The 70,391-nt window shown below is 48.7% G+C and overlaps 5 protein-coding genes across 5 annotated transcripts; 1 reads left to right on the top strand and 4 right to left on the bottom strand.

Moving 5' to 3' along the window:
* Positions 1-9,618: 9,618 nt before the first annotated feature.
* On the bottom strand, positions 9,619-10,576 carry LOC120842213. The gene is made up of 2 exons (XM_040213235.1): positions 9,883-10,576; positions 9,619-9,785 (listed from the first exon to the last, which is right to left on the bottom strand). Exons 1-2 carry the CDS (start codon positions 10,574-10,576, stop codon positions 9,619-9,621), a joined length of 861 nt encoding a protein of 286 aa, XP_040069169.1.
* Positions 10,577-16,411: 5,835 nt separating this feature from the next.
* LOC115319533 lies at positions 16,412-20,623 on the top strand. The gene is made up of 2 exons (XM_042292620.1): positions 16,412-17,209; positions 20,202-20,623. Exons 1-2 carry the CDS (start codon positions 17,041-17,043, stop codon positions 20,621-20,623), a joined length of 591 nt encoding a protein of 196 aa, XP_042148554.1. The 5' UTR covers positions 16,412-17,040.
* Positions 20,624-21,680: 1,057 nt separating this feature from the next.
* LOC115329635 (putative nuclease HARBI1) lies at positions 21,681-24,916 on the bottom strand. Its single transcript, XM_040213244.2, has 3 exons — positions 24,182-24,916; positions 22,725-22,939; positions 21,681-22,034 (listed from the first exon to the last, which is right to left on the bottom strand). Exons 1-3 carry the CDS (start codon positions 24,770-24,772, stop codon positions 21,701-21,703), a joined length of 1,140 nt encoding a protein of 379 aa, XP_040069178.1. The 5' UTR covers positions 24,773-24,916; the 3' UTR covers positions 21,681-21,700.
* A 25,910-nt stretch (positions 24,917-50,826) lies between these two features.
* Positions 50,827-52,548, bottom strand: LOC120842212. The gene has a single exon (XM_040213234.1). The coding sequence runs from the start codon at positions 52,546-52,548 to the stop codon at positions 50,827-50,829; it is 1,722 nt and encodes a 573-aa protein (XP_040069168.1).
* Positions 52,549-54,580: 2,032 nt separating this feature from the next.
* Positions 54,581-56,104, bottom strand: LOC120842211. The gene has a single exon (XM_040213232.1). It carries the CDS (start codon positions 56,102-56,104, stop codon positions 54,581-54,583), a length of 1,524 nt encoding a protein of 507 aa, XP_040069166.1.
* Between the last annotated feature and the right edge of the window lie 14,287 nt (positions 56,105-70,391).

Here is a 70,391-nt window from a genome sequence, read left to right as displayed (position 1 = left end):
CTCGGTCTACTGATATCTTAAAGCAATTCTAAAAGGAGAAAAATAATACTTTTAACAACGTCTAAAAGAAAAAGAACCTTAGCTCCCTTGTCATTAAAAAAATCGTGGATAACATTAATAAAAAATTTGGAACTGTTTTCTGGGTCCCCGAAAGGAAAACAGCAAATATGCAGAAGCGTTAAAAAAAAAAAAAAAAAAAAACGCACGTGAAAATAATTTTTTTAACGGTAATGGATCTGCCCTCACTCGGTTCTGTCGAAAATTCGGAAATGAACCACATAAAACGGAAGCGGAAAGTAAAATAAACAAAAAGCGATTAATCGACGAGAGACGAAAAACGAGAGAGAAAGAAAAAGAGGGACGGAATGAAGGTGCACCGAGAGCGGCGCATCGGTCGAGATCTCCGTGAGGGATGAGGAATCACTTGAATGGGACGGGGCGGAGGGCAGACGTTTCTGGATACGCCGATAATTTCTGCAGTTGGCGCTCTGAATTTGCTGCAGTCATTCGGAATAAACCAGTGTAGGAAAATACTGATGGCCTTATTAGTATGTCGCCACTGTCATGACCGTGCGTCAGAGCATGATGATCGCGATTGCGCTTGTCGCGCCGAAGTGCACGAAAAATTATCGAAAGGAGGGAGCACGTGTGGAAAAAACAGACTGGAAATCGCACGAGCTTCGGATTGTAATCAATTGTTTAATGGCTATACAAAAAAAGGGGGGGAGGGGGGGGGGGGTTACTGCTTGTAAATCACAAATTTAGTTGTGTTAGGAGATGTACGATTTTTTTTTCCAACGCGTTGTTTGATTATTTAAAAACAAAAGTTGTGTGGCACTATTTCTTCCTATTCAATATACAGTATCCAGGAATATTATAGTGGATCTTCGCGCTTATGTTACATCCTTTAAAAATACAATGAAATAATTTCTTTTATTTGGATAAATGAGTTTGGATTGGGATTAACAAATGGGATAGTAGTTGGAATTGGTTGAAGTCTGGCGAGAAACCAGCGGCCGTGCCCTTTTGTTGTTGAGTCTCGGCCTTCAGGTAGTAGGTTGGCGAGAGCGACACTCCGTTCTTGTTTCGCAAATCAGAGAGTCTCCTCGTAGTCTTAGTATGTTTTCTGGGTCCTAAGGCTCGGAGAAGGGCGAGCCGCAAAGTTCGGGGCGTGTGCGAGGCGTGCGAACTCCGGTTTAACCTCGAAGACAAGGCTCGCAAACATGACGCATCTTTCGTGCGACTGTAGTGCGTTAACATTGAAGCGTGAGCGTCCCTTTAACCGCCTCAAAAAAACTGAAGCCGACCTCTTCAAAAAAGGGGACTGACCGAGGTGGCTCCCCTTAACACCGGAAAGGAAAACTGGACTATTTGCCTGAACAAAGAACGAGAGTGCAAACAAGCAAAACATTATATATTTTGCAAAATAAAGCAGTTCGATATATACGACCATTCATTCCCAAACTCTCAAAACTATAATATATTAAATATAAAACAAATCCTTCTACAAAAGTTGTCGTTTTTGTTTTTAATAAAGATAGACAGATCACGACACCATTTTTTTTAATTTGTATAATAAAATCTCAGCAAATTATTTTCAAAAGCGCGCAACCTTGGGTTCGAACTAATTGCGGTACAAAGCACCGTACGTATCTTGTCTCATATACTTAACACACACCCAAGTGTAGCAGAAGCGACCCAAGCACACATTTAATTTTTTAATTTCTTTTATTATAAAAAAAAAAACTAATTGAATAGTATATACCAAGCCTCTCATGATCTGCAGTTCGTACGAAGTTGACAGTTATGTGATATTTGGCAGTTTTGGCAAGTCGTTTTTTTAGCCCACGGTTCCGAAATCACGAACGGTGCAGCTGGTCCGTTTCGTGAAATTATAAGTGATATTTGTCATATTATAGCGAATCGTGAAACTGGCGCAACCGTGTAAACGATAATGGTGATTGTGTTTGACCGGTGGCGCAATCTTCTAATAGACGTCGGGAATATTCTGTAGCGTGTAAATCCGTTGCGGCTCGTGTTTCCAGCGTACGACTGATGTAAACAAGACGGCCGACGTAACATTTGCCGGTTGGAATTTCAAGAACTGCGAATCTAGATAGACACACCGCATACCGTAAAGGTATGCGGTGTGTCTCTGTCATTTTGAACGATCTTTCACGTTGTGTGCCGTCGAACCAAATCATCTCGTGTGCTCGCCGTCGCCACAGCAGCTAGTCTGCCCGCAGATCGCAAAAATTTACTAGCATGCGCAGTTCACAGCATTCACGATCGCTTACCATTGTGAGCAGTCCTTTAAATAATTTGGTTCAACCTATCAAATGGAGCAGACTAACAGGATGTCCCCCCCAAATCGCCTCCCACTGTGCTAAACCTAACGCTCGGCTGGGTCAGCGGGGTCAATCGCCAAATCGACCGCCATTCTTTTCTTTTTATCCCTTGTCGTGAACCCTTGTCGTGACGGCGTTGCGGTGACGACTCTAGCGGCCGAAATGGGTGAAACGAATGAGAAGAGCCTCCCAACGCCCCGAACGACTCGCGCGCGCATGCGCAGTGGCGTCGCCGATGCGTTCGAGGGCGAACCGTTCATGCAGAAACGACCTGCTAAAACTCCCTATTGTGTCTTATAAATTTCGAAATTGCTGTATTGTTGCGTCATTATTTTGTTTTATATTCCCGTTTCTTCCTGGAGTGCTGTACGAACGGTGTGGAGCCTCGTCATAAGACAACTTGTCTTCTTTTGCCCCAGCCCCCAGATGTTGTTTTTTTGTCTCAAATAAAGGATACATACATACATATATGATCCATGCTGGTCTCCAGGGACTCATATAAGCCACATGTGCTCGAAGTGTACATTACCCACTTACTTCATTAGCACCTAGGTACATAATGTCACCGATATTAACATCTTGCCAAGCCCGTTGACTCGATGCTTACTGGTAAGACTGTCATTGTGTAGTTTATTTTTTAAACAATAAACGTAATTTAATTTATTCTACCCGAATATCGGTTGGTGTAAGGGTCTGATAGTTTCCTAGTGGTTTGCGCCCGGGAATCCACTAGAAGCAATCGCGTGACAATGTCAGTAAACAATCTCAAATTCTGTACTCGCAAACGTTATAAGCGATCGTTGGAACGTCTCAAGTAAAAATGGGACCCCTTCACAGTCGCCGACACCATTCGTCTTTTCATGTATTCCTCGGTTTCGTCGGCCACCATTTTTTTTTTTTTAGAAATTTCTGAAAATCGTTTTTTGAATCGGATATTGGTCAGGCTATTAAACTTTGACATATGGTTTTGACCGCTGGAACTACATTTGGGTGGAGGCTAGTTTGGCGGTGCGTACTTTACTTTTGCAGCAAAATAAAAAAAAAATATGTTTTGAAACATTCGCTAAGAAAGAAAAATTAAAATTTTTTGTGTGTTGCTTGTTAGTTGCGTAAAAAAAACAAAAGGGGGGGGGGGGGGGGAGTGGTTCTTGCCAAACTCTGTGCGTACGAATCGGCAGGTAGCTGAAAAATGACTTCTCCAGTAACCATTAGTATTCCGGTTTCATTACTTCGCGTACAGCAGTCTTGGAATCTGTGGCATTTTCTTTTTATTTCGCTTAGGCTCTTCTAAATAAATAATCAGATTTCTTTCCAACGTTGACACATATTGAGAAAGGTTTTAACTTCAGAGAGGGGTGGTGGATTGGAGGGGGGGGGGGGGGTAAAAGCGTATCCAATTTGTATATGGTAATCTTACTCTTTGAACAGTGCAATTAATCTTTGGATTGTAAATACAATAAAACGACTATTAAAAAAATGTTGTTCGGGTACCTGGCCGCTCCAGAAGCCAGGTCATTTTCCGTAATTCGAAATCTTTGCTAGATTGTTTTTTTTTTAATTTCTCGATGCCCCAGACTAAAGAAAAAGCGGCTATAGAAAAAAAAAAAGAAAAAAAAATCAACCATGGGTGCTTTTTAGATGTTTATTTTTAAATTATAATTACACACATACTCACACACAGACGCACGCGCAAACACACACGATCAATGGCAGAATAAGAACCCAAGGCGCGCTTAGCCCAGACGCGTAATGCGGTGACTCGGCTTTCGAGAAAATAGTGCGTCGTCCGCGGCGCGACGTGGCAACGTCAACAACTTCTGGTTTCAGGCGCGAGCGGAAGGCGTGAAACTCGCTGACGATCGAGTGGGACGCCATCGTTGCGGGGTGATGCGCGGCTGTCGAGAAGAGGACCCCGTAGTCACTCCGCTCATATATCACACGAAAGTCACTAAGTTCCTCTGCAGACATGATGACAAAATTATCTGCGGATAAGTCGCAAGCATGCTCCAAGCAGGTTTGTCCTTCAGACATATAACATCTCGAAAGAGAGGTTTTGTGTGACCGATGTGACACGACTGCATACAACAAAGGGACTCAGATAGCGTCTGCCGACTGTCTTTTGTATGATGTAATAGCAGTAGGACCTTGGCTTAAGATTTTTTACCTTTTGTCGTCGAGGGCAGGATACGAATGTAACTTCGACAGATGACGCCGCTGTGGGTGACAGTGGTAGGACGAAAAGATCATTGCTTATTGTTATGTTTTAGGGGGGGTACACGCGACGATCCCCCCTGGTCCAGCTACATGTCAAGGACGAGGGTGGCCGGCAAGGGCGGAACTCACCGGGCTGCCCAACGGGGCCCCATGACGCGAGCCGGGCCGGTGGTCGGATCAAAGAGACATGTCGTCGGGTCAACGTTCGGGCCAATCTCTGAGCAAGCTCCTCGAGCCGCCCCATTTATTTACACACTCCCGTAGATGGCGCTAGTTTGCAACACTACATTTCTCCTCCCCATAAAATGACAGAGGAAAACATGCTACCGCTCGTGAAGCCAACTGAAACGCTGTACATGGAAGATACGCTGACACTACATTTCTCCCTTCCATGAATTGAAAATGTTAGGAGAACACTGTTTAGAAAGTTGAACTTTTCACTTCCTGATCCTTTCCTCCTTTCCTTCAAAAAAATTCTCAACGTAGTCGTTCTTAAGTTATGCTCAGAACAATGGTTAGTTGTGAGTTACGTTAGTTTACCCAGAGCATGACGTAGACACTCTTTGCTTAACTGACGGGACAGTATTCTGAACGAACATTAGGCTATACACTGTAACACTAACAGTGACGTAATATTTCGAGAAACTGCAAGAACTCTTCGCAACACATGTCCGTTTTACACTGCATGCCCGTTGGAAAAAAAAGTTAACAAAAGAACTTATTTGCGTTATCACACTGAGAATCAAATTCTGAAAACGCCTGTAACGGCACGTTATGCTCTTTCCAGGATACAATCTTTGACTTGCGTTACAGTCTTCCGAAGGAAAAAAACAGTCCTCTACAGTTTCTGAAAACGTTCACACTTGCGTTAGGCACTTTTATCTAATTATGCTTATAAGTCTTAATTAAACATCAAAAATCTCGCTAGACGTACTATGTGACGTATCATGAACAAAGGAAAGTACATAGTCTTTAAGTTTCTCGGGCAAGCGTCTTTGCCTTGTGGAACGTCTTGTTGTGGAGCTTGTTACTTGATTGTCCGTTTGTGATCGGTCATCAGGTACATAAGTCTCTTGTTCCGTAACCGATAGAGAAGGCACTGTGGTCGCTACAGGGAACTCTGTGATCCCGACGGACTCTGTCACTGCTGAGGGATCTACAAGCACCATTGACTCACTCACTTCACCGTCAGGTGGCTCTAGAAGAGGCGTCGATTCTGGCGTCGCTGGACGCGTTGCAACCGGCGTGCTTGCATCCGGTGGCTGAAAGCACTGGGCTGATGAAGTCACGACGGGCTCCGGCTGGGCAGCGGGAGGGACCGTTGACTCCTTTGTAGTCGTAGTCGCTGGGCTCTCACGGACAGCGTCCTTGCAAGGCGATGCTGTGAAAACTTTAGACTTCATACGCATAAAAGGCACAGTTATCTTGTCAGTAACTGAATCGCTATCATCGTCATCAAAATATTCTTGTGGCAAACGACTTGTATTTGTGGTTGCACTTGCTTGTAACGAACTCCTCTGCAACTGTGAAGGTACCGCCGTAAGTTTCTTCGCATTCCATTTTCGGCCATCTTGCATACGGTACGTTGCTGGACCAACTTGCTCTTCAATAACTTGCGGTTCTGTATACGTGCTATGGAGCTTAGTCTGATGCAACGGACGAAAAATTCGGACTGACTGTCCAACTGAAAATCTCGGTGCTTTAGCCGCTCTTCTAGTGTCTGCATATCGCTTCATCTTGAACTGATACTTCTCAACTCGCTCATGGAGTTGTGCTTGATTCCTATGCTTTTCTGTCACTTGTGGTGTCGGTACACCTTGGATATCCATTCTTGATCTATGTATTCTACCATGCAACAAAACTGAAGGGGCTCGCCCTGTAGCTGGATGTGTCGTGCGTCTGTATGCTTCTAAGTATTCTTGAACGGCTTCAGGAAGAGGTCGGTGTTGAACTGTAGCAAGTTGCAGACAAGACTTTAGAACTCTATTAAACCTTTCCACTTGGCCGTTTGACTGTGGATGGTACAATGACGACTTGAGATGTTTAATGCCATGCTGTTTTAGAAACTCTTCAAACTCTCTGGAGACAAACTGTACACCATTGTCTGTGACGATCTCACGAGGAAGTCCTTCTCGAGCGAAAATGTTTTTTAGAAACTCGATCACTGTTGCTGATGTGGCTGTCGAAGTATGCTGGACTTCTGGCCACTTAGAGTGGTAGTCAACGAGGACTATGAAGAATCTCTGACTCTGCGGTGCTTTATCTATTGGCCCTACAATGTCCAACCCAATCTTATCCCACGGTTGATCTGGAAACTGGACTGGTTGGAGCGGAGCAGATGCTGCCTTGACTGGTCTGTCTGTCGCGTTACAGACTGCACAATGCTGTACTTTATGCTTGATCTGTTCATCCATCCGTGGCCACCAATAACGATCGCGGATGATGCTGGCGGTTCTTACGATTCCTTGATGTGTCTCATGTGCCATATCTACAATGTTTTCTCGGAGAGCTTGCGGGACAACTATCTTTTCGCCTTGCATCAACAACTCATTGTGCACTGATAGCTGATTTCTTACACTGTAGTACGGACGCAAATCTGGCACACTGGCACTATCCGGTGGCCATGTCGACATAGTATACCGTATCACACCAGGCAGAACTGGATCATTGGCCGTAGCTGTGTGAAAATCTGTGCGAGACAAGGGAGCAATGACTAGGAATACTACGTCCTCTTCGAAAAACATACCGTTCTCGGTATCAGGACTGGGAAGCCTAGACAGGGCGTCTGCTACTAAATTATCAACACCTTTCTGATACTCCATACGGAAGTTGTAGTTTAACAAACGAGATGCCCATCTGGTGATACGCAGCGGACGTACTCCTGAGCCTTTGTTAGAGAGTAACGTCACCAACGCCTGGTGGTCTGTACGAATGGTGAATGGACGTCCCCATAGGTAAACGTGCCATTTTTCACACGCCCATAGGCAAGCTAGGGCTTCTTTTTCACCTGTGGAATATCTACGCTCAGCGTCGGTGAGTGACCTGGAAGCGAAAGCAACTGTTTGAAGATGCCTCCCGGCTCGTTGCTGAAGTACAGCGCCTAGACCATAGTTAGAGGCATCAGTCGATACTACGACTGGCAAGGACGGATCGAACATGGATAAGATGGGAGCATTCTGGATGCTTGCCTTAACTCTCTCAAAACTCGCCTGAGCTTCAGGGGACCAGACAAAACGCACGCCTTTTCGCAGTAGGCGTCGCAGAGGCTCGACTATGGTTGAACAGTGCGGAATAAACTTGCTGTAATAATCGATGAGACCTAGGAATGCTTTAAGCTTGGCTGCATCCGAGGGAGCTTCAAAATTCTGAACGTGGTCTACCTTTAATGGAAGGGGTGCTAACCCGTCCATGGACAGACTATGGGCCAGAAATGAGAGCTCGCGTACATTGAACACACCTTTCTTGTTTAGCTTCATTCCCGCTCGGGAGATAGCTGACAGCACCTCTCGCAAGTTATGATCATGCTCCTTCTGAGAGGATCCGTAAACTATAATGTCATCCAAGTAGAACTGCACTCCTTTACATTCTTTGAGGATTTTTGACATTATCTGCTGAAACGCTGCAGGAGCGGATGCCAAACCAAAACATACTCTCTTGAATCTAAAGAGTCCTTTATGAGTACTGAATGCAGTTAGATTTCGACTCACCGGGTCGAGTCGGATCTGGTGGTACGCGGATGCTAGGTCCAGCTTGGAAAAGTGTGATGCTCCTTGTAAAGAGTTGAGGAGCTCATCGATGTGTGGCAAAGGGAAAGAGTCGGTGACGACGGCCTGGTTGGGCGCACGCAGGTCGACACACATCCTGATGCTGCCGTCCTTTTTCTTAACTACTACGATTGGTGAGACCCATTCCGAGGCGTTGATTCTCTCGATGACTCCTTGACGTTCAAGTTTGAAAATTTCTTCGGAAACTGCATCACGTAGGGTGATCGGCAGACGACGTAGTCTTGACTGTACAGGAGGCACGTTCTGGCGTACTTTTACAGTATGCGTCTGGTTCCGTACCAGACCAAGTTCTGGCGTGAACAAGTGCTCGAACTCCGTGAACCCAGGAGGCAGCTTTGATGTGTCCCGTGCTGGCGGGTTTGAAGAAGACTTTGAACTGGTGACAACTGGTTGTTTCACCTCTGTAGACTCGATGTCCACGACGTCTGTGCCTGTAGATGAGAATCGTGGAGCGTTGATACTTGGAAGTACTAATCGCGATGGTCCGTCGCCATGAACGCTTGGTACCCTTGAATTCTGCCAGCGGAAGTGGACACCTGGTTGTAGTGAAGACGATTCGTTGCCTGGGGCATACGGTTGACTTGATCCGAAACCACTGGACTGCTGTGACGACACGGTGAACGGAGTCCTCCGGGAGTCGTCGGCCGGTCTCACAGGGTGACTTGCTGCTGGTCCTTGGACAGCTGCATCAACGTAGGAACATTCAAATTCCGCGCCTGACATGGTCATCTTCAATTCTCGTACTCCATCAATGCCAAGTAGTGATCTCCCGCCCCGAATAACGTAGAACTCTAATGGCGCTTGTCTATTTCTGAACTTGACTCGAGCAAGGAAACAACCTAATACTGGAATTGCCTGATGCATGTAGTGCATGAGACGTCTTCGTGGTCGCTGTAGACGTATGTTCCGAGCTCTGTTAATTTGCTGGAAGATCTTCTCATTTAAAATGGAGACATGCGATCCCGTGTCAATGAGGAGATTGAGAGGAACTCCATTTACCTTGACATCTGCGATGAATTGGTTGTACTGGCTGTGATCCTCAGCCTGCGGTTCGAGAGACCGAACTAGGGTGTCGTCCGTGGTAACGTTGTAGTTGTACGCTGATGCTGCTGCTGACGAATCAGGCCTCCATGGACGTCTGGAGAGTTGTCGTCGTCCTAGGCTTGAGGCTGGATGACGACGGCGATCACCATCCGCGGCAGGTGGTGGTGCACGGTTGCGACAAACTATCGCAAAGTGTCCCATCTTACCACACATGTAACACTGTGCGCTCAATGCAGGACAATGTTCTCTTGAGTGGGTCCCCCGTCCACAAAACCAGCAGGAGGTGTTTGGCTGTGGTCCGTACCTCGCGGGAGGCAGGTCACGACGTTGCATGTGACTCTGTCGTCCCGATGGGAGAGATGCATGAGCTGAAGCAGGAGGTCCTCGATGGAACCTTGTTGCAGGCGTGGTCGGCTCATATGACCATGCCGGAAAACCTGCATTCTGCATAGCTGAATGTTCGTCTCTCGGGAAGACCGGAGACTGCCGACTTTCGTGACTGGTCACTTGTGCGCGTTCGGTGTTGGGCACCGCAACATACTGCACCGGGGCAGTGGAATTAGGGGCATCAGGCACCGCTCGACGAGACTGATGATACTGTTGAGATGTAAGCGCTAACTGCTCAAACTGGAGGGCCAACTGTACGGCACGATCTAGTGTTGGCACTTGTGTGTCCACACACTCTCTTAAGATCCGGTCTTGGACACGACGGGAGTCCAAACCATCGAGGAATAGGTCACACATACGTTCGTCTGACTGCTCTTGGAATGCACAAAGGTCATACTGACGGCGCAGTGCCGCGAGATACTCGGTGACACTTTCACCGGGCTGTTGTACGCGACTGCGTAACTTCTTACGTTCCAGCGCGAGCGAGCCGGAGAACACAAAATGCTTTTCTACCGCCGTCATGAACGTGTCGAATTCATCATGAAGCTCTGTAGCAGGAAGATTTGTTAACCCAAACGCAGCCACTACACGTTGCCCTTCGACTCCCAGCAACGAAAACAAGAGCTGTTTTTTTCTTCTGGGCTCTACTTGCTCAAGACCCGACGCTCCTAAGAATGATAGGAACGTCTCCTTCCATGCGGGCCATGCCTGCGGTGGCGATCCAGTGACTGCAAGGAATGGTACAGGTGGAGGTAATGCCGCAGACTGTATGACTGTAATGTGTTGTGTGTTTTCCATTATGTAACTGCAGGTATGATAAAAAGTATTTCAAAGTCTGTTTCCAAAGATGACGAAAGAAACAAAAAAAATTGCTCAAATGCCAGTGAGGAGCATGTATACTCAAGGCGAGTTTCAACCCAAGATGGAATCGTGTCCGGGACACCAAAAAGAATTATGACCTCGCGTGAGCTTTTGTGCGCAACGTACAGAGAGATTGTCACGTGCAGCACACTTTCGAATGACCGTTGACAACTTAATATCAACGACTTTGAACCTCACCAGGTTAACTGACGAAACCGATGGTGAGCGATAACACCGTTATGCAAAAGACATGCGTGACGTACGTCGCGCGTTCACAACGTGTGGACACGGTCTCAACCGACAAGGTTGAATTTCAAAGAGACAAGACTACAAGTCCGTAAGTGAATGTAGGTAAACGGCTGTAAAAGACTCGGGTAGCCTTGTGCGGCGTACTGTATTAATACACCGAATCTTTTCAGGCGTAAACCTCTGTATGGTGTTTCAAGTCTACGTCAAAGTGCAAAAGCTGTAAATGGTACGCTTGCACCAGCGGGACACAACTGCCTCAAAACCCAACTAGGTGAACGAAATCCCGTCACAAAACACTATTTACGATAACAGGAACCTGCTCACACTAGTTCATAATGTAGAGACGTTCTCGAAAGAATGAAGTTTCGGGCTATAGTACTGCAGTGAAGACGAGAACACCGGTCGGAAATGCAAACCACAAAACAGCTGGAACATAACGACCTAGGTGTTCGATCGAGTCGGATTCATAATCCTTCAAGCGAAAGATTTCGATTTGCAATGTCACAAATCCGAAAATCCGAAATTCAATACTTCGTCCTTTTCTTCCTTCAAAACGAGGGGTTAACCGCCATGTTGCAAGAATCGGGAAGGCCGGCCGCCATGACTGCCATTTTGTTTTCGTTCGTTCGTTCGTTCGTTCGAACAAGGCATCTTGGCGAGGGCCCAATCCCGGCAAACCGCGTCCGCGAACAACACTTGACAATCGTTGTGTTCACAGGGAACCAACCCAGAAAAAGAAGAATCAGGACCGCGATAGTCGCCGGGCGCCCATGCCAGTAATTATCCTTCCGAACAGCGACCTCAACCGAAACCTAGAAAGATAACCTCGTCGCCAAAATTATGTTATGTTTTAAGGGGGGTACACGCGACGATCTCCCCTGGTCCAGCTACATGTCAAGGACGAGGGTGGCCGGCAAGGGCGCAACTCACCGGGCTGCCCAACGGGGCCCCATGACGCGAGCCGGGCCGGTGGTCGGATCAAAGAGACATGTCGTCGGGTCAACGTTCGGGCCAATCTCTGAGCAAGCTCCTCGAGCCGCCCCAAGCAAGCTCCTCGAGCCGCCCCATTTATTTACACACTCCCGTAGATGGCGCTAGTTTGCAACACTACATTTCTCCTCCCCATAAAATGACAGAGGAAAACATGCTACCGCTCGTGAAGCCAACTGAAACGCTGTACGTGGAAGATACGCTGACACTACACTTATGTTACGGGTTGGCCAAGAAGCGACCGCGTTCAGTCTTAGGCTACCCTTTTTTATGTTAATCCGCGGTCCCCCGGCACGCGCTCGCAGAGCGCGCTTCTTTTTCTTCTCCGTGGTGATACCTGCGATCATCACATGTACTTACCTGAATGACCGCGCATCCCAAAGCAACGACAAGACTCGGTGAGGGCGCCACGTTTCACGAACGAATAAACACTGCTTGCCGGGCGGCATCCTAATAAGTATGTTGTCTTAGTGTTTTAGTGAGACGGAAGTTAGTCAACCCCGACGGTCGTCTGGTGTCTCAGCTGTAGATGAGAAATGTAGCCAGTACAGTACAACCGCTAACCTCGGGTATCTTGCGTGCATCGCGTAGTAGTGATACACGACCGCACACCAGTAGGATGCTCATCCAGGTCAAAACGGGCATGGGTAAGGATTGAACCCAGGACCCTTAATTTCTGCAGTGCGGCATTTCGCTTCATAAGAGGCAACCTTTATTTAGTAAATCCAGTGGTAAAGCTTTAAAGTATCTTCTTTTCATTTAAGTCACCACAACTATAAAATAGCGGTGCCTTACCACTATATATATTTTTAAACACGGCGAATTGATTGAACAATATGACCTACACTGAAAACTTTTCGGAAAAAAAATTACTGTATATATGAAGTATCGTTTAAAAACAACTTTTTATTGATGCAATTTCCATTATATTCGAATAAAAACAACTAGATTTTGTCGTTAGTTAAAAAGTTTTATTTGCTTTTTCTTTTGCGTTGTGGCTTGAGTGAAATATATATAGGACAACGAGGCTTACTTACCCGTCGGCCGGTCTTCGCCCTGTTGGCGGCTCTGAAACGAGCGAGGTAGCAACGCCAACGGTTATTATTTTTAGATTGGACACCACATCTTTTTGGAGTAGAAGAAGGACGCATGTTTTAAGAGTCGCGGTGTCCGTCTAGTATCCATATGTTACGAGCGCCGAGAAGTTTGAGCACGATGCGCAACTAGAGCTTTATAAAGCAAAAGCACCAAATGTAGCTTATATTTACACATACTTTAGTGTTACCAATAAGTAAATCCGTTCTCGGAGGAAGAGACATGTTCACTGACGGGATTCTTATTTATTTGCTGACGCCACGGGTTCTGATGTTACGGGATTCAAATATTTCTTCATATATCATTTTAAACTTCCCAGGGAGCATAGTTTGGCCAAATGTTGTAACTTGTTTTCTGCCAGAACGAATGGACAAATGGCCACGAAGGTGTTTGTTTCACTTATGAAGAGTGTCCGTTCTTTCTTACTATCGATAAATCTTGCACCTTGCCTTGCTATGCCGACAAGGAAGGGCAAAAGAGGAAGCACCCTTTTCCAGGAACAACTGGCAGCCGGCTCGGATACAAAACACATTGGGATGTGCCTTTGGCCTTTTCTGTCCTATCACCTTTACTCAGAAAACAAGAACTCGGGATAGAATGTTTTATGAACCCCGGTTTAGGCAATCTCAATGACACGCGGCAAAGCATGCGTGAAGGTGTTCCAATGATCAAGCGCGCGAAGGCGCTTCACTCATAAGACAGACTTTTTGTATGTTCCCTCGCTGTTCATTGGCGTCAGATTCCAACGCACCCGAGAATTCAGTAAAATGAAACTCAATGAGAAGCTCGAAATCAAAGGCCCAGGGAATTTGCGTCTACCATTAAACATCGAAGCCCGTGGAGTCAGCAAACTGATCAATGGGAGACGAATTTTTAATTCTCAATGGTACAGCCTGAAACCGTTCACGGATACATTGTTTGTACTTCTTTTCAATAAGAACCGAGTGGGAAGTTGCACGTTTTGGGGTTTACTTCATCTCTGTCCTCATGTTCTCGGCGCTTATCGCTTAAATGTCACGTGACAACCACCTAACAGACCGTCTTGTTGTCAGTCAACGACTGAGAAGGGTGCCGACGTTTCGAACGTGGGCGAAATTCGTCGTTCTCAGCTTTTTCAGATAGTGGTCAAATCGTGACTGCGGATTACTGATTTAGTGCAAAGTCGCAGCCACACTTCTAATGCGCCAGACAAAAGACGGTCTGCAGACAAGGTCTTAGAGCTGTTTCTTCTTTGTATGACCGTTCTGTCAAATCGTTGATAAGGAAACTGGACGCAGACATGTTTTAAGCGTACACACGTGTAATACAAAACATAATTCGAACAAGTTTTTGGCCTGTCCATGCATATTTTTGTCAACATGTCGGCCGCGAACGCGGTTTTTTCTATGATGCATGAGCAGTGCGACTCTGGCTTAAGGGGGTACCTGGGCCTAAATTTCAAAATTTCCTGAAATTTTTTATTTTTTTTTTATTTTTGAGGTTTTTGGTGTTAAAAATGATTTTACACCCTTACAATAAAATTGATAACCATACGCCAAATAGTTACGTTGATATAAAATATTTTCAACACATTGTGAGGCAGTATCAAGGTAAAGAAGTTTGATGCTTGAATGCATTTTTCTGAGTTCCCCTCTTTGCTGAAAATTTCATACGAAGGAATATTTTGCTCAAAGGTAAAAGTGTTCTCATACCCCAATTAAGATGTTTCTGTATTGAATTGAAATTTCTTAAGGAATCAGTCTATCTACTTTATTTTGCTGCAAGTTGAAGTCCTCATTGAGAAAAAAACAGCTTTTTCTCACAGAGGACAATGCATCTCCTATATTGAGGTAACAACTCTTCGTGAAATATTTACATTTGAGTAATAAAAACAAGACAGTACAAAGTCCCATACCCCCCACTTTATATTAAAGCAGCCAAAATGGTGCTTAGTAGATTAATTTGCATACCTTAGATTTCTTCAAAACAAAAAGTGACACATTTCTTATGCAGGTATGTAATATTGCATTAAAGAGCTGAAAGTTTACACAACGCAACCAACATCGGATGTTAAATCTCCCCTGCAAATTGCATCCCGATGACTTGGGTAGTTGGAAGGTTAAATCTCTCGTCAGTGCCCCCCCCCCCCCTCCCGCCCCCCTTAAGGCGCGAAGGGTTGAAGCGATACATGCCCACCCTTGTTCGACCAACGACTACCGTAAACTACAATTCAGAAATGCGTTCCAGAACGGTTCTTCGGTTCCCTGCGTCTTGAATCTTTCCGTAATGTGGACCGGGGTAGTAAAAGTAGTAAAATCAAAATGGCCCTCCTGGCGAACGTTTATCTTAATAGAGAAAGCTTTTGCTTATTTTTAAATGTACCATGCAACGATATTGGGATCAAATGGTTCTCGCTTTACGCAAGCGTACATGCGCTAAAATGATGAAAGCACACTCGCACGTAACGACACTGACCATCAAGCATCTTTTTTGTGGTATAATGTGAAACGCAAAAGCACACTTTTTGAAAGTTCAAAGGTTCAGAGGTTTTTATTGGCTCAAACTGCCGTAAAGCCAAGAGCCTGAGGCAATCAAAAGGCTAAAGCCCGTGTAGAATGTGCTTTCTGTCTCCTCCTCCTCGGCTCTACGTTAACAACTGAAATAAAAAATCGCAAAACTTGATGACGTATAATGGGGATCGGATTGTAGACATAGCCACGAGCGGATTTCCCCAGAGTGACGATAGTCACATGTGGCCCATAGCCTAGGCACGAGCACTAACCCCCGAATTCATAGATGTGACTTGAACTGAAGCCAAACTTCGACTTGCTCAAGTCCGCCTTAACACCAAGTTCGACTTGAAAACGCCCAAGCTGCGTTTTACGTTTCACAGACGTTCCCGCGAACTTCCTTCGTCAAGTCCCGTTCAAGTCGCGAGCGGTCGCGGCCCTCCTCGCCTGGGAGCGAGAGTAGGCTGCAGTTTTTCTCGTAAAAGTTCTTTCAGACTTTAAAATAAGGTACTTCTCTAAATTTTCTTTATAGCATATGTTTACGAAACATAAATCGCGAGAGATGGTAATGGGAAGTTTAATTATTTTAGCGATTTTACGCGTTTTCTGGACATAATGATGATTTCGTCTAGCAACATACCAAATAGCCGCCAAGCACGCTCTTCGCTGCTATTCGCTCGTCCGGACGCTCCAGCCTTCCCTTCTGTGCAAGTTTTCTTCTATTAAACGGTAAAACTTTTGAGATTCCCCCAACCCTTGAGCAGCAGTGGAATGGCCACTAAAAAAAAACAATCGCCGCGCTTCACCGCTGATGAAATATCTATTCTATCGGGGCTTGTCGGCAAGCATAAAACGATCATTGAATGCAAAAAGACAGACTCCGTATCTTCGAACCTCAAAAACGAGACCTGGGAGAAACTCTGCAATGAGTATAATTGCTTACCGGGCGTTAGTCCACGGGACTCTAATCAGCTCAAGAAGTGTTGGGGGAACCTCAAACAAAAGTGGAAGAACGAGCGCTCGGACGAGAAGCGCAAGACCCACAAGACAGGTGAGTGTTCTGTCCCTGCTCGTCCATGTTACTCGGAGTGATCGATCTAACCTAGCATTTGCGATTGGCGAAAGATCATATTGGGAAACCTTTTCGCGCTTCCTTTTTGTCAGCGTGTGTCATTCCGCATTTTCTTCAGTTCAGTATATAGAAAGATCGTGATATGCGCAATGTTCCGAGTGCCGTGGATTATCCCGCTCCCGTTTAGATCCACTTTAGCTATGTTGTACTGAGGCACGCAGCAGATGTCGACATATCTTCCGTAGGGGAAATAGTTGTTTTGCATGCGAAATGGCATAATATGGCATTGTTGCAGTTTACTCTTACGGCGTTATTGCCTTATTGATCAACCTACCTTTCTATTTTTTACCCGTGTCACAAAAATATCGTGCTAAAACGTCCCAGCCTCGTCTATGTACAGGAGTGTTTCTTTAGAATATTCAGTATGTGCCTATATCTCGACTGCTTTAATCAAGTGACTTGACATACACGATTGTTCCTTAGGAGGGGGGCCGCCCCCCACACCCATGAGCGCAATTTCTGTGCTTGTGGGGGCAGTAGCGGGGCACATGGCCACCCGCCTTGACAACGATAACGACTCCGACGGAGTCGCCTATCTGCCCCCTGTCCAGAACGAGCCAGTGGTGCGGCTGCTGGAGGGCATGGTCGACTGCGACCCAGTGTACGAGTATGCAGGTACAGTGTTGAGACACATCGATCTGCACTTTAGGCCACTTGTAGGTTGCGTGTGATGGAAAAATATAAATAAAGGGACTCAGAATTCCAGAACGGTGAAGATAAGACAGAAGATATTTACAGTCGTAAGAAAAAAAAGTAAGAAATAAAGCAGTGTAGATATATAAGCAAAGTTCAGTTCGGCAAATCCGCTTACGGCACGGTGTTGCACGTCGGCATTGGCATGGAGTTGGCAGGCTCGCTTGGCACAAGCGGATGTTTCCCAGCAAGCTTGGTTAACAGCCCCACGGGCCTGGATTTGTCTGTCCGGGCTCTTCCTTGGCTGCCAGGACCACTGCTGTCGAGCCGGGTTCCGTGTCGTGCCCGCCCTTTTTTCACGTATCACAAGCCTGTGTCATCTTCCTCTCATCACGTCTTCCTTTTTCATTATATCCATCTCTTGCTTTGGCCTTGCTGCCTTCGTCTTCTAGTTACTCACACCTTCACCACGTTCCCTGCGTCTTCTTTCTCGTTTTTTGCTCAGTCCTACTCACAGTTTTCATGTATGTCGTTCTTATCATCCTTGGTTCCCCCCCGGCACAGTGTGCACCTCACAAGGGATTGGTAACACAGAATCCATTCTATAGCTTTGTAGTAATGTTGCACAAATTAACCGGCCACAATGGCGCCCAAGCGTGGTATGTTACTCACTCGCAGAAATTTCACGAGGCTTGGTTTCTTCTTTTGGTAAGCCTTTTTCCACTCCCCGTGTTTCCTACCGTCCCGTGCTTCGGTCACGTCCGCGTTTGTTGTATTGGTTTGTTTTTGACCGTTCGTTTTGTGACTGCGGCAATAGTTTCGCACGCTTGTGTTGGTTTCTGGGCGGCGTTTCTTTTTCTGTGCTTGCAGCCATGCTCACACGGGAGCAGGAAGCTGCAGTGGCCGCAGCGGCACAAATGAACCTGCTCAAAAGGTCGCGGTGATATGCAACTTCGTGATGCAGCGCATGGCCCTCACGCCTGGCCAGCAGGAGACCCCGCCGCAAGAGCCCCGACCACACTTGACTGTACCAGTCTACGTGGGGTACGACGACGTTAAGTCCGTGGCAGACTTCCTGGGGGAGTTGCAGACGTACCACCTTGCCTACGGTGCCTCGTAAGCCTTCATCATGGACCGCATTGTCCCGCTGGTGTTGCAAGCCAGTGCTAGAAGCTGGTTGGGGTTGCAGGCCCCGTTCACGAGCCAGACAAGGCTTCGAGAAGAGTTCCTGCCTGTGGACTACGCAACGCAGATTCTCCGAGAGCTCGAGGCAAGGCCCACAGCACTTGGACGAAAGTCAGGACCGGTATGTTCAGGTCATGCAAGAGCTCTTCAAGAGGGCGGACCCGAATACACCGGAGTCGGACAGAGTAGCTCGGGTCAGAAGACTGTGCCACCCAAGATACCACGCCTGCCTCATCGAGGAAGCTCTTCATGCTGAGCGGAACTACGTGCTGCCACCACCAGCCAAGTACGCACTCAAACCAGCATGCCCCGAGGCCTCCACGGAAGTGGACTGTTCGAATGAGACCTCTCTTCCCCACCACATCAACCGGGAGAGTTGGCGTGACATGTATGGCGTTCGACTAACTCTCATCGAGAGGTCCCTGGAGGTCACAGCAGTGCCTGTGAGGATCTCGGGCGGGGGTCGCCACGACAGGTGGGAGGTCGTTGGCCGTGCCCTATCGCAAGTTGGGGCCCAACGGAGATCACTACCCAAGCGAACCATTTGTATCAGTGTGCTCCTGCAAGTGCTGGGGAAAACTGGCACGCTGCGGTCGAAATCCCGCAGCAAAGCAGCATTGACCCCCGCCGCAACGGAACAAGCCCTCCCCACAACAGCTAATCGCAAGCCTGGTAGAGGCCTTCCCATAGTGGTTCTTTACCAGATCACTGGAGGCGGGCACCTCGGTGTGGGTGACCTAAGCAGGCAACTGTTGTCGGACTGCTGCTACAGGTGCGAGCAGCCCGACCACCAACGAAACTAGTGTCCAAGACTTCTGGACACTACAAACAAGAGGTGGCACGAGACGGCGGGAAAGGGGCTGGAACCAGAACAACCAGGGAAACTACCACGGCCGCCAACGCTGAAACCAGACAGCCACTGGCTGAAAGCCGTTACAGTCCCGGTGCTGCGGCAGTGAGGCCGCAGCACAGATTTCATCGGAATGTCGAATCCAGCCCGAGCCTATCATCATTGAACCGTGCATGACGATCACTTTGCTCAGTTTTCCTTTTGCTGCACTTTTGGATTCTGGGGCCGCTGTCTCACTTAGAGGGGATTTCGTTTTCGAACCCTGCAAAGCAAGAAAGATAAGTCTCCGGGAATGCGAAATTCGACTACAGCTAGCTTCTCTGACCTTCGAGAGGCTTGAGAAAATCTAGACGTCGCCCGAGTGCAGCAGTCGTAACGGTACAACTAGGGGCAACGTGACCTGCAGTTCGAGTTGTCGCAGTTTAATTTGGATACAGCTGACGGCAGCAAAGGGCTGGAACCAGAACATCCAGGGAAACTTCCACGGCCGCTAACGTTGAAACCAAACAGCCACTGGCTGAAAGCCGTTACAGTCCCGGTGCTGCGGCAGTGAGGCCGCAGCACAGATTCCATCGGAATGTCGAATCCAGCCCGAGCCTATCATCATTGAACCGTGCATGACGATCACTTTGCTCGGTTTTCCTTTTGCTGCACTTTTGGATTCTGGGGCCGCTATCTCACTTAGAGGCGATTTTGTTTTCGAACTTTGCAAAGCAAAAAAGATAAGTCTCCGGGAATGCGAAATGCGACTACAGCTAGCTTCTCTGACAACCTTCGAGAGGCCCGAGGAGATCTAGACGTCGCCCGAGTGCAGCAGTCGTAACGGTACAACCAGGGGCAATGTGACCTGCAGTGCATTTCATGCCGTGCAATTTATAAACATTGTACCTCGTGCTAACGGCTTGTAATCCAGATATCGGTTTACCCATCTTGTGACAGGGGACAACTACCTACCTGGCAGCCCTTCTATGGACGTCGCCGAGCCAGAGGCAAGTGCCAGTGTCACAGCAGCTACAGGAGCAGACCCGGGTCCCCCCACCGAGCAGACCGTACCTGCTCCTGCAGCTGCTTCAAGCTGCAGCAGCGACAGGGTGGCGGCGACTCAGGATGAAGGCAGGCCGGCCAGAGGGAGAATGGTGCTCCTAGAGCAGGCTCTCTCAGCAGAGAACGACGTACGAAGTTCTCTGCTGAGGGCAGAGTCTGCCATTCGAATCAAGCTCCTTGAAGAGGAGCAGCAGATGAAGGTGGCAGAGCACCAGATGAAGGTGGCAGAGCACCGTGTGCGGCTCCAGGTGGAGCAGACGAACTTAAAAATTGCGGAGTGGAAGCTCAGGGAGCTTCAGCAGGGAGGCGAAAAATAAAAAAAAGTGCCAATGCCTCGACTTTTGAAGGGATCTAATTTATTTCACAGAAGTTGAAAGCTGGGGCTATATCCAGAAAAGGATAGGGTGCGATTTCAGCTTGTTTCACATTAGGCATGCTTTGAGAAAATGCATAATTACATAATGGCTCCTGCCCTTCATCTATTATCATTTGGGCTAGTAAAAAGCCACTGCACAGTCACTACAGCAAAGGGTTTGGCAATATTTTCACATTTTTATTGGTGAATAAACAGGAATAGAAAAAACAGTAAAGGCATTTGCGAAATACACACACAAAAAAAACTTATTAACATATGAACATACCTCCAGACGATGCTTATAGGACAGTTTCATTGGACGCCGTGCTATTTACTCCAGTACAATGAAAAAAAGCCACTTTCACGACAAAAGCTTTAAAGGGGCGATGGAACAATTTTTCGTACTTCGTGAAGATACTGCGTAAAACAAATCCCCAAAGTTTATGAGCTATGAAACACGCTTGTGTTTTTAAACCCGTGCAATAAAAAACGCATAAGAAAAAAATGAAATAAATGGCAGAGTTTCCCCCTTTAACTTGCAGCCAGAAAAAGTGGCCAAGTGATTTGGAGACGATTATATGGCACCAATGTTAATCATAGTACAGGACACGCGCCGAATCGCAAACATTGTTGGTTTGGCTATTGTCATCGTTGCAGCACTTGGACACGAGCCACTACCTGAATGATTGCCAAGCTGTTATCACATGCCCAAATCGAGTGCTCACGCAATACTATAAGGTCCAATCTGTGAGCCGCATTCAAATATTGTCACTCTGAGGGGGGACTACACCGACAATGCGACCCCTGAGCGTTTGTGTAGGAGTGATTGAAAGAAAATGGTTGCTTTTATCTGAAATTACACTGCAACAAAAAATGTTTCTTGGTCAGCGGCATTGCATTTAAGTATACTAGGGTTCCTCTAGTGCCAGTAAGCTTGTGTAAAGTGAAAAACATTATAACTGAATATTGTTCCACCGCCCCTTTAAGGCAAAGCTCGATCAGACATTGCAGAAGGGAGCTTCCACTTCGAAAGAAGTTTCTACTTGAAGCTTCTTTCGATGATTTGCTCCCGTTTCTGTATGCCCGTGAGGGAGTCCTCCACGGTGTCCACGGCGGGTGGCAGGTGGACTGGCCGTGTGGCCCTCCTCCTGGGTCTCCGTGCCCTAGGCACAACTGGCGGAGCTCGGGGAGGTGGAGGCTGTGGGTCCTTTCTCAGGCAGGCCAGGTTGTGGAGTGCAGCGCAGGCTGTGATGATCTGCACGGCCCGACGTGGCTTGTGCTGCAGCCTCATGTCGAGGCAGGGGAAGCGCCGCTTCCAGATGCCAAAGGCCCTTTCGACAGAGTTTCTCGTCTTGATGTGGGCCTTCTGGTACCTGATCATGTGAGGGAATATCATGAGTGGCTAATTAAACTATAATATTGCCTGTAGATCCCTTTCATATCTTTCTCCCGAGTAGCTCGATTTCAAAATGCTCCAGCACAACGCACTAGCCGCAGACAATGACAAGCAGGAGAAGCTTCACTTGTCCCGCCTCCAGCATCAGCATCATACATTCGGTAACACATTGTCATCTTGTGCACTTCGTGCATGCATGTGCAGCCAAAGCATGCGAGAAGGCATTGAGCGTGCTCTGGAGGCAGGGCAGAAAGACTCCCTGCAGTTCTCATTGTGTCAGTGACTATAATCCTCAATAAGGGCAGATATTTTCGGGGCTAACGTTGTCACACCCAGTATCTTACTTATTTTGTTCATACATTATTTAACCATCGCAACTAGCGCACAAGTTCAGTAGTCTTACTAATGTTCCACGTTTGTATATAATGTTTTCCTTGTCTTTAATAAAGTAGAAAGTTGGGCTAGTTGATTCTGGTTATACATAATGACAAATACACAGCGCAAAAGGACAAAAACGGAAGAGACACACCGGATAGAACAGAGCGCTGTTCTATCCGGTGTGTCTCTTCCCTTTTTGTCTTTTTGCACTGTGCATTTGTCATTATGTATTTTCCTTGTCTCCACACATAGCCCTACATTTGCTCAGGCACTTGTAGGATTTACTTGCCTGCCTCGTGGTGTGTTAGCTGGACCGGGATCTGCCAGGGGGGTCATCAGGAAGAAGAAGCAGGCGTAGCCCATGTCCCCAAGCAGCACCCCTGGTACCCGGCGTTCCTCGTACAGCACCCGCACACGGGAGTTGTCAAATATCCGGCTGTCGTGTACCGACCCGGGCCAGCTCACAACCACATCGTAAAATTGCAGCTGGGGGCCGGTGACAGCCTGCAAGTAGATTGCGTTGAAATGAAACATGGAGACATGAGTAAGAAAAATTAGTGGCAATGGTCCCATCGAATGAAACTGTCGTAATACTCGACAAATATTTTCATTACAAAAACTGCTCAAGTGATGTGTTCTGACAATGTCAATATGAACATTGTAAGCTTCGAAAAGTATGAATATTGCAGTTCATTTGGAAGCGAATATCAAATAACGTATTATTTGAACTACTATTAGAAAATTAGAATATTCGTGCAGCCCTACTTTTTGCACATAGAATTCGTGCAGCCCTACTTTTGCACATAGCATCAAGGGGAAAAAAATCTGTACTTTCTTAAAGGAGCGATGCAACAATTTTTGTACTTTGCGCAAATACCGCTTAAAACGGATCCCTAACGTTAATGACCTATGAAACAGGCGTTCGTTTTTCACCCCACGCAATAGAAGTCCCAGAAAAAAATTAAAGAAAAACGAGCAGCGTTCACCCCCTCAACTCGCACCCAGAACAAGCGGCCACGTGATCTGGAGCCGATTATATGCCGCCAGTGTTGATCATAGCCACGCGCTGGGGTTGGCAAAGCGCAGGACACGCGCTGAGTTCCAGACGTTGTTATGGCTCGGCTGTTGTCATCGTTGCAGCGATTGGACACGGCTCACAACCCGAATGCTCCTCGAGCTAGCAATTGTCACGAGCCCAAGTCGAGTGCCCACGCAATGCTCGGGTCCAATCTATGAACCGCATTCAAATATCGTCACTTGGGTGTACTGCGACCCCCGAGTTACGTCATCAAATTTTGCAAAGGAGAGATTGAATGAAAATGATCGCTTTTGTCCTTGAAATTACACCGCAACAAAGGAGTTTCTTTGACAATGGCGTTGCGTGTGAGTATCCTTGAGTCCCAGGTGTGCCATTAAGCTCGTGTAGAGAGAAAAGCATTCCAATTGAATATCGTTGCACAGCTCCTTTAATTTTCAGTGGCATCGCCAACCATGTCATGTGCCAGACGCTTTAGAGCAACATGTAGCAGGTTATTCATTCTGGCTCAGTTTGGCGCAGCAGTTCAACCACTGCATATAGCGAAGCAAAGACGAGAGGGCTTTGACTACAATGCTTGGGGCAGAATTTCCAAATTTCATGCAGTCGAACATGAGCGCATACTCCAATGAATAACATCTCGCGATCGCGCAAGCGTTGCTCTTTAAACTCTAAATTCGGTAAACCGCGGTAAACTCTGCACTCGTTACCTGGACGTTGATTGAGAACACTCCCTTGCGGTTGCGGAACACCTCCGCGTCGTCGCCGCCGGGGCTCTTGATTCGCACGTGGGTGCAGTCGATGCACCCGGTGACGCCGGGGAATTTCGCAAGTGCGAAGAAATCGAGCATCACCGTGTTGAATTGGGCGGCGCTGGGAAAGTGAACGAGGTCCCGGAACAAGTGCCTCGCGATCAGCTGCGTAACTACTCCGACCGCGCGGCACACTGTCGGTTGGGACACGTTCACGAGGTCCCCAGTCACAACCTGGAAGGTCCCGGCACCATAAAACCGCAGCGTGACCAGCAGTTGCAGCATGGGGGTCAGCGGAAGGCCTCTGCAGTCGGTGCTCGTTTGTAGCGGCAGCATCCCGAGCAGCTCTCGCACGGTTCCCTTCGTAAAGCGGTACCGCGCCAGGAACTGCCCGTCGTTGTAGCGCTCCATTGGGTTCTCCCTATCCCGAATTGATGGTCGCGGGACTCGTGGCAAAGGGAACGCGTCCCCGAAGACGACATCGCACGCGCGAGTTGCGAATTCGAAGGCGGAGATCCTCTCGGCGACGTCGCTTCGCCAAGCCGCCATGTTGAAACGACTACGAAGTCGCGTTCAAGATAGGTCCAACGCAGTCTTGAAATTTGGGCACTTCAAGTTCGCTTCAAGCTCCGTTCAAGATCGGTTCAAGTTAAGGTGCGTTTATGAAGCACGCTTGCTCGTCGCAAGACGGACTTGAGCAAGTTGAAGCTCGACTTCAGAGCAAGTCACATCTATGAATTCGGGGGTAAGTGAGCACTCGATTTGGGCTTATGGCAATCAATGCCTCGACGAACATTGGGGTGGTGGCTCGTGGCCAATCGCTGCAATGACGAGAATAGCCGAACGCTAAGATTATGTGGAACTCAGCACGTGCTCTGTGTTTTACGAACCCCAGCGCAGGGCTTTGAGTGAGTGATGAGGGGGTGAGTTTACTGGGGAAATAACCGAGGAAAGAGGGGAAATGCTGAACGAGAGGTTAGCCACCCAATAGAGAGGTCATATTTATCGTTCAGCTTGGGAAAAAGTAAGGAGGGCTTGCGACTGTCTGTCGGAATTAAATCAACAAATGAGAGGTCCGTGGCCTCGAGGAAATCAAGGATATGCTAGAGTACCTTCATCCTTGTCGCTCATGGTCCTTTTGGTAAAAGCAGGCTTTGAGTGTCTTGGTTGTCGATGTTACTTCCCACGATTGCCTTTTGACGATCATCCCTCGGTTCTGCGTGTTTTGAGCACACTAAAAAAGTGTGTTGCCAATTTTCTGTCAGGTCGCACTGGGCACTCTTTAAAGCAGGTTGTCGTCGGATGAGGGGCCAACAAATAAGTCCCTTATTTGTTGGCCCCTCTCACACAACCAGTTTGCAATTTGTGAAGTAAAGATTGTTGTTCTGTGAATATTTTACTTGGAATAATTAAAGGTTGTGATCAAGATGCCTTTTCGGGCGAGGGTTATTAGTTTGCGCCTCGATGTGAATAATGCTTTGTGCATAGGTATAAAGGTGATGTCTATTGCTAGTGATGGTTTGTCTTGGGGTTCATTGGCAAGAGCAGTCGATTTTCATTCTTATGTACGCTTATGTAATATGGGATCCATTGGCGGCATCGGCACCCGATCACGCGACCGCTTGTTATGACTGCGAGTCGAGGAAGCGAACGCTGCTCGTTTTCTCAATTTTTTTTTACGCAACTGACGTTGTGTGGGATAAAAGCTAGCGCGTGTTTTGTAAAGTATGAGACTGAAGGGCTCATTCTAAACTGCATTTACTGAAAATATTAAAATTGCCACACCGCCGTCTTTTAAGACTACATTTAAAACACACATTCACATTCAGAAACAATATGCATAGTTTCTGTAGATACGAGGAACCTCCAGAGAACTTCATTTTTGAGAACTGGTCTGCCCCTCATGACACCTTTTCACGTTGGCCGTTCGGGTTCACCCATGTCTGGAGGGATGCTGTGGTGTTGCCCCTCTCTGTTTGCAACTCCAGTGGCTGGTTGTGTTTCCGAAGCAAAATCAATGTTCGTGGTGTTTGGGAGAAAAGAAGGACTGCGTTCTTCTAGCCGCAAAAATAAACTACGTTTGGACAAACGCTCAATCTCCGACCAAATATAGAGATTGTGATTAGAACCAGGTGCCAGCGTTTCAAAACTTACGGTTATCCGATTCAAAGGTTGGACGTGATTTTCGGAAATTTACAGTATGATAATGGTGGCCAACGCAACCCGCAAATACAGGGAGTTTAGTGGCGTCTGCTTCTGGGATCCCGCCTCATTTTTTAATAGAAATCTCCGAGAATTGCTCATCACTTTCGAATAAAATACCGGTGAGTTATGTAACTTTGTCTTCTCGTTCGAACCCCTAATGCTATAAAGGCGACTGGTATTTAGCTTTTGACGCGATGAAAACAGAACTTTTCTCCTCTCGATTGCCCGGTATTGGGATTGTTTGCCTTTGCCGCAGACGCCAAGTACGCGTCCGACCAGCCAACGTCGTTTGTTTTTCCGCTCCTTCGGCCGTCGACCAGCCCTTGGCTGGCGGCCAGAAGTCCGGCCGAGGGGTGTTTACATACCGCAGATAGCCCGGTCCCGGTGGCCCGGATTTGAAGGGAGAGAAAGAAAGGTAGTGCGCTGCTGTTATTTTTCTTCCTGGATGATGATCCCTCTTTTCCTCTGGGAGTACGGGAGAAGAGGTCTCTCATCACGGCAGAGGTAGATTGTTGTTATGCCAGTTTGTATACTCCATCCACACCTAAGCTGGCAGTGCGGTGGAAGCGAAACACTCGTTGGACCAGTCATACGTCTTTCTTTCGCTACGTGGTCACGCTCCGGCCAATACCCACGCGAGCAGAGAGATGAGTCATGTCATGAGTCATGTGATGAGAAAGAGGCTGTAAATTAGACTTGCGGGCGCGTAGTTCTCACCGCGTTGTCAGCTTAGGGGTGAACGGAGTTTAGCATCACGTAAGCCTGGTGAGTGGCTAACGCTGATATGACGTTGATGGTTCTTCTTTTGGTTTGGGATGTCGAGCAGAGAGGACGCCTGGTGTCCAATTTCGGCCACCTCGGGAGCGAGATTTAATTAGACTCTCACCGAGCGCACCAAGATGTACCGCTATACGATATACTATAAGTCCGTCCGCAGATAACGCTACTATCTGATAATACCTATATGTAGCTTCGCCAAACGTGTATCGTCATGGCGCTATTAGTTTTCATGTGCTTGTTGTCACCGACCGATCTAATGCGCCGCGATCCCGCGCATATTATTTAATGCGCTATCGTGTCTTTTGGTAACCCCCCCCCTCCCCCCTTTTCGAATAAAACAAGTCCTTATATTTCTACGTAGATTACGAGTCAACCGTGCTTTAACTAACGAGCGACTTCAACTCATCGGGCACATTAAATTATCAAAGTGCGGTTCATGCATCATAGTAACAGAAAGATAGCCCATCGTCTGAGACTACCGTAGAAATACCGAGAATCAGCCCATTCCACAATAAGCACCCACCCTCGCAATTTTGTGATATTCTAAAAATACGCAAAGGACATATATTTACACATTGTTGACCCAAGGAGCGGCCATCCCCAAGTTTTACATTATCTTCACATTTTGAGTCGGCGCTGGCTCGGGAGTTTCCGCTGCATAAGGAACAGTGAGCGACGTTCATCGCTACACTGAAAACACTGGGCATATATCCCTGGCACATTCAAACACTGAGCTTTTACCAACGGGCTTCCAGATGAAGAGGACCAACATCCGGCTTCGATTGACTTCTTCGATGCACCAATCCCAGAATCCAGGCACTAGCTGTGCCTTGTTTGCAGAAACCTGAAATTGTACATAGCATTCTCATAAATTGGGGCGATTCCGATTCTCGATTATCATAGATTGGGGCTACATATATAGCATTTTCTGATAGATTGGGGCGATGGGGACCTTTTCTAGCAGCCCTGGTCACACCATGTGCGCTTGTGTCTTGTAATCGCTTTCGATACAGGAACCAGGAGAGTACGGTCGCATGTTCTAATGGGGAGCAGTGAAGAAAAAACCACCGTTACCTAATGAGTATGTTTCAAGCACTAGTAATCAAATTACTTTTCGAATGCCATGTACACATGTTTAGTGTCATCGCCAAAATAGTCCTGACCAGTGCCTTGATTTAAGTATAATGCTACAGGTACAAAAATGAACATAAAAGCTTAAAACTGCTCAGCTATAATTACTGTTGTTTTGCCTGCATTATTCAGAAATACTCGGCCTCAGAAATACACATTGTCCTCTGCAAGTTGTGCCTAGTGGCCGTGACTGTAATGCGACTGGACGGTTACGCTGAACACTTCACTCTAGCCAAACACAACTGGTTGGTTAATCAGGTGTTCTTAAAAAAGTGTTAGTTACATTAATGTGGGGAATTAAAAGATTGGATGGTGTCTAGAAAACATTAGCTCACATAAGACGAAATAAACTCCTTTGGACTGATTGCCGCGCTTGGAAGCCCTATAGGGTTTGAGCACATGACTGAAGCTTTCTAAACATGTTAAAATATCTTAAATATTCATCAGCTCGGCGAAGTACAAGAACGATTAAGACGTCTCTTAATTGTGCTAAGATTAGCGCGTCATCGCGTGAATTTGGAGGGTGCGTGTGCTCCTGTTCTGGAATGCGCACAGGTCACATTGCACTCTCGAGCGGCGAGAGTGCCTATCATATCTACCGGATTTTGTTTGTAGCTCGGCATAATGAAGACACACTCTAAAAAATGCCTGCGCGTCCACTTACCCGCAAAACACTCAAAGAGCCAATCTCTGCGATCTACGAAATCACCTCAGCGAATGCGGAGGCGGAACATCTGTTTAGACCTAAAAATTAAGTCTGCGCTGTAGCATTACGCAATGCAAAACGTCATGCTTGCATTGCGTAATGCCACAGCGCAGACTTAATTTTTGAGGTCTAAACAGATGTTCCGCCTCCGCATTCGCTGAGCTGATTTCATAGATCGCAGAGATTGGCTCTTTGAGTGTTTTGCGGGTAAGTGGACGCGCAGGCATTTTTTAGAGTGCAGCGTACTCGTACTGGAAGCAGGCCAACGGGAGGTCGTTGCTAGGTTGCGGAACCTCGACTTTAGGTGTGTAAGTGCAAAAAAAAGATCAAAACCAAAACTTACCGACACGACGATTCTTGTGTGTTTCACAATGTTCTCATCGCATACGGTACTGGAGATGAGCGTCAACGAGCGTCTCAGTCGCACTTCGCAAAGAAGTCTAGCTGCGACGATGAGCTGGGCGATGTAAACAATGCCACAGGCAAGCAGCTGTGCATTATTACATCACGGGACAAACAGAAACAAAACCAATGAGCTTGAAAGAAAGTGCAAAGTTTTCTAGACAGCTAATTACCGGGTGAAACAAGGAGACGCCAGGCTCTTTAAATCGACCGGAAAATTCGGTTTCTTAACCTACCGCGCTACGACTTTGTGCAGCGTTGCTCGCAGATGGTGCATTTTTTTTTTGTAAAATTTGCAAAGAGCGAACTTACCCGAGGAAAAAGTAAAGAAAGAAAAAGGCTTAGCTCAAATTGAAACGCAGCGACGCCACCGGTCTTCAAAGAGCACGGCGCCATTTCGCACGGGACACAAGAGATGGCGCAACGAACGCCGCCAACGAACGAGCATACGGCGCCGAGAGCCAGCGTCTTTAGCAGTCGATCTTTTCGACTCAAAAGCGGCGCGCGTTCCGCCGGCGGCGACAGTCGCAGAAACAAAAAAGTGAAAGCCGTTTACAAATCCCTGTAACGCCGAATTGGAGCGCAGCTCTTTAGGAGGAGGAGTGAAGGGTACTGAGGGGAGGGTAGACCCCTCCTCCTCCCCTCATTCTTTAATATGCTCCGGGGGGGGGGCGGTCACGTGACCTCGGGGGGGGGGGGGGTGTCACGTGACTTCGGGGAGGGGGGTCACGTGACCTCGGGGGGTCACGTGACCTCGGGGGGTCACGTGACCTCAGAGGGGTCACGTGACCTCAGAGGGGTCACGTGACCTGGGGGTCACGTGGGGGTCACCTTGGGGTCACGTGACCTTGAGATGACCTTGGGAGGGGTCACGTGACCTTGGGGGTCACGTGACCTTGGGGAGGAGACCACGTGACCTCGGGGGTCACGTGACCTCAGAGGGGTCACGTGACTTGGGGGTCACGTGACCTTCAAAGGGTCGCGTGGGGTCTTGGGGTCACGTGACCTTGAGATGACCTTGAGAGGGGTCACGTGACCTCGAGGGGTCACGTGACCTTGGGGGTCACGTGACCTTGGGATGACCTTGGTTACGCCGACGGCGACGGCGACGGCGACGGCGACGCCGCTCAAGCCGGGAACGGGCCCCTAAGAGCTGCGCTCTAAAAGTGAAAGCCGTTTACAAATCCCTGTAACGCCGAATTGGAGCGCAGCTCTTGAGGAGGAGGAGTGAAGGGTACTGAGGAGAGGGTAGACCCATCCTCCTTCTCCTCCTCCTCCCCTCATTCTTTAATATGCTCCGGGGGGGGTCACGTGACCTGGGGGGTGTCACGTGACTTCGGGAAGGGGGGGGTCATGTGACCTCGGGGAGGCGTGACCCGGGGGTCACGTGACCTTGGGTGTCACATGGGGGTCACCTCAAGGTCACGTGACCCCCACGTGACCTCAGAGGGGTCACGTGACCTGGGGGTCACGTGGGGGTCACCTTGGGGTCACGTGACCTTGAGATGACCTTGGGGAGAAGACCACGTGACCTCGGGGGTCACGTGACCTCAGAGGGGTCACGTGACCTTGAGATGACCTTGGGAGGGGTCACGTGACCTCGAGGGGTCACGTGACCTTGGGGGGTCACGTGACCTTCAGGGGGTCACGTGGGGACACGTGACCTTGAGATGACCTTGGGAGGGGTCACGTGACCTTGGGGGTCACGTGACCTTGGGATGACCTTGGTTACGCCGACGGCGACGCCGACGGCGACGGCAACGGCGACGCCGACGCCGCTCAAGCCGGGAACGGGCCCCTAAGAGCTGCGCTCTAAAACAGGCGCGGTAACAACAAGGAACTGCAGTTCCTTGTCTGCTAAATAGGCCGCCTCTCGGCGTCGTCTGCTCGTTCGTTGGCGGCAGTTGGCGTCGTGACCGCTTGCGCCATCTCTTGTCTCCCGTGCGAAACGGCGCTGTGTTGTTTGAAGACCGGTGTCGTCGCTGCGTTTCCACAGGAGCTAAGCCTTTTTCTTTTTAGAGCGCAGCTCTTAGGGGCCCGTTCCCGGCTTGAGCGGCGTCGCCGTCGGCGTCGGCGTCGCCGTCGGCGTAACCGCAACCCTCGTAACCCTCGTGAGGGTTACGAGGGTTACGAGGGTTAATCTCATGAGGGTTACCCTCACGAGGATCACGAGGGCCACGAGGGTTACTTACCCTCGTAACCCTCACGAGGGTTACGAGGGTTAGTTACCCTCAAAAGGGTTACCTTCACGAGGGTTACCCTCACGAGGGTTACTTACCCTTGTAACCCTCACGAGGGTTACGAGGGTTAGTAACCCTCGTGAGGGTAACCCTCGTGAAGGTAACCCTTTTGAGGGTTACGAGGGTTAGTAACCCTCGTGAGGGTAACCTTCACGAGGGTTACCCTCACGAGGGTCACGAGGGTTATGAGAGTTACCCTCACGAGGGTTACTCACCCTCGTAACCCTCACGAGGGTTACGAGGGTTAGTTACCCTCACGAGGGTCACGAGGGTTATGAGAGTTACCCTTACGAGGGTCACGAGAGTTACCCTCACGAGGGTCACGAGAGTTGCCCTCACAAGGGTTACTAGGGTTACCCTCACGAGGGTCACGATGGTTACCAAGGTCGTGACCCCCCCTGGGGTCACGTGACCTCGGGGGGTATCCCCAGGTCACGTGACCCCCGTTGACGTCATAGGCACTGATGACGTCGTCAGTGACGTCACTGATGACGTCACCGGCATCCGCATCGTCATCATCACTGATGACGTCATTAGTGACGTCACTGATGACGTCACCGGCATCCGCATCGTCATCATCATCACTGATGGCGTCATCAGTGACGCTACTGATGACGTCATCGGTATCGTCACGTGGCCCCAGGTCACGTGACCCCCCGACGTCACGTGACGCCCCAAGGTCACGTGACTCCCACAAGGTCACGTGACCCACAAGGTCACGTGACCCCCCGCCCCCGAGGTCACTTGACCCACCCCCCAGTACCCTTCCCTCCTCCTCCTCAAGAGCTGCGCTCTAATTCGGCGTTACAGGGAGTTGTAAACGGCTTTCATTTTTTTTACTTTTTTCTCAGCTAAGTTCGTTCTTTGCAAATTTTACAAACAAAAAAAAAAGCAAAATCTGTGGGCAACGCTGCACAAAGTCGTAGCGCGATAGGTTAAGAAACCGAATTTTCCTGTCGATTTAAAGAGCCTGGCGTCTCCTTGTTTCACCCTGTAGATCTCAAGAATTTCCCCTTAGTCTTGTATAAAATAAACTTGTAAATTTTGCTTATGGTTGAACAACGGAACGCTTACGTTTCCTTGAGATTAAGAAACAAACAAAACACAGTTGTTTCTTTAGAACTGACGAGATCTACCTCAAATCAACGTGTAGTTCAACAAATACGTCTTTATTATACCCAACACCAAGCTGCGCCACGTCCCCCCCGCACCCCCCCCCCCCCCCCCCTTTGGCTCGTTGAACTGATGCGCAATCGAAGGCAATGAGCTCGCGCTGGTGTCCTGTGTCCGGCATTGTGCACTGATTGAACAGTTTCCAGAATAGGGAACACTTTCGAAAGGGCTACATAGCACTCGTGTAAAACTGTATAAATACAATGCAGGATCTCGAGTATGCGGAGAGGAAGGGGACATCTTGATCCTGAGTTTTAGCAGTGACGAGCCTGGAGTGATGGTGCTAACGCCGATAACAAGCCTGAACTCCTGAAAGTACAACGCATATTTATAGCTTGTGGAAAAAAGTACAAATATCTGGAGGTAGGGCCCAATGAGTGATGGAAACTAACGTATAGAGAAACAGGAAGGAAATAAAATTAGGAAAGAGGAAATACTTTCAGATGAAACTCAAGGCATTGTGAATCTGTACTAGATAGAGGTATCTGGAAAGTAGAGATGGTTCTTGGACTATCTTTTTGCAATGGGACACAGTGCATTAGGTCGAAGGTTTAATCAACATTGAAAATTCGACAAAGGAGCATGTGTAGATTGCTACTGGCAGCGTATGAGAACACACCAAAATGAGGGGAAGTGCGGGTCATGGGCTCGTGATTTCAGGGCAGGGGCAATTAGGTAGTTAGTATTTGAACAGAAGTAAATTGATATGAAAGATACCAGGTAGGCACGGAAAGTATACGAGCAATTATGCATGAAAAAAAAATCGCACATGAAATGAATGAACCGAACCCCAAAGACAGGGGTACACATCCGCTCCCTGATAAGGTAGCGGATTTGGAGTGCTGAGTTTTGCAGGCGAGAATGGAAGGATTGAGAAACAAATGTTTAGAATTACAGAATTAACGTTTGAAGATTGGTAAAGAAGGTCCAAAAAAGCGTGATAATGCGCAAAAGGGCTGGGATAGATGATTTAACGAGAGATACAATTTATAGTTAAAATTTAAAAGGGCGTGGCAGAAAGGTTCCTAGGCTAAGTGGCGCAAACTACCACCCCATACTAAACACGTAGCGTCAGGGCAGTGAATAGGAAGCGCCTCGGTCGACTGCTAGTCAGGCCCGCTGGTGGCCAAAAGACGGAACTTTGGGAAGGCCATGCCACCAAGTGATTGGACATGAGCGCTGGGTCACAGTTTGGAAAGGAGCTCGGACGTTCGAGCTCGAGATCGGGTCCAATGATTGCGGCCGCGGGCCATCTCAAAGTTGCAGAAATTTCCCATATGATGGCGCCACCTGTTAAAACAAACTTCACTACCCGGTGGCTATAGCCAGCACGTAGTGGCTATAGCCAGCGCCGTATAGAGCGAGAGTTTGACCACTCATTGGGAAGCATAGGGAGCAAGTGAGGAGGCACCATTGGCCGAAAGCGGACTCTGCGCGTTTAGGGCGTCTTCGCAAACTCACATGTGGCCAACCAGAAGCCCTGAATACCTGGTGGTGGTCGCTAGAAACAAAATTAATAATTGCGTCGGAGTAACTCTCGGTGACTAAAATTAAGGTGCACGTGATGTTTCAATCACATCTCTGCGAAATGATGGAAATACGTAAAGATATAGAAAATATAAAAAGCGTGCGCGACTAGCAGAACGATCAACGTAATTCGCACACCAGAGACGAGAATCTGCCATCCGAGCGGTCAGACTCCGTCCGAGCGGCCCAATCGTTTCTCACATCTTTTTGCATGATTATAATCGAAATATCACGTGAACCATATTTTTTAACCACGTAGCGTTACCACATTTAACTCTTACGCACTTATTAAAACTGCTTCTCGCTACCCCCTTGTAGGGATGGCCGAAGGGGCTTTGCCGAAAGAGCTTGGGGAATTGGCGGCGCGGTCACCCGAAGCGTCCTTCGGAGGCGCCCGATGTCTCACGTTTTCCCTTTGGCGGCAAGCGGCGGCCAGCTCCCGAAAGTGGAAGCAGATTTCCCCGCTTGGGAAGTAAACGAAACCTTCCAGGCGGGAGTGGGTGGTCGCCCTTGCCGCCGTGGTAATTGGGGAAGCGACCTTGTCAGGGCCATGTCGGCGATTCCGCGGAGAGAGGGAGATCCGGCCTTTCTTCGGAATGTCGGCGTGTCTCTTTTTGGAAAAAGTTGAGTCTGAACGAGCCCGTGCGCGGAGCAAGACGTTATTTTCCCGCGGTCCCGAGGGCTCCGCGTATTCTTTCTCGCGAGACAGAGACCTTGCCGTGCGCGGCAAGGTCTCTGTTATTGTCGGCGTTATTGTCGGCGTTGGGTTGCCGCGAGCGGCATCAGCAGCGCGACGTTTTCCTGTTTTTTCCAGTAAAAAGTTGTTCTTCATTTGTAAATATATATTTATTTACTCAATCACCGAGTCGTGAGCGTCACCGAAACCACCGGAAAGAGGCCACCCTCCAGCCAGCGCAGCACCTCCACGATCGACGAGAAACATTACTGGCGCAGTCGACGGGGATCGTGGACGTCGTCGGCCACTTCGACAACATCGTGTGCCAGGAAGACGACGAGGCCGGTGCTGGCGCGGAGTGTGGCGGTGTTCGTCGGCAGGAGCCGAGGACTAGTCGAGACAACCAGCAGCCTGGCACAGCGAGGCAAGGCTACGAGTACGCCTGTGGCCGACAGCGGCGAAAGTCAAGAAGCGGACGTCCTGTGGGGCGATCGGCGCCGGTGACCTGCGGGTTCGGCGTCATCGACAACTGGCGTGGAACTGGGGCCTTTTACAGCGACAACAGATTCAGGCTAGCGAACGTCGGCGGCTACTATCGACGCCAGTGACCTGCGGGTTTGGCGACACCCGACGGCTGCAGCGGTGACAGCCGGGTCTCACAGAACAGACTCTGCGTGCGGTGATCGACGCCGGGGACTCACGAGTTCGGCGGCGTCAACGACTTTCGTGGGCTCTACAGCATCGCCAGGTAAGTGGTCGCTTTCCCTTTCGTCGCCGGCTGACACCCGCGCGCTTAGCTGCATGGCGAAGTGTAGCTTGCGTAGGAGGGGGAGCCCTACTGATGGAGGCGACGAGGGGTCGCGTTGGGAAGCGGTTCCGTTTAGCGTTCGGTTAGCCCTTGCGAGGGAAAAAACGAAGGACCTGGAGTGGCAGGTTCGACAGGCAGAACTCCGGGCGGAGGAGCGAAGAGCTAGAGCGCGGCTCCTCGGGCAGCGCCGTGAAGAGACGCAGCCTCGGGCAGCGGAAGGCACGGCGCCGGAGGCTCGCTATGTGACGGAGACAGAACCGGACGCGCGAGGCGACCAGGAGGCAGCCCTGGGGTCCGGGGCCGATCGTGTCGTTCAGGAACCGGACACTGCGGTGGGGTCCAATGCCGATCGAGCTGTACGGGGACCGCAGGCAGTCGTGCGGTCCGAGGCCGTCCGTCCCCTTCTGGGACCGGAGACTGCCGGGGGGTCCGACGCCGATCGCGCTCTCCAGGAAGCGGACACTGTCGGGTCCGAGGCCGATCGCGCCGTACTGGGACCGCAGACTGCCGGGGGGTCCGATGTCGATCGCGCTCTCCCGGAAGCGGACACGGTCGCGTTCGAGGCCGATCGTACCGTACTGGGACCGCAGACTGCCGGAGGGTCCGACGCCGATCGCGCTCTCCAGGAACCGGACACTTTCGTAAAGTTCGAGGCCGATCGTGCCGTATTGGGACCGGAGACTGCCGCGGGGTCTGAGGCCAATCGGGCCGCTCGCGAACGAGGGTCTTCCTGCGTCCGGGCAGCTAGAAGGGATGAGCTCCCGGAGAACCAAAGGTCGGGCCCGGCGCTGGGGAGACTGGTAGATGCTGAGGTCGCGAAGGGGGCTGCGGCAGTTGTTCAGATTGGACTTCGGTGTCCCTACGACGGGCCTTGTGGTGAGGGTGTGGCACCATGGGTGCCACCAAGTGGGCGGCGCGGGGAGGTACACGTGCAGGAGCACGAATCGCCGCGGGGCGACAATGTTGAAGCGGGGACGGCGATGGCGCGCCATGGGCGCAGAGTTGGTCCTTCCTCTGACCGAACCCACTGCGAAGCGAGTACCGAACACGGTTCCCGGAGGAGACCGAGCCGAGCACGCCTTCGGGGGCCTAATGAAGCTCTGGCGAGCGACACTGTCCTCGCGGCACTCGACACAGGTGACAGAGTAGGGGTGACTGTACGGTGGCAGGGGAGCGCTTTGTCTCGCTTATGCACGTGGTGTCAGCGGGTGTGCATGTGGGGAGGCGATCACTGCCGCGGCCTTTGCGAGGTGCCATTGAACTCACACTTGCTGCGTAGCGTTTGCCGCGCTTTTCGAGTTTTGTTGTCTTTTTGTTTACGGCAGCGCTTGCAGCGTTCTCGGTGTCGCTGGGGCGAGCAAGATAGGTCCGCAGAGTCTAGCTGAGTGGGTGATCAAGGTTTCTGTCTCCACAACCAGAAAGAAGTGTTCTCCCTATTTTAATGTTTATTTAGCAAGTCGTGCTAGAGAAGCGTGACTGTGTTTTATTTTTCGCTCTCTATATGGGAATGCTGTCAGCCGTGGGCGGGACGGGAGGCGATCACTGCCGCGATTATTTTGTGAAATCGAACGTTCCAGCGTTGTTCAGTCTTCACCAAGCGTTTTCAGTTTTGCCTTGACTGTTGTTTTGCCGGGATTTATTGATGTTTTTGTCTTTTGTTTGCGGAAGCTCTTGCGGCACCAATGGAGTTGTGGTCGCGTGCGATCCAGGTTCTCGAGAGGCCTGCTGAGATACGGAGTATATAGTACGAGGTGTTGTCCTTTTTTTTCCCTCATTTTTATGTAGTATTCGGTGCTAAGGCGGCCTGGCTTGGTAATTTCTAGCCTTGCGTTTTGTTGTTTTATTTTTCGCTTCAGTTTAAGCGGGTTGTTTTTGTGTTCTTTTTGGGTTTTCGGCCATCCTGTTTTGTGACTGCTGGCTAGTCCAGAAGCCCTAGCGCAGTTTTCAGGGGGACGTGTAGGGATGGCCGAAGGGGCTTTGCCCAAAGAGCTTGGGGAATTGGCGGCGCGGTCACCCGAAGCGTCCTTCAGAGGCGTCCGATGTCTCACGTTTTCCCTTTGGCGGCAAGCGGCGGCCAGCTCCCGAAAGTGGAAGCAGTTTTACCCGCTTGGGAAGTAAACGAAACCTTCCAGGCGGGAGTGGGTGGTCGCCCTTGCCGCCGTGGTAATTGGGGAAGCGACCTTGTCAGGGCCATGTCGGCGATTCCGCGGGGAGAGGGAGATCCGGCCTTTCTTCGGAATGTCGGCGTGTCTCTTTTTGGAAAAAGTTGAGTCTGAACGAGCCCGTGCGCGGAGCAAGACGTTATTCTCCCGCGGTCCCGAGGGCTCCGCGTATTCTGTCTCGCGAGACAGAGACCCTGCCGTGCGCGGCAAGGGACTTCCCGCCGAGGCGCTATTGTCGGCGTTGGGTTGCCGCGAGCGGCATCAGCAGCGCGACGTTTTCCTGTTTTGTCCTGTAAGAAGTTGTTCTTCATTTGTAAATATATATTTATTTACTCAATCACCGAGTCGTGAGCGTCACCGAAACCACCGGAAAGGGGCCACCCTCCAGCCAGCGCAGCACCTCCACGATCGACGAGAAACATTACTCCCCCCTAGGGGTTTATTTTCGGCTTCTGATTATCCAACAAAGCACGTCAAACCTCCTATCTGTGTCTGATGCACGCCCTGGCTGTGCCTGCTCCTTGCATTGACCGAACTCTCTCGATATACCTCTCTGGGCATATAGCCAATACCATCCATATATTAATATAATCGATGATAGAAGTCATACGCTTGCTAGAAGTGCTCTGGTCGTCTTCACATTGCCTCGCAAACACAAAAGGTTGACTGAAGAGGACATGACTGAACAAAAGCGGCGGCCCGCCTGCTGAGCGTGTTCGTTGGGCCAACGAGACGCCGTAAAAGAGCGAACAGTGCTTGGCTAGGGACAGGGAAGTAAGGACTCGTTTTGTTATATGACCAAGGTCTCAGTGAGAGAAGGATGTTTTGTTCATTTAATGAGCGGAATATGGCCCTTGTAGAAGATATATGTAAAAGCTATCGCATTTCGCCGTAGTTTTCGGCGAAGCTCCATAAGAACCGAGCCCTGTCTTTTTTTCTTTTTTTTGGCGTGAGACTGGTTGAGTCGGTGATAGATTACGCACAAAGACGAGAAGCCCCGTGGCTGACGACGCACTTTTGGCACCTCTTGCGTCGGCTGCGGTGGTACATAGTGTGCAACGGCGTGTAGCGTGATTTTCTTATGTCCCGGAGCTCTAGGTTCCGCGGGGCAGCGAGCAAAAAGGCTCTTTGATTCGTGGTGGGAGGCGGAGGAGAGGCGCGGAAGATTAATTGGACCACGCTGACGCTGCCGATCAATGAACCAACTGCCCTAGTAGCTTCTTTTTTTTTTTCTAATTCATCTCTCAGCTGTGTGTGTCCGTGGCCGCCTGCGTACGTATGCATGATCGCTTTCGTGGGGTACCTGTGTAAATCCGCGGTTAATCGTTTTTTGTTTTTTTGTAATTTCGAACGGCGGTTCTGGAAAAAGGCTTTTTCGCGTGTGTACCTTGGCAGAGAAGTGCGCACTGAGACGGAACGTGGCAGAGCCTAATTGAAGTCACGGGGCTCGAGGCTTTGAGGGGAGTCTGGGCCCGGCGTCGCAGATTGGTGACCGCCCATTCGAGTCGATGGAAAAGGGGATTAGGGGCCGCGTAAAATCTAACTTATTCGGATAGAATCCTAGTTTGCTCCTAAAAGGGAGATCGAAGCGTTTCACCGTTTCTTTGCGGGTAGAAACGAAGAGGAAGGAGGAGTGGAGAGGGGACGTCAGAACACCGAGCTCTGGTTAAAATGACGCCGGTGTGCAGACGCAAAGCTAGCTCTGCCTCTGTCTCTACTCGCTCTTTGAACGCGTTCCGCGTTCGGCGTTCGAACAATGAGTAGAAACAAAGGCGGCAGCTCAAGACGATGATCCCGCGCTTTCGTCCGCCGAAGTCTAAAGGTGGGCCAATGCGGGTTTGAATCGAATAACGCTGCGTCATTCCTAGCTTCAACGCTGCAAGGAGAGCATGCGTGTTCGTCGGATTCCGCAGCAATGTGCAGGCTATGAACGACGCGGGGCTATTCGGTTCGAACCGCGGTTTGCCCACACGTACCGAAGTTTAATCGGCAATCTCCGCAAACTTTCCGCTCAACCTCTGTTCACCGAGTCTACAGCATAGAGTTATTACAATGTACTCTAGAGATTCAACTGGCGCCAGTGTCGATGGGTCGGGCGGTTTTAAACTGAGCAACAACCAGTCCACTTTCGCCGTGCTCCTGTGCATTCCATTGAGAGAACGCGCGTGCATATTATCTCTTCGTCGGAGAAGAACACGAATTACCTTAGTTGCTTGGGTCGTATCGAATATTAAGTAACTTTATTACCATTATGCAAGTAAAATATCTTTAGTCACAGTATTTATTTTTCTGATCAGTGAGCGATGTTTAACTTCCTAGTTTGCCGGGGCCAATCCTATGTTCCATGGCAAGTGTGTAAAGACAAGGGGGAATCTACGGCAAGAATAACAATCGAACAGAACGTAGGACTCGTTCAAGGCTTTGAACAAGTCCTACGTTTCTACTTGTTTTTTTTTTTTTTCTAATCTATTTCAACAAAGTCTTGACTCGAGAAGTGTTCCACCCAATTGGCGTTCTGCATTTGTTAAGCCCATTTTTAAATTTGGCGACGCATCCAACCCGTCTAATTACCGTCCAATTTCCCTGACTAGTGTGTCTTGCAAATTAATGGAACATTTTATTTTTACGAACATTATGGCACACTTAGATCAAATCAACTTTTTCTTTCCTAATTAACATGGTTTCAGGAATAACTACTTATGTAACACTCAACTTTTCGAATTTGTACATGATTTGCAATTAAACACCCGTGCTGGAGCGCAAACTGATATTACATTTATCGATTTCGCAAAAGGTTTTGATACAGTACCTCATGCGCGTTTAATTTCAAAGCTTCGTCACCTTCAAATTGACCCCTTGATAGTTGACTGGATATCGGCTTTTCTTACGAACAAAACCCAATCAGTGATGGTTAATGAGAGTGTTTCTTCTCAGCTTTTTGTGTTCTCTGGAGTGCCCCAAGGAAGCGTTCTCGAACCCTTACTTTTTTAGTATATATTAACGACCACCCGGAAAGTATTACGTCAACAATTAGGCTCTTTGCCGACGATTGTGCTATCTATCGAAAAATATTTTCCCCAGCCGATCAATTAATTTTTCAAAACAACCTCGACATAATCAGCGAGTGGTGAGTTACCTGGCAAATGAAAATAAATTCTAGTAAATGCCGCGTATAACAGTTGCAAACCTAAAAAACATTGTCATATTTCCAATATTTAATTTTAAACCAGGTTATTGAAAATGCACAATCTCATAAGTACTTAGGAGTTCCTTTTACCAGCAACTTGTCCTGGAAAACGCACATAGAAAGCACAATCGCAAATGCATCTAAGAAGCTCGGTTTCTTGAAACGTAACATTCATTCCGCTCCACAAACAACGGAGCTACTAGCTTATATATAAATCATCCTTTCCAAACTAGAATATGCCAGTATTATATGGAATGCTCACCAAAGCTATTTAACTTTAAAACTAGAATCTCTGCGGAATAAACCTACGCGATTCATTTGTCACGAGTACTCCACCTTCACAAGTGTGAGAGACTTAAAGAGAAGCTTGGGCTTAGACCCTTTAGAGATTCGGCGGAAAATTGCTCGTTTATGTTTTTTTCATCAAATATATTACGACGGGTCGTTATTCAAAACATTTCTCTGCTCACCGGCACGATTCATATCTGCTAGACTTGATCATTCTTTCAAATGTGAGCCCATTAAGTCACGTACTAACCTGTTCATGTTTTCACCACTCCCTTTAGCTATAAAGGAATGGAATAGTCTCCCCAGTGATGTTGGGGTTTTATCTGACCGGATATTGTTTAAACAGAGTTACGAAGGGCTGTTTTGTTTACCTGCTAGTCTATGACGGTTTTTGTATTATTGTTAACTTCAGTGTTTGTACTGTTCGAGTTCCACAATGTGTGTGCAATTCATTGCACGCTTTCCTCTTTTGTACACTTGCGTTTTTGTTGTTGCATTGGTAAATAAGTTTTTTTTTTAAGTTTCTCGTATATGTATTAGTCACAACTTCTCCCCCATTATTGTCATTCCCCTTTATGTAATGCATCAATAGATACTTTTGAGGTTAATAAATGAAATGAAATAAAAAAAGGGCGCAACTATATCGACGACGCCAATATTGGTAATCTGCGAGATTTATATGCCACTTGAAGTGACCTTCATATTCGAGCGGTTAAAACGCGTAAAACAGTAAAAGTACGAGCACTATAAAATGAGTTTCTTTTTTTTATTATTGTGCGGAATTTATCGGGCGGCAAATTTTTTCAGTCTTTTCCCAATTTTAGAAATTTTCGAACATCCAGTTATGAGTTTTGAACGATAGAGAAAACTTACCGTTGCACCCATACATGAGCAACAGAGTGAATAAAACTAACGTTATTTATTGCAAATTGCGCGCCTTACATGCGTTTACTTCATTTCTATCGTCTACACGCACAGGTAGTTTCTGACCCATTGTTAGTGCGTGGTTATTGACGTCTCTTGATTTTCGATATGCTCTTTATTTCTTTGGCACGTAAACTCCCCCGCAGAAAAGCGCCGATGACGTGTTCGCGCTAACAATGTCAGACACTGTGCGCAAATAGATGTACGTAGCCGCGCAAAGGCACCAAAAACAACGTTCTGTATTTTCAGACTATCACGTGCCGGACCCTCGAACACCGGGAGTCCAATCTCCGATCTGCTTCTGTGCAAGTCATCTGCAAATCCAGTCAAACCTGATCACGTCCCCGGGTGATACCCAAGAAAGCGTACTCATTGGTTGATCAAGCTGAGGGCATACAGCCTTCCACATCATCTCCAAGATCGGCACTCTTCAACCATCCGCAAGGTGGTGCTCGAAACCCGACGCTACAAAAAGAGCCGTTTTCCGTCCGACGCCGGGAGAGATTCCAGGCTCACGGGTCGGACCTACCCGAACGCGCGGTTTTCTCGGGACGGGAAATTCTTTGTTTCTTGTCCAGCGGGCAGGGGTGTATTCTGAAAGTGGATAGGAAATCTGTAGGCATTTGGCCACGGTGGGCGGCACCGCCCCTTACGGGAAACAGCAGCCGGTACAGCGGGTTCCGGCCTCCCAAACGATGTCCCACGCCATCCAGCTTCCGGACGGAGGAGCGGTCCCCACGCCAGCAAAGCGACACCTGAGTCAGAGCAGCTCCGACGAGTTTGCACACACAACATCACCGCAGCATGACGATGACGGGCCCATGGACGACAGCGTTTTCGAAAGCGAGAAGGACGGCGACTTCACGACAGTCGGCAGAAAGAGAAAGAAAACTCGACACGAAGGATCTCAACGGAGCCAAGGTATCGTGAAACTTCCTAACACGGCACGCACCGTTCTGTTCGCGCCAACTGTTCCCGCTACGAACCTGAGGAAAATCAACCGCCAGCGGCTATCGGACGAACTGGAAGCACTGGCTCCCGACCAGTTTAGTAAGGTACGAGTAAATACACGGAAAAACATAATAGCCACGGATGCGAGGATGGAGGCGGGGGTGCTATAGCTCCTCATTCTGACCAAAATATGCGGGGTGCCTGTCCGAGCTTTTCTCCCCCGCTCGAAGAACTCGCGAGTAGGTGTAATTTCGGACGTCGACACCGTCGACACCACGGACGTGAGCCCTCCCCCAGGTCACGTGACCCCCCCCCCCCCCCGAGAACACGTGACCCTCACTACCCTTGCCTCCTCCTCCTCGAGAGCTGCGCTCTAATTCGGCGTGACAGGGAGTTGTAAGAGTTGTAAACGGCTTTCACTTTTTTATTTTTTATCACAGCTCTTTAGGAGCTCGTCACCTGCACATGCCAGCTAATTGAGGCTAGGCTAACCTAGGTGACGCAAAACCTAAAAGGCGCACTACCTCCACCACTCCGAGACCGGCACAGGCAACAGCGGCGGCACCGTGAACGAGGCCTAAAAACAACGTTCTGCATTTTCAGGTTGGTTTCACACCCGTTTTTATTAACCCATCTCTGTTTGCCGCTGTTGCTACCATACAGCCATAGAGTGCATGAGACTAGAACCATGAGTGACGTGTGCTTACCGTGTGGAAAGTCCTTCCCAGTTGATGGACCTCGCGAGCTGCTCTGAATGTTCCTATAGTTAACATTTAGGAACATGGAGCGAGTTATTTGAAGCCACCTTCAAAAAGAAATGGGAAGATACTAATGTAGAATGGAAATGCCCGACTTGGCCAAAAGGGCAAACAGAGGAGTCAATTTTTCAGGGAGACAAACCCTCGGAGGCTGACGTAATATTGATGTTCGCTTCAAAGGGTCGCAAACTCGAAATTCTCACAAATTTAAAAGAAACAGTAGACGGTACCGAGCAATTCGTACAGATGATGTCGGGTCAGTACGACGAGGCTATGTCCCAACTGGCAACACAAAATGCTGACATAAAAGATTTAAAAGCACGGGTTAAGAAGCTTGAGGAGAGCAAAAATGATGTTCTCCAGTTGAAAGACGGACTAAATGACATCAAGTGGAGGAGCAGGCGCCAAAATCTGGAATTTCATGGCATTCCGTTTACTAATAATGAAGACTTGCTCGAGAAGGTAAACGACGTAGCAGCTAAAATAGGGGTACCAGATCTCGCAGGACCGGAGGTTTCGTCAGCACACCAGCTCCCTCCGATATCTGTTGCAGCCTTCATTGTTCGGTTTGCGAAACAGCAAACTCGAGATCAATGGCTCGATAGAAAGAATTAGCTACGAAACATCGGTGTGAGATCTACATTCAAGAAAACATGACCCGGCATAACAGGGAACTATGGTCGTGGCCAACGTTAGTCGTGGCCAAATTGGCCTACCTCAGTTCAACTGCAAGGTGACGGCGTCCGACTCCTTGCCGACGGTGGCCGGCGTCAGCGAAGCACTTACCATTGCGGAAGATTAGTGGAGGCATTTAGAAAGTAGGGTAGCAGCAGATATTGTTGGAGGACGTATGATTGGGCACCAGAGCTGCCACTAAAACGATCACGGCACGTTGCGGAAGCCCGCGCTCGTCGCGAAGACCCCGGATCGGTTGTTTGTTGATTAGGTCTTAATATGCACCATCTGCGCAGATATACCATCTACGCAGACGATATTACTATTTGGACAAAGAACTGCAGCACGTTCACGCAAGTCATAACGCTTCAAAAAGCCCTGGACGCAATTCAGGACTTCTCCAAACAGACGGGGTTACCAACTCTCACCCGAAAAAACAAATTACGCCGCCATATCCAACACCAGAGGGCGAGATGAAAAAGTTGGAGACAAGATCAAGCTCCTCATCAAAGGCCAGCAAATTAAATCTCAACCCTGCATTAGGATACTCGGTATCACGATTGACGAAAACGGAAAGGCGGGAAGCTAGTACCAGAAAATCGAAAGTCAGTGGAAACAGGCATTCAATATGATCAAGCGCACCACCGGCAAAGCTTGGGGAGCCAAAGAAGACATCATCAAGGCTTTTCTTGTAGCAAAGGCAACTTACAGGGTGAACTACTTCAGTCTCACCAGAGCTCGAAAGAACGTACTTGAAGCACTCAACAGGGAAGCCTTGAGAGTAATCACTGGGCTTCCCAGATGCACCAAGGCGGAAGCACTCTACGAGATCGGAGGACTCAACCCCATCGAATAAATAGCACAAGAAAACAAGATCAGTCAAAACTTGAGGCTTGAAAAAACTAAACCAGGAAGAAAAATCCTGAGTGCTCTTGGGTACAACAACGAGGTCTACCAAGTTTTTATGAAACGTCCTCCACTATGGGACGACAAGATAGTGATTTATACAAGACCGCGGCCCCGCTCAATCAAGGAAACACACAAGTTAAAAGAAGAAATAGCGCTGCCAGGAAACACGAAGACGAGGACCAATTACTTCTTAAAGATGACACTAACGTCATCATTTACACGGACGCAGCCAAGGAGACAAAGGCACAGCTATGGCCAATTACTGCGCAAACGACCAGAGAAGAGTCGCCGCCTCCCTGGGCAATACTACCGGCGTCAAAGAGGCTGAACTCCAAGACATCAAGACGGCGGTCGACAGTGCAGAACAAGAAAAACAGAAAATCAGCATTTATGTCATTACGGACTCTATATAAAGATGCAATGCGAGAAGTGAAAAATAAAAATAAAAACGATAGCCGCACCAAAACGGTTAAAAACTTCAAGGCTACGGCCCGACAGCTTCAAGCTCAAGGCCGTACCATCAAGATACGACGGGTCCCCGGACATCAAGGTATCCACGGAAACGACGGGGCACATGCAGCCGCACGGGAGAAGCTACAGGCAGCCCCACCCGGCCAAGGCTCAGTGCACCCTGTCGTAGATGAAAACATCGAAGAAGACGTCGACCCATCGGAAATCAAAGCCCAAGAACAGCTAGAAAGAAGCCAAAGACTTGTCGATCTACGCAGGCCAGACGAACACCCACTTCCATGGACATCTTACAGAAGGTGGGAGCGTGTATGCCTACGAAGGTTGCGCAGAGGAACCGCCATGACACCGCGGCCTTGAAGTATAACTTCCGGAAAAGCAACAATTGGGGAAGATGCCGAAACTGACATGGGTGATCACTGTCAAATATTGGCAGACATCAAACACATAATCTGGGATTCTCCCAAAAGTGATATCAAGCGGAAACTAGCTCTGAATGCTCTACCGCCACAAGAAAGTCCATCCTGCCTATAGGAGTGGGTTCTTCCAGTCGGCACCCCCGAGCACAGAAAAGCAATTTTAGACTCGCTGATAGAGTACATCAAGTCCGGCGGACTCTACATTTACATTTAGCCCCAATCCCTCCTTCCCCTTTTCCTGTAGCCAGTGACGGGTTTCAAGGGCAACAGGTATACCGCACCTTAAAATAAAACATTTTCTCACTCACTCACTCGTGTTAAACGTTCATTAATGAATGAAAAGTAGGGATATTATTCATCTACATCACTTTCAAGGCCTGTTCACACATACAGCGGAGCGCTACGTGAGCGCTCCAAGGAGCGCTAATGTGGCGTTTCCTAGCGCGTGACTTAGTTCTAACATAGCGCGCGATTAGCGCTTCTGCAGCGCCTTGTTAGCGCTCCAGTAGCGCTTTGTTAGCGCTCCAGTAGCGCTCTGTTAGCGCTCCAGTAGCTCCTTGTTAGCGCTTCAGTAGCGCTTCTTGTACCGCGGTTCTGCGGATTAGCGCGTGCGCTGCCGTACCGGTTCTTGTGGTTGGGTGTGCGTCAGCAGCACTATGGCGGACATGTGGGATGCTGAAATAGAAATGCGACAAATGTTGTTAGATACGTAATTAGTGCATATGTGTGTGGACGGCTTAACGCCCAGAAGAGCCTTCTGGGTGAGCGAAATCTTTCGCCATCGAGACACCGAGGGGTACCCGGCGAACCTTGTTCCCAGGCTGAGGGACCGAGACGCAGAGCTCTTTCGAAGGCGATTATTTTTAACTGCGTGTCTTTGAAACTAGGGTCACGCATATCGAATAGAAAGCGATGAGGTCGTACCCAACCAATTAGTCGCTCAGAGTCCATGACTCTGGATCGCCTGCCCGACCCTTTGCTTGGAGAGCGGCTGTTTTACTTCTTCTTCTTTCAATGCAAAAAAAAAAAAAAAAAGGAATCGGCGTGCACGCGCTGTTTCGCAGCAGCAAGCACGGCACAAGGAGCGTGAGAGCGCTAACAAAGCGCTTCTGTGGCGCTAACAGAGCGCTTCTGTAGCGCTAACAGAGGGCTAACAAAGCGCTTCTGAAGCGCTAACAGAGCGCCACAGCACGCGCTAGAAAGCGCCACATGAGCGCTTCTTGGAGCGCTCACGTAGCGCTAACTTAGCGCTCCGCTGTATGTGTGAACCGGCCTTTAGAGTGCAGCTCTTAGGCGCCCGTCTCCGGCTTGAGTGGCGTCGCCGTCGCCGTCGGCGTAACCGTGCGCGTTGCATTATGGAAATAATGCAAGCAAGCGTAGCCGGCGCGTTGCATTATGGGAAAATTTCCCCGCTGAAATTAACGGGATAAATTTCCCGCTATATTTAGCGGAAAAATTTCTTCGCTAAGCTTAGCGGAAAATTTTGGTAGCGAAAAATTTTTCCCGTTATATTGCGCCGGAAAATGTCACCGCTAAATTTAGCGGGAGAGGAGGAGGGGAGGGTACGGAGGGGGAGGAAAGACATACCCTTCACTCCGTACCCTCCATTCTCCTCCTCATCCTCAAGAGCTGCTCTCTATTTCGGCATTACAAAAAATTGGAAACGTCTTTCAGTAAAAAAATTTAAAAAAAAGTTACTGTGACATCCGTTTCGGTTTCGTTTCGGTTTCAGCTGGGATCGAAAGTTGGGGTTGTTAGGCCTATGTACCGTGTAACACCGGACACTTAGTTGAGCTCAATGAGAGTTGGGAGATGCCAAAGATCATTGTTCAGTGATCGCTCACATTGCTCATGTAACCAGGGTATTAGTCCGGTAACGGTTGAGTATACGCTTACAGCCTATTTAGGCTTGACGTACGACATATTTTTGACATGACAAAAGTTACTCTGAAAGTAGCCGTGACATTCTGGCACTTCCACAGCTCCTTAGACTACTTAGGCGTTACAACAACGCACATAGCCTCGACATTAAGAGAGTCGGCCACTACCAACGTTAGAATCTGTCTGTCACGCTGATAATGTAACGCCTAAACTTAGACGCCGCACCGGAGGCCGTTGAGGGGGTATCAGAACAGTCCACTATATACAGCTCAACACTATAATAATAATACTATCTTTATTCAGAGGTTGCGCCCAGGCTGAGGAAGCAAAATACGATCTAACGCCGCTTGACGAGGCTCTTACAGCCCTACACATCACTGAGCAGAAAAAACGAAAAAAAAAGGAGGATAAAGAAAATGCATGAGATAACGAATCAACGGCGAACATATGAAAAACAGTCACGTATTGACCATACAGAACACTTGGAACTGCACCAGTACAGAAATGATTACTTTATGCAATACTAAATAAATTACAATGTTAAGATGACAGATATCACTCTCTTTTAAATTTCAAAGTTTCTTCAAACACCAAGAATACTAAAGCATCGTTGCTCCGAAGCGTAGCTTAAGAATACCATGAAAATAATTTTGGGTTATAAAGCTGATTTCAGATGGGCATTTTACTAATCGCATACCGTTTAGTGAACCAAAAGAAGACTAATTTACAAGGGTGCAAAGTCAAAAGTCTGCTTTTCGGTAAACAATCTGAAATATAGCGAAATATTTCTTACCCCCCTTTCATTCGAAAGCTCTTCGCCTTTTCACTGGGATGAATCTGGAGCGCGCAAGCATGTTAACCGAACCCAGCTCACGCATTGAACACGAGTACTGCGTCACTCAAACTTATGCGCTCGTTAACGGTGGGTCAGTCGACAAATATTTGGATTCGCGTTCGTGGCCAGTGGAGTGCCGTGACGGCTCTTATTGTCACTCGCGAATGACAACTTCCATGGCTTGAGGGGTGATTGGTGGCCGAACCGGCGTGCGGTCGTGTTTCACTACTGCGTGGTGCACATTAAAGACCCCACGCTAGTGGTTGTACTGCATTGGCTAAATTGATCATCCATAGGTACTCGTCGCAATTCTGAAATGGCTGACCAACTACTCGCTGTATAATTATCCTCAGAACCCTAATTATTGTTTCCATGCAAGGTTTGCATAGAAAGCTCGGCGGAAGCTTGGAATCCTCGCATCCGGTTCCCAAGCACGCCACGACCACGTGATTTCTTATTTCGCTTTTAAGTATGGGATGAAAGCTAAAAAGGAAGAAGTTGAAAATAGACCTATCTCACCTCTCATCAGCCAGTTTCAATGCACTGCAGATTCATTGTACCACCGCTGCCGACATGCATCTTGAGAACTGTAGTCGTTCTGCCCACACTACCACCCCACTGCTGGTCTGCGCGAGTAGAGCTATAGCCGCCTCTATACTGAGAAAGCCTGGAAGATCGCCACGAGAAGCGGCCTCCGAAATTGAAAAGGCAGAGTGGCAGACAACGGATCAGAGGGGAGCCACGTGACAGGCGCCCCGCTGAGGCGATACGCCGAAACACACTTCTCAAAGAGCGATTGAATGTCCGCTCGTGCTCCTCGCTCTCCTTGCGCTACCGTTCCTTTTCTCGTCGGGCTTGAAAACCGTGTTTCGGGTCCTCGCTGCTGCAAAAGGTGTAAGCTGACGTCCATGCTCTCCGAGAAACGCTCTCTGATACCAGATCCTCGCGCTCCAAATCTGCGACGAGGCACTCTATGGCTCCTTCGTCAAACTGCCAGGCTTTGTGAGTATAGAGGAGGCTATTGTAGAGCACGAGACGAGGCGAGCTGTCACGTGCACTGAAACGTTCCTTCTGTGAACTACAGTTATGGGGGCGACAGTCATATGTGGAACGCTTGGTGAGCTCGTCTGAACCAGTAGCCACCCTTCAAACTTCGGCTTCATCATTAGAAATTCTCTGGGCGGGCCCCTATGGATGCTCGTTTCAATTTGCGAGCGACTCAAAATCCGATACCTTCGCGTGCAGTGACTGCACAAGGCCCGGACCGCTTTGTGTCCCCGGTTTTGTTCGAGCTATTGGCGACGTGCGCGACCGAAAGCGTCGCTGTGGTCGGCCTTCCACGATTGGCCCAAAAGCTGACTATGACGTCGGAAAGAGTATTTTTTTATTTGCTAGTTTGGTTCATCGAGCGACAGAGATGTTAGCTAGGGCTTATTTGCCCCCGCTTGCTACTCTGTTTCTGTTATAGGTGGCGACCTTCTTGAGCGTCCTTCTGCGTCTACAGTGTTTGCAGCAAACCAGTTGATTCTAAGTAATCCATCAGTATTTTAAACGCCCGTGCTTGGTTTCGAGTGTTGGTGCAGGGTCCTAGCACCTTTCGCATGGTCATTGGTTGGTCATCCAGAAGATTCAGTTCCTTAGTGAGGATCACACGCTCTTTCTCGTATCGTTTGCAGTTAACGAGTACATGTTCGATTGTGTCCTCGGTATGGCAAGTCGCGCAGTTTGGGGAATCTCGCTGCTTGTACTTGTAGCGTTGGCGGCCAGTCCGGGCGACCCCAAGGCGAAGTTTGAAATAAACTGAAAGTTGGTTTCGAGGTGTGCTCCAAGGGATTCTTCTTTGAAGCTTGGGGTCCAAGTTGTACAGGTGATAAGGGTGGCCCTCAGGTTGCTCCCAGATTTTTACCGTTATCTGGTTTGCGACACCAGAGAGAAAGCTCTTCACATCAGCTTTCGCAACGGGAATGGCCTCTGTTTTTTCGTTTTTGTGCGCCCGAGCTGCTGTCATATCGGCTATCTCGTTGCCAGTGACGCCAACATGTCCTGGGACCCATTGATATCTAATGGCATACCCTTTTTTGTGCAGGGTGTCGTTCTTATCGAGTATAGCCTGTTGCAGGCCCGGGTATGCGCACTTTTTGGCTGTGGTTGATAGGGATGCCAACGCCGATTTTGAGTCCGTGCACACCACATAGCTCTTCGGAGAAGTTGCCTCTATGTAGTGTAACGCTTGCAAGATGCCGTGGAGCTCGGATGCCGTGGACGATGTACGGTGGGAGAGTTTGTACCCTTCCGAAATGCTCGCATCCGGCACGTAGATTGCAGAGGACGAGCTCATCGCAGTGCTTGATCCATCTGTGTATATCTGGATGGCGTTCTTGTAGTTCTCTTCAATGTTATATTGAGTGAGGAGCCGCTTCACAAAACCGAAGGCTGTGCCTTTGCCTACGTCCGGTATTGAGAGGTGGACCGTTGGGGTCAGCCATGTCCAAGGTGCTTGCTGGGGGTGACGGTACGGTGCAGCGTTCGCCGGAAAGGCTTCGACGTGGTTTCTTACCACTTCTGCAAAACTCGACGCTGGACGTGAGATGTGCAGGCCCGCCAGATGATGCGCTTCGTGCTGGGTTGAAAAACGACTGTAGTGCAGGAGGGTCTCTTGAACACGGAGCGCCTCTATACGTTGTTCGTGCGCTTCTGCTATAACTCCTGCAGAAGGCGACGCTCGGGGCACTCCCAGCACAACGCGGAGGCTTCTTGCCTGCTGTGCTAAGAGTCCCCGTTGGGTTGTTGAACTGACCCGGTGCAGTAAAGGCAGACTGTAGCGCAGACTTCCCAGTACCATTGATTTGTGTAGCTGTATGAGGGCGGCTGAATTTCCCCATGTCGAGCCAGAAAGGCACCGCATGATGTTCACGTACGAGTTGACCTTGCATCGAAGTCTGTTCATTTCAGGTGCCCAGGTGAGCCGCCTGTCGATAACTATTCCAAGAAAGCTGTGCTTGTTGACGTAGGGGATAATTTGCTCTCCTATGTGTATGGGAAAGAGCTTGCAACTTCGCCTGGTGAAAGCCATAGCGACGCATTTGCTGGGCGACGGGTGTAGGCCTCTGCAGTTCAGGTATCTTTCGATTCTGCTGAGTGCTTTCTGGAGCCTTCCACAGATTACTGCGCGGTTCGGGCCCGAAGACCAGATACACAGATCATCGGCATACATCGACATCTTTACATGCTCTGAAAGTTCCTGCGGCAGGTGGGCCAGGACGAGGTTAAAGAGTGTGGGGCTCAAGACGCCCCCCTGTGGAACGCCGGCAGTTACGGAGAAACAGTCACTGTTTCCTTCTGTCGTGGTTAGGTAAATTGTGCGTCCTTGAAGGTAATCCAAGATCCAGTTGTAGATTCGACCACGTACGCGAAGTTTAATGAGGGACGTGAGTATTGCTGAGTGTTCCACGCTGTCGAAAGCAGCCTTTATGTCCAGAAACACAGCTACCGTGGAGAGACGACGGCTCCGATGCTGTTCAACATCTGAGACTAAGTCCACGACGCCGTCAATGGCAGAATGGCCATGACGAAACCCCGACATGCACTCGGGGAAGACCCCTGTCTTTTCGAGGTACCAGAGCAGACGGTTTAGGATCATACGCTCCATCACCTTTCCAATGCAGCTGGAGAGCGCAATGGGGCGGTATGACTCAAGCGACAGAGGCGATTTTCCTGCTTTCAGGATGGGAACGAGGCGAGACTTCTTCCATGACTCTGGGAGCTGTCCTGTGTTCCAACTGACGTTGTATTGTTGTAGGAGGGCACCGAGGGCGAGGGGTCCCAGATTGGCTAGTGCCTTGTATGTAACACCATCCGGGCCTGGAGAGGTGTGTTGGGAACACTCCTGTAGAGCACTTTTGAGTTCCCTCATGGTAAAAGCCTCGTCTAGCTCCGGTAGCACGGCGGCTTCTGTGGTTTTCTCGTGTGACAAACCGCTCGCAGGGCGCCGCTGCTGGAGCTGGCAGAACGCATTGGCTGCAGCATGCTCAGTGATTCCTTTTGAAAGTGCCAAGGCTCGGAAGGGAAACTTCTGCCTGGGTGTTTTCTTGAGCCCTCGGGTCATGTTCCATAGTCTCGTTGACGGCTTGTGAGGGTCCATTGAACCGCAGGTACCTCTCCAACGTCGCATAGAGAGTCGAATTAAGTGTCGTCGTACGACCGCCAGGGTTCGTCGGGCTTCCGCCCAGTCCGCGGCTTTACCAGTTCGCCTGGCACGTCGTTCAGCACGACGTCGAACCGCTCGCAACTTCTCATAATCTGCGTCGATCGCAAGGTATTTGGCGGGGAGTTTCACCATTTTCGTGCTGGATGTCAATGATGATGTTATGCGGGCAGTGATGTCTGTATCTCCTGCACCATTTTTATATGCTGACTCTGTTTCGTTTCTAAAACGACTCCAGTCTGTATATGGAATTGTCCGGTTGTGCCTTCTTCCTCCAAAGCCGTCGAGGGAGACGAGTAGAGGCAGGCGGTCTCTGCCCCTGGTGTCAAGATCTGTCATCCATCGGACGGGAAGACGGAAGTCCTCAGAAACCGCAGTGATATCAATGGCGCTCCTGAGCTCTCCCCGAAGAAAAGTGTATGTTCCATCATTAAGGACCCCCATGTTCCAATAGCTGAAAATGTCTTCTAGGAGTCTTCCTCTCGCATCAAGTTTATCTCCGCCCCACAGTGGGTTGTGTGCGTTGACATCGCCACAAAGAAGAAAAGGTCCATCAATTTCCTGCAGCACGGCCTGAATTTCCTCGCCAGAGAAATGCACTCTTGGCGGAATGCAGATCGCGATGATTGTGAAGGATATGTTTTTGTACTGAAGCTTGAGACACACGTAATCGGCTGTAGTGTGAAGGGAGACTTCTTTCCTGGCAACTGAAATGTCTGTGCGCACACACACGGTGATACGACTTTTTTCCCGATCAGGAACGGAATGATGGCACTCGTATCCGGAGATGCGGAGCGTTGAAGATGCATTTGATTCGATAAAGATTGCAATGGGCGTTTCATACTTTCGTACAAAGTCCCGTATATCAGGCAGTTTGTTTCGTAGGCCGCGCACGTTCCACTGGAGCACAGTGCATTCGCGGTATATTTGATGCATAAAAAGTTCTTCTACAGAGTCTAGACGTCGTTCACTAGCGTGCTCTTGAAGTACGATACCTGTGGTGCTCGTTGCGTGTGCTGTAGGTAACTCATTTGTGGAAGTTTGATGCCTAGCAAGCTCCATCGCAGAGCCATTGCTGAACCAGTGTGATTATTTGGAGAATCGCTCGCACCACAGGAGAGTCAAACTGCTTCAGAAGTTCCGTGACCACTGGCATTACAGTTCGTGCAAGGGTTCCCAGTGAGGATATCAGGCCGGGCTGTTCGTTGCCGGTCGCGCTTCGGGAGGTTTTACGGTTGCTGGTTGGCTGTGATTGTGCTTGAGCAGAGGCAGTGCGGAGCGCATGACTGTATGAATTCCGCTGTGCTGTGCGCTGCGATGAATGTTGGGATGTGCCTTGCTCTCTAATGCTATTTGGAGGCTCCACGCGCTGTTCTCTCGATGCACCTTGTTCCCGAGAGACTGATTCAGGGTTTGATGATGCACGCCGTGCAGGGTGCGAACTCCGTGTTTCACTCTGTGATGCTTTGCTCTGCTCGGGGGGGAGGTCCTGCGTCTCATCATAAAGGTCACTGAAACGGTTCTGAAGAACGATCAAGTTGTCGTGTTCGATGTTGCGCTGGCCGCGGCTTCGGACGGCAGCTCGGGCAGTTTTGAAGTCTACTTTGTTAATTGTTTTGTACTTGTTTACGGCTCGTTCTTGTTGCCAGATCACACAGTCTTTCGAGGTTGCCTCATGTGCGCCCTTGCAGTTCACGCACTTGGCCCTTTCGGCTTCGCATCTTTCGCTCGCGTGGGAGCCAGAGCATCTGGTGCACACCTCGGGGCGAGTGCAAACTGCCTTGACGTGTCCAAACTTGCCACACTTCCTGCACTGCGCTAGTCGATCAACGTATAGTTCGACCTTATGTCGTACTCTGCCCAGAAATACGTGTTCCGGTAGGGTCGCAGAAGCGAAAGTGACGCGAACCGTTTCCGTGTCAGCAAAACGACGCACCTGCGTGATTTTCGTCATGTTCGCGCTTAGGTTCCGAAGCAACACTTTCTCCGAGATGCTTGCGTCAACGTCCCGAATAATGCCCACAGCAGTGTTCGGATTCCGAGGCTCGTATGCCCGCACTGCAATGCCGACGAGCTTCCTGATTCGCAGCAAGGACGCTGTGGATTCTTGATTTCGTGTGTCCACCGCGAGTGTGTTCAATCTCTTGTTGCAGCGAATTTCACCAACTTCGGTAGGGGCGTGACTATTTAGAGCCTCCGTGAGCTTCAGGCCGTTGAGCTTGTTCAGAAGTATCGTCGGGTCTTGCGGTGCGAAGATGACCGTCCGACCGAGTGAAACGATGGCTTTCTTTCTGCTTTCCTCATCACTGGCGCTCTCGATCTTGCGCTTCCGTTTGCGTCCTGTCTTCACAGGAATGAAGTCCTCGTCATCCTGGTCCTCTGGGCCTGATGTAGTCATGTCAGAGTCAGAAGTGTCGTTGGAAGTTGAGTTGTCATGATTTCCTTTGCTGCCGTCCACGAGCTTGCCACTTGTCCCTGCTTCCGCAGGTTGTTGACCGTTGCCGAGATGACCGGCTGCCGTTTTGTTCGCACTGGTGTCGTTTTCCGCAATCACAATTGGGGGCGTAGCCATGGCGACGGCAGCCCGAAATTGTGACGCCGGTGAGAGCATAAGTATGGGAGGCCGGAGGATACCCTCCGTCCTCCCTGGGGCTGATCGTGGGAGCAGTCGCTGTTCCGTTGGTCGTCTTGTGGTGTCGGCGAGGGATGTCTACTTCCCAGGCTTGTGTTTGCGAGCAGTTGATCTGGGCGCACAACGACGGTCAGGGAGCCACCCGAAAAATTATCAAGAGAGCGGCGGTGCGAAGGCGGGATGCCGTGAAAGGCGATCTCGATCCGAACTAGCGCAAAGCTTCCGGAAAGAGTATACCATTGACGGAAATAAGAGGAATGAAAGAACTTTAATCTCGACGGTGTTGGCAGTGCTGCTTTGAGAGCGCAGTGATTTCAGGCTTCCACCATGCTATTTACAAACATCATCGAACTTGTTGTTCGCAAGGTAATGACGTCACAAGGGGGAACCAGAGGAGGGCGCCACCGAAACATCTCGCCGCTAATACGGGGCGGAAAGTTTCCGCATCGGAGATGGCAACGGTTCAACAAAAGCCCCTAAGAACAGAGCCTTTGTTTTTCTCGCTTTGAACTTGCCACAGCCTCGTCATAATCCTTTGGCCGGAAATGGAGCTCCGCATTATTCGCATTACCCGGAGTAAATTAAAGGACCCATTTGTCCCCTTTTACGCACTTTACCTTCGTCGCGTATCGCTCTCCTTGCGCTCAGCGTTTTTCAATCTACGGTTTGTGTATTTTCCTTTATTCTCCCTTCGTCGATGAGTGTTCATTCCCGTTGAAATGGGTGCAAACCAAAAACACAAAAAACAAAAGTTGAGAGAGCCAAGTTGTATAAGGGGTTTTAAGGGCGGCGTAATGCCTTTGTTCTTAGTCGTTCTCCAGCACGTGCCCCGTCGTGCTCTGAGGAGTTTGACTGCCTCCAAGGTTTTACAGCCACGCGTGAGGTATCCGGTCGCGCTCTCATTCGGTGGACGGAATTTTGAGAGCGAGTGTTTTTTCTGTGTTTGTGTTTCTGTACACTTGTGCGTGCGCTTCTGAAACGACTCTATTATTACTCATGAATAATAAGTTTAAAAAAAAATGTCGCTGACTGCTTAAGAAACACAGGCTGTCCACAGGGTCCCGCGCATCTCATTTTCCCTTCGAATCCAATGGTATTGCGGCATTGTCTAATAGGAAGGCTAAAGAACGAATCACCAAGCAAGGGGCGTGAGCATAAGCCAATCCCAGCGCTTCTTAAATAGCATATAGTTTGTTGTAATTTCTTGTTTGTTCATTTGTTGTCATTGCCCATATGACATTGTTCACAGGTGTAAAGTTATTGGTGTAGCTCAGTAACGGAAGTGCCCATAGACGCGGCTTCCACAAGCAGTCTCCCCACCCCCTTTTCTCCACCCACGACCCGCCTCCCCATCGTTCGACGCTCCATCGTTTTGAGGACGGCTGATATGGTAACTGCAGTATGTTCTATAAAGTACGTGTATCGAAGCGCAGCGTCTAGATGGCGTTTCACCGTACTTTACGGAACGCACAGTTTTGAAACAACTTTAAATGGCGCTTCCAACGACAGGAGGCGGACTAAAGATGGCGAGGAAGGTAGCCCTAGACGTTTGTACCTCGACGTTTGTACCCCCACAAAAGAGCTAATCTAGTAAGTTGCACACAAGCGGAGGTAGCGCCGCAGTTTGGGGGCTGTTTGCTTCGTACGTCATGCTTATGAGTGTTTTGCGTTAGCCCTAACTTTCTCGTGAATAGGGTCCGAAGGCACTACATTTCGTGTTACTTAAAAGTACCGTGAAACAATTGTCCAACTTATTCCTCCCTAGCTTTTAACTCAAAAGCGAATTGTGAAATCCCGTGGTCGTGACATGCTTGGGCGCCGGTGCGATGATTCCGAGCTTCCAACGTACTTTTTAAGTACACCATAGATCTTGTCATTCGCAAGTGATGAAAACTACCATCAGGGCGCTCATTGGCCGCGAACGAGAATCCAAATATTCGTCGACGGACTGATTGTTGACGAGTGCTTACGTCCGAGTGACGCAGTTCTCGTGTCTAATGAGTGAGTTGGGGTCGGCTGACATGTTTTGGGGTCGGCTGACGTGTTTGGGTACCGCGGATATATCACGGTGAAAAGGCGGAGAGCTTTCGAAGGAAACGAGGTACGAAATAGTCTGCTATATCTTCAAATCTCCGTACCGAAAAGCTGGATTTTGACTTCGTTCCCTCTTTGTTTTGGCCCACTGAACGATGTCCGATTAGTGAAGTTCCAATGTAAAATCATTTATCCTGGCCCAAAATTTATTTCATGGCATCTTTAACCTGTGAGCGAAGGCCGATTCACACGATAGCGTTTGCCCGCGTTAACGTTACAGGTCACCGAAACATCCGTGCCTCAAATGTCGCGTGCAAGGCTGCTCCTTGAACTGGTTGCCTCGATTAATATGGAACGCAGATGTTCAGGAGACTCTCGATCGACATTAGCAGGCTAAGGCTTCAGTAACGTAACCTACCTTAAGAAAACCGGGCTGAAGAAACTGTTGAAGTCCCTCGATAAAATTTACCCTCCGCGTTTCCTACAAAAGTTTGTACACCACTGTTGTGGGAACGCACTAGACACGTGCCATGAACAAATGCTGCGCCCTCATTTGCTTCCAAGGAAATCAAGAGTTTCCTGCATTAGCGCATTTGGCGCTGCTTATGGAACACAGACAGTCAGATTAAAGGCACTTTTTGAAAAAAACGAGATAGAGGTGAATTCTAGAGTATTTTTATCCCTTGAATTTGAATATCACTTTTTTTCCCCCGAAACGTGAGAAAAGACGAAAAACTTCCGACCAGTCATTACGTCATAAAATGATATTTCAGCCGCCAGGCATGTCCACACAAGCAACTTGTGTGGGCAGCGCGTGCAATATCAAGCTTGCCAAGTATAGACGCTTTGCACACGCGCCAGATTGAGCCGCCATAGCTGACCTTCTCCTGTTTTACCGAGATGCCGAGCCACCGAAGCGGGCGTTTATGAGCCTCCAAAGAGCTCTATGATGAAGAAAAGGACGCAGTAGCACCTAAAGTCGCAATAACCTGTTCTGCTGTGGTAATGATGACGTGAAGCGAACGGAATAAGAGGAAACAAAAACTGAAGGTCGCTTATGGCGGCGCCCATGCACAGCTGCTGCAAAGCGTCTATATTCCCCCGCACTGACAACAGTCGTGAAATCTTTTTTTGTCCTTTATTTTTTTTTTTGGAAATAGCAAGCGGTGCGCGTGCATAGCTTCGATCGGCACAGAAGATGCGCGAGAGCGGAGGTTCCGAAAACGCCTTTTATGACGCAACGCTCCGGGAAGGAGGGGCTGCAGCGGTGCTTTGAGAATGATTTTCTGCAGCCTCCGGCACCAAATTGAAAAAAAAAATAGTTTCGATATTCGTGATCCTGGAGGCAAAATGACCCTTAGCAAAAAGAGGCCGTTCTTGAAACGAACTTGAAATATATTGAATGCGAATATTCATTTTGTATTCATTCTGTATTATTTTGTCCCATTCGAAATACGTGCGAAAGGTATTCACAATATTTCATAAATATTAATCGGAAAAAATTTCAGATATACCAAAAATATAATTCCTTGCCCCTCAAGATGCAATTGGCGCACTAAAAACCAGCCACACATTTTTGGAGGATTTTGTTAGTAAAGGTGTCCGTGCTGTATTTTAAGGCACTGCTAAATACATTTCACAAGTAACCAATTAGAAACGAACACAAATACCATGACGCACTGAACACCTCAATGACAGACCCGTTACTGGTCTAGAGCCTTATATAGCCTACACATTGAAGGTAATCATTCGGCCGGTGACTAGCTCTGCACTTATTAAGATTCCAAGTATTCGATATTCTCCTCGGAAGTCTGCCAAAGGGGAAACAGTTTTCCGATGTTCGTGGACGATATCTCTTACTACAAGCATTATACAGCTAATAATTATTCGGCGCAGTCGCTAAAACAATATCCATAAAATGGCTCCTAGAAAAAATTTCCTAGCTTCTCTGGGTAGCACCCCCCAAGATGAAGCGAGTCAAGCTAGTTTCTTCACTTTAAAATAGTTATTTTGCTTTTATTTACCAGTTGACTATTTAATATGGTCATTAGCGTCACTATATTAAAGTCACTACTAACATCACGTACAATGGTGAGTATACGCATCAAGTGAACTAACATTGTGCTAACACAATTACACGCCAAACATATCTGCTCACAGCACGTGCTGAAGCTTTCCAGCATCAGCAAGTGTTGTGGTTGTTGTTCCCGAACCCCGTTTGTGAATGGTGCGCAAGAAACTCATCAGGTGCGTTCTTGATAGAAAAAAAGAATCAATAACATAAACTGCGCTGATTTATCAGTGCGACGCTGCAGAACTCAATTGACAAACTAATCAAATGTTGTATTTAGGCGCTTCAGTGTACTCCAAATGTGCTTGAAGTGAACTTCTAATAGGCGAGCTTTTCAATACTTTGGTAGTTTAAGTCAGACTACCAAAGTAAGATACTTACAGCATAACACAATAGTATTTACGATTTCCCGGTATTTTAAGAGTGTTCTGCACATATTTTTCATCTCTGCATTTTAATTAGGGTTGGAGCATATTTTGCATGAAAAAAATACATATTTTATAGAAAATATATGTGAAAGGTATTTTGGGCCTACTAATTTAGTATTTACATATTTCAGAACGCATGAAGGGAACTTCAAATGTAGTTTAAATAAAGGTATTTTTAAAAGATTTTCAGAAAATTATTTTAATACCATGTAAAAAAAAAAAAAGAAGTGTATATTTTCAGTCTATTTATTGTATACTTACAATAAATGAACTGTACTTCAAATACACTCAAATTAGAATGTGATATATTTCAAACGTCTTAGTTTTCGCTAAGGGGAAGACGGCTCAAGTGTTTTTACTCAAATACAAAACCGTTTCAACTTTCCTTTGAGGGGCTTTACAGAGCAGCGAGCTCCGGGCTTTCAGTGTCCCTGCCGTGCACGCACGCTCGTGCCGTAGAAGCATGATATAGACGCTTTAAACACGCGCAAGATTGAGCCGCCATAGCCGACCTTCTCTTGTTTTACCGAAATGCAGAGCCACTGAAGCGGGCGCTTACGAGCCTCCACAGAGGGCTGTGTTGGGGAGAAGGAGGCAGTAGTACCTAAAGTGGCCATAACCTGTCCTGCTGGGGTAATGATGAAGTGAAGCGAACGGAATAAGAGGAGGCAAATACTGAAGGTCCGTTATGGCGGCGCCCATGCGCAGTTGTCCGAGAGCGCCTATAGGCCAGCATGTTTGGGCAGCGCCTCCTATATAAAGGATACTCACTGGACGCCATATTTTAGGGTAATGTTCAAAGCCTATGCTCAGAACGAGCTCACAATAATGCGGGGCGAAAGTTCGTCTGTTTCTGGCACAATGATTGCGATGATATCAGAACACCGAGCTCTTATTGGATGATTGAAAAAAAAAAATACTGGGTAGATCTTAAGGCACCGAGCCTTGAGGTCTGCCCCCATATCTTTTCAATCAAAGCCAATGAGAGCTCGGCGTCACTCTGACGTAACCGCAACTGCTGCGCAAGAAGCATTGCTCTCCGCAAAGCCTGCTATGACCAGCAATCTTGATGGTGCGGAATGCACGTTGCAAAAGTACTGCGGAAGCTCACCGTCAGCAGGCGCTCAACAGTCGCGCACACGACTGTGGCCGCCAGTAAGTGGCGATGGGAAGGGAGAGGTCAAATATGTTCGTTGAGGCAGAAGGCTGTACAAATATGCACACACCCCCATTTTTTTTTTGTTTAGGAGGGAAAATTGTACGTTTGTCTTTTGTCTGGTTGAGCCCCCTAGGCGTTCATCACAAACTTGTCGTCTAGTGAAGCGAACCATTTCGTCCCCATGGAGCCTCCATGATCACGCACCGACAGCAAGGTATTTAAACGTCCTTGACCGACAGTTTGAAACTCAATACGAGCTCACAGTTTCCAGCTAAACATTATTTCTTATTCCTTTTTAGAGCGCAGCTTTTAGGCGCCCGTTTCCGGCTTGAGCGGCGTCGCCGTCGCCGTCGACGTCGGCATAACCGGCGTTTGGGAAACGTCTCATAATGCAACGCGCGAGTCTCACTCGTTACCCGCGCGTTGCATTATGGAACGTTTCCCATAATGTCGTCAGACGTGACGTCACGAGTGATGTCACGAAACTCCCGCCCGTTGCATTATGGGGGAAACGTCCCATCATGCAACGCGCGGGTCTCACTCTTGACCCGCGCGTTGCATCATGGGACGTTTCTCATAACGACGTCACACGTGACGTCGTGGTCACTTCTCAAGGTAAAGACGAAGGTCACGACCTTCACAGTGAAGGTCATGTGAATGTCATGACCTTTACGTGGCCTTCGCTCCCCGAGGCCTTCTCGAGTGATGTCACGAGGGGTCAAGGAGTAGAAGGACGAGGGGGAAGAGGAAGGGAGGAGAATGAGAGGAGGAGGGAGGAGGAAGATGGGAGGAGAGGGAGAAGGAAAGAGGAAGAGGGGGAGGAGAGGGTATGGAGGAGGAGGACGGGCATACCCTCCTCTCCTTAACGTCTTTTATTTTTTAGAGCGCAGCTCTTAGGGGCCCGTTCCCGGCTTGAGCGGCGTCAGCGTCGGCGTCGGCGTCGGCGTCGGCGTCGCCGTCGGCGTAACCAAGGTCACTTTAAGGTCACGCGACCCCCCCAAGGTCATCGCAAGGTCACCTTGGCCCCCAAGGTCACCTTGGCCCCCAAGGTCACGTGACACCCAAAGTCACGTGTCCCCCCGAGGTCACGTGACCCCCCCCCCCCCGAGGTGACGTGACCACCTCCCAGGGTCACGTGACCCCCCCGCCGAGGTCACGTGATCTCCCTGATGACGTCACCGGCATCCGCATCGTCATCATCACTGATGACGTCACCGGCATCCGCATCGTCATCATCATCACTGATGACGTCATCAGTTACGTCACTGATGACGTCACCGGCATCCGCATCGTCATCGTCATCATCACGGATTACGTCTTCAGTGACGTCACTGATGACGTCACCGACATCCGCATCGTCATCGTCATCATCGCTGATGACGTCATCGGAGTGCGCATCGTCATCGTCACTGATGACGTCATCAGTGACGTCCTCACCGGCATCCGCATCGTCATCGTCATCATTACTAATGACGTCGTCAGTGACGTCACTGATGACGTCACCGGCATCCGCATCGTCATCGCCATCATCACGGATGACGTCATCAGTGACGTCACTGATGGCATCATCGGCATCGTCACGTGACCCCCAAGGTCACGTGACCCCCAAGGTCACGTGACCCCCAGTACCCTTCCCTCCTCCTCCTCAAGAGCTGCGCTCTATTTCGGTGTTACAGGGAGTTGTAAACGGCTTTCACTTTTATCACTCACTCGCAAACGAGTCGGCGTACACAACTTCTGTGCGCGCTATTCACGGTTTGGGAAGCCCCACTGCTGCCGAAGCAGACGATCAAGCGTTCGCTGCGATCCATGGTTGTGCAGCATAAGCGCCGCCTGGCCGTGATTGCTTTCGTTTCCCTTTTTTGTCTCGCCGAAACCTTTCTGGATCTAGGTTGTCGCTTCCAGAAAAGTGTTCCACATCTTGTTAAAAACACATATATGCTATATCATTAAAAATAACGTAAATATTGCATGCTAATAAAAAAGAAAAGAAGAAAAAAACGCCTGGCGGTGTTATTTAGGCGGTCGTGCATCTTGCAAGGTGAAGCATTGAGCCTAAACAGGTCGTGGAGACAAGCTGACAGGCATAGTGCAACTTATATAGGAGGCACTGGTTCGGGCTTGTGGATGCAGAACCCAGGGATTTTGGTCAGACCTTTACCCGTTACTTTAAAAATGTAACGGATTACATTTACAAATTACCGAGCCTCAAATGTAATAAACTACCGTTACAAATTGCTTTCGCTGAAATGTAACGAATTCCTTTGCTCGTTATGTTACAAATTACGTTTACGTTACTTTTCCTGTAGACTTACCAAGAAAACAATAGAAACAATTTTTGTGTTTTAAAAATGTACATCAACACAACTTTTCATTTCTCACACGCCGGCATTATGGTAGTCCTTATAAACATAAAGTATTGTATTTAAGAGAAAGAACGTAAGTGCACCCCGTTCGGGCACATTGATACTTTAGACCCATGTTGTTGTAAAAAAAACTATCTCCAAACTCCGGTCTAAAAACATGCTTTTCGTGCAAGGCTCGTCGAATAATGAGGCGCTGGAGAAATGCAGCATTCTGCGTTAAGTCCTTATTTTGAACTCTTTTTGTTCGCCTTCCGCTCATTGAAAAGCATGGAAGGGCCTTAGAACGCACCTGGTATCGCTGCGCCGCAGCGTTCTTCCGCATGAAAAAGTTCGTCTGCTTTCCTCGCCGTCACCTTGGCAACGAACGCCGAATGAATAGAAGCACGCACGGTACCGCCGCGTGAAGCTAGCAACAGCTGACGCCATTTTACGAACGCCGTCTGCTAGCCAAAGCCGAACGCGGTGTGTCAGATCAACCGCCTCCGTCGGTGCGCCGCTAGCAAAGACGACAGCAAGACGCTAGCAAGAGTAACAAAGTTAATAAAAAGAAAAATAATCAAGAAAGGAGCCGTTGGAGTTTCGGACGGTGTCTTTGATGAGAGGAGCTGCTCTGGCTGCTCGGAATATTCCTATTTTTTTTTACTTTACAGGGGTGTCACAACCTCTATTTGAAGCTAATTCGTTTAATTAATAACAACCAACGGGTTGGAACGGAGGAAGTAGAGAGTCGTGGCGTCAGAATTTGACGTGGTAGAAAAGAAAAGAAAATAACGAATGCACAATACATACCGTATGCCAAGACCGTTATACTCCGCACTTGGCGCGGCCTTGTGACGCCGCCGACGACCGTTAGGCTATTTATTTTGTTTCTTTAGATTTTTATCGTGACGACTACTGCTCTGTGCCTCGGAGTCTCCAGCGGAGATTCGGCAGTTTTTAATAATTATTATTATTGTCGTTTGAAGGGCACTCTTCGTATGCTGCTTCGTTCCTGACGCCATAAAAATACGGGGCGGGATTACTTTGCACCACGTAGAAAAAAAATAAATAAAAATGTTTAGTTCATGGTCAGATTGGTTTGTGGATACAATTAGTCCAATAAAATTAGTCCACTAATTGATTAGTACGATTATTTAGCTTCATTATTAGCATCTTTTATGTGCATGCGTGAAAAACAGCACCCAACGAGAAGACACGAGAATAACGCTGCAACTGCTGGACCATAGACCACTTTTGAGAAAATGCGCCGCAAGACAGGGAGGGAGTAAGGGAGACAACAAGTAGACTATTTTATGTCACCAAAATCCTGGGCGGGGAACACTTGGCGGTATCAGTGTATCGTTTTGAAAGCGATACAAAAACACGTCGGGGACACTGGACTTCTGGACCAACTTTGAGTGCTTGCGCGTGTGATGTGTGTGTATGCCATTATTTCTTTTTAGATTGTAGGCGCGAAAAATCCACACGGACTAGACCCTGAGTAATGCAGAGTTGTTACTCAGGCCCCAGTCAGTGAGGATTTTTCGCGCCTATAATCTAAACAGAAAGAATATTTTTATGGCGTCAGGAACGAAGCAGCATACAAAGAGTGCCCTTCAAACGACAATAATAATAATTATTAAAAACTGCCGGATCTCCGCTGGAGACTCCGAGGCACAGTGGAGGATTTGTCACGATAAAAATCTGAAGAAACAAAATAAATAGCCTAACGGTCGTCGGCGGCGTCGAAAGGCCTCGCGAAGTGCATGCGGAGTATAACGGTCTTGGCATAAGGTATGTATTGTGCATTCGTTATTTTCTTTTCTTTTCCACCACGTCAAATTCTGACGCCACGACTCTCTACCTCCTCCGTTCCAACGCGTTGTCTGTTATTAATTTAACAAATCAGCTTCAAATAAAGGTTGTGGCACCCTGCAGAGTAAAAAAAAAAAAAATGAAGGAATATTCCGAGCAGCCAGAGCAGCACGGCTGCTCTGGCCGCCCTGGCCAGAGCAGCTCCTCTCATCAAAGACGCCGTCCGAAACTCCAGCGGCTCCTTTCTTATTTTTTTTTCTTCTTTTTATTCACTTTGTTACTTTATTTTGTTGTTGGGTTCGACTGCTCCCTTCTCTGTAACGATGCTGTCTGTGGACATACGTTTGGCAGGACTCTGGTTTGGCGTTTGTTTTGTCACGCGATGGTGTGGTCCGACCGTTCAACCAATGGGTTTGTTATAATTGTGTCACGAGGTATAAAATGGCGGATGAAATAAAAATAATAAATGCAAAGAAGCGCGCAGTTCCCCCTCGGCGCTTTATTCTTCCAGAGGCGAGCAACGCAGTGCCATGGCGTTCAACTTGTGCCGTCTTCATGGCGCCATGAAGACCCTCTTGAAGCAATTAATTTGCTTTAGCGCGTTGGCCTGCTCCTGGCCCCTGGGTTTTCGTGCGTGTCCAGAGTGCGAAGCTGCGATGACAAGCTGCAAGTCCGCGCTAGATCTGCGGATGGCTACCCGGGGGGGGGGGGGGGGGGGGGTGCGGTGTGTGGATGACTTGTGAGGTGCCCAGGAGGAAGCCGGTCAAAGTTCAGTGCCGGGGCGAGGTCTCGGTACGGAGCGGTTCCTTTTTCGAAGGATCGCCACCTGACGATTCTCCAACTCGTGACTCCGGATGCCAGAACCTACCGTGCGCCGTCATTCAGCGGGAGGCTGATATCGCAAGCAAGACAATAGCTGATTGGGCGAGCCTTTGTCGGGAGGTTGTGGTAGATGCCATCTTTAAGCATTCAGACATGATTGGTGGCGAAGGCGTGACTGTAGAGCTAGACGAGAGTATGTTCGGTCGGCACAAGTACTATCGCGGGTATTTAAGGCCTGGCCAGTGGGTTTTCGGCTGTGTGGCGCGTTGCAGCGGGTGCTGCTTTCTTGTTGCCGTGGAGACCCGTGACGCTAAAACCGTGCAAGGGATAATAGCCGATTGGGTCCGCCCTGGAACAAGAATAATCACTGATTGACTGATTGTTGGGCGGGCTATCGCAAGCTTGCAGATGACGCTCGCTTCACGCACATCACCGTCAACCACAAGCTGCACTTTGTCGACGCGAACACTGGTGTGCACACCAATACGGTGGATTGCACCTGGGCCCACCTCAAAAACTCTCTTCCATCTGGACGGCGCGAGAGCCACCATTTCACTGGTCACCTTGCAAAGTTCATGTTTTGGAGGAGAGACAAGGGGCGCGGAAACACTGATAGATTCCAGTCGTTCGTCGCCGCGGCCGCCAAAATCTAGAGCCCCGACGCAGACAGGGCGAGGATTCTGACGGCCCTGGTGACTTCGAGTGATCCGCTGCGCTGAGCCCGTCACCTGCCTGCATGCATAAAGACGAGTTATGCGCCAACCGCTCGTCAAGTGCTCGTTAAGTCAGTTATAGGTTCTGGTAGCGGTCTAAACGGTCCTTTTCAGGGCCCCCATATTTTGCAAACGGAGCTGTGTTTTGAATGCGGCACCCTGTGTCTCTGTAAAAAGTTCACAGGAAAGACCCAGCAAAGGTATGTGGTCCCCAACTTGGATATCGGGTGTTATGATTCAAATAAAAGTTGTTCTTGCTTATTTCGCGCCTTTGATCAGAATAAATGCCGCAGTTGCAGTCGTCCCGCGGTGCTGTTGCTCGCCCATTCGCCGTCGGCGTGCCTCAGCTTCGTCGTCTTTGCTAGCGGCGCACCGGCGAAGGCGGCCTTTGATCCGAATAAATGCCGCCGTTGCAGTCGTCCCGCGGTGTTGTTGCTTGCTCGATCGCCGTCGGCGTGTCTCAGCTTCGTCGTCTTTGCTAGCGGCGCACCGACAGAGGCGGTTGATCTGACACACCGCGTTCGGCTTTGGCTAGCAGACGGCGTTCGTAAAATGGCGTCAGCTGTTCCTGGCTTCACGCGGCGGTACCGTGCGTGCTTCTATTCATTCGGCGTTCGTTGCCATGGTGACGGCGAGGAAAGCAGACGAACTTTTTGATGCGGAAGAACGCTGCGGTGCAGCAATACCAGGTGCGTTCTAAGGCCCTTCCCGCATGCTTTTCAATGGGCGGAAGGCGAACAAAGAGAGTTCGAAATAAGGACTTAACGCAGAATGCTGCATTTCTCCAGCGCCTCATAATTTGACGAGCCTTGCACGAAAAGCATGTTTTTTTGGCCACTCCGCGTCCCGTTTTTTTTTACCCGTAACATGGGTCTAAGGTATCAAACTGCCGTCCTTGATCTTTGTTTTTCTCATAATTGTATCTGTCTTGCACGTTTTCTATTTGTTCTAGCACTCGGTCAAACAACAAATCCCCCGTGTTTTCTCTTCAGTTACGCTCCTCTTCAGAATGTTTTTCTATTTTGTTGAACTTGCTGTCTTTATGCTGCTGAATTGCCTGCTCAAATTGCTCCCAATTCTGTATTATGTTGAGACTTTGAAAAAGTAATTCGTTACAAATATTTTTTAACGAAGTTACATGATAAATTACTGCCGCAAAACGTAACGTGGCAATTACAAAATTACTTGAAAAATTAACGGACTGCTTCCCAAGTTTGATCCTGGGGTCAGTCCCCACCTCTGCCCGTTCCGATCTGGATGAGCATCGTACCGGCGTACGGTCGTGTATCACCACTGCGTGAGCACGTTAAAGACCCCAGGTTAGCAGTTATACTGCAGTGGCTATATTTGTCACCTACAGCTGAAAACCTGACGTCCAATGGGGATTACCAGCCTATGGCTGTATAAACAAACACAACAAAATTGCTTTACTGTAGTTTGGCCGAGATGAAAGTGATCAGCAAAAACAGGGCTTTAAAGATTTCCTCCAAGAAGTGCTTGTCATTTTCATCTTATAGATAGTTTCACTTTATATTCAAGTAAAGCCGGAACTGTAGGCCCGAGCAATGTTGCCCTGAACTACTGAAAGTCCAATATTTTCTTGCGAACGCTCTCTTGGGGACCAGCTTTCTTTACATAAAAAAGTGAATGAAAGAGGGGGGGGGGGGACAATATGCCTAATTGGAAGAGGAAAATACAAATTAAACACAGGCTACAGGGCCGCTAGGTATTTAGGAAAGTGCCAAGTAAAGCTTTGATGTCGGTATATTTTTAAATAGTGGCATTATTAAAAGAAAACTTAAAAGGTCAATGAAAAAAAAAAGAGTTTGAGGTAAATTCTTATCGTATTTTTATCCCGTGAATCTGAATATTACATTCGTTGTTCCCGATGACGTAACTAAACGCGGGAAAACACAAAGAAACCTACGACCAGTCGTTAAGTCAAACTAGAATCTTTCTTTGGGCCGCCAAGCGCGTGTCGCTCTTGTGGGCAGAGCGTGCAAATGCAAGCTTGCCAGGTATTGGCGATGTGCGCGACCGAAAGCGTCACTGTGATCGACCTTTTACGATTGGCCAGATGCTGACTAAGACGTCATCAAAGGATTTCTCTTCGACGGAAATAAGATAGTTTCTCGGTGTCGGCAGCGTTAGTTTCAGAGTGCAGTAATTTCTAGCTTCCACGATGCTCATTACAAACACCGTCGAGCTTGTTGCTGGCGACGTAATGACGTCACGAGAACGAATCATAGGAGGTCGCCACCAAAACATCTCGCTACTATTTTCTGACCTTTTGGAAAAAAAAGAAATATATATATAAGAATAAATCGTCCGTTGTTGCTGTTTTCACTAAGGGTTTTTTCTTCTCAGTTATATACCCATGCCTTCGGCCTCCCGCCACCATGCCCGTTCTATATAAGCATATGCTTGTGTGCGTTTATACAGCCTATGTTTCGTTTCAGCTTAGGTCCGAGCGCGACCGATGTTATGAGCCGAAGGGCCAATCAAAAAGCAAATGAGGCACAATGTTATGGCGTGCTCTCTGCAGTTGATAGGACCAGCCTGTATTCGCCGTCTCTCTGCGCGTGCTCCTCCGCCGGTTAGTCCTATCAAGCCCAAAGAGAACGCCATGACGTTGCCCGGAGAAAGACGAAGTGTCTCTAAGAAGGTTGCACTTTTCTATCCTCGTTCGGTTGAAACCGAATATTTATTGTTATCAGCTGCCTTAATAGCCAGAATATGAATCAACATTGAAGAACGCTTATCCGGTCATCAACTGGCGGGTATCCCCGCACTGGGTCTTTCCCAGTGCAAGTGAATCAACCTCGCCATGTTCCTCAAGT

Source organism: Ixodes scapularis, unplaced genomic scaffold (genome assembly GCF_016920785.2).
Source record: "Ixodes scapularis isolate PalLabHiFi unplaced genomic scaffold, ASM1692078v2 PGA_scaffold3__209_contigs__length_174095766, whole genome shotgun sequence".
Lineage (NCBI taxonomy): Eukaryota > Metazoa > Arthropoda > Arachnida > Ixodida > Ixodidae > Ixodes > Ixodes scapularis.
Note: the sequence above shows the minus strand (reverse complement) of the source record. Positions and strands in the feature narration are given on the sequence as shown.

What these genes read in the sequence shown, in the direction of transcription:
- LOC120842213 (XM_040213235.1), bottom strand. Translation starts at nt 10,576, where the DNA reads ATGGAAAACACACAACACATTACAGTCATACAGTCTGCGGCATTACCT. An exon ending in ACAAGTGACCAGTCACGAAA is followed by an intron (nt 9,786 to 9,882) that starts GTCGGCAGTCTC and finishes GCCTGCAACAAG; the next exon opens with GTTCCATCGAGGACCTCCTG.
- LOC115319533 (XM_042292620.1), top strand. Translation starts at nt 17,041, where the DNA reads ATGAGCGCAATTTCTGTGCTTGTGGGGGCAGTAGCGGGGCACATGGCC. An exon ending in CCCAGTGTACGAGTATGCAG is followed by an intron (nt 17,210 to 20,201) that starts GTACAGTGTTGA and finishes ATCTTGTGACAG; the next exon opens with GGGACAACTACCTACCTGGC.
- LOC115329635 (XM_040213244.2), bottom strand. Translation starts at nt 24,772, where the DNA reads ATGGCGGCTTGGCGAAGCGACGTCGCCGAGAGGATCTCCGCCTTCGAA. An exon ending in TGTTCTCAATCAACGTCCAG is followed by an intron (nt 22,940 to 24,181) that starts GTAACGAGTGCA and finishes ATCTACTTGCAG; the next exon opens with GCTGTCACCGGCCCCCAGCT. An exon ending in GCTAACACACCACGAGGCAG is followed by an intron (nt 22,035 to 22,724) that starts GCAAGTAAATCC and finishes TCACATGATCAG; the next exon opens with GTACCAGAAGGCCCACATCA.
- LOC120842212 (XM_040213234.1), bottom strand. Translation starts at nt 52,548, where the DNA reads ATGTCGATGTATGCCGATGATCTGTGTATCTGGTCTTCGGGCCCGAAC.
- LOC120842211 (XM_040213232.1), bottom strand. Translation starts at nt 56,104, where the DNA reads ATGGCTACGCCCCCAATTGTGATTGCGGAAAACGACACCAGTGCGAAC.